At 38.5% G+C, this 71,134-nt stretch overlaps 10 protein-coding genes across 10 annotated transcripts; 5 read left to right on the plus strand and 5 right to left on the minus strand.

Annotated features, from left to right (window-relative positions):
• Positions 1-207: 207 nt before the first annotated feature.
• Positions 208-1,088, plus strand: LOC128629404 (gamma-crystallin M2-like). Its single transcript, XM_053677354.1, has 3 exons — positions 208-222; positions 408-653; positions 748-1,088. Exons 1-3 carry the CDS (start codon positions 208-210, stop codon positions 1,021-1,023), a joined length of 537 nt encoding a protein of 178 aa, XP_053533329.1. The 3' UTR covers positions 1,024-1,088.
• A 3,753-nt stretch (positions 1,089-4,841) lies between these two features.
• Positions 4,842-5,657, plus strand: LOC108260579 (gamma-crystallin M2-like). The gene is made up of 3 exons (XM_053677355.1): positions 4,842-4,856; positions 5,024-5,287; positions 5,380-5,657. The coding sequence occupies exons 1-3, from the start codon at positions 4,842-4,844 to the stop codon at positions 5,653-5,655; spliced, it is 555 nt and encodes a 184-aa protein (XP_053533330.1). The 3' UTR covers positions 5,656-5,657.
• A 2,516-nt stretch (positions 5,658-8,173) lies between these two features.
• LOC108260580 (gamma-crystallin M2-like) lies at positions 8,174-9,093 on the plus strand. The gene is made up of 3 exons (XM_053677356.1): positions 8,174-8,196; positions 8,380-8,650; positions 8,818-9,093. The coding sequence occupies exons 1-3, from the start codon at positions 8,174-8,176 to the stop codon at positions 9,091-9,093; spliced, it is 570 nt and encodes a 189-aa protein (XP_053533331.1).
• A 3,344-nt stretch (positions 9,094-12,437) lies between these two features.
• LOC108260664 (gamma-crystallin M2) lies at positions 12,438-13,248 on the plus strand. The gene is made up of 3 exons (XM_017461098.3): positions 12,438-12,446; positions 12,574-12,819; positions 12,914-13,248. The coding sequence occupies exons 1-3, from the start codon at positions 12,438-12,440 to the stop codon at positions 13,187-13,189; spliced, it is 531 nt and encodes a 176-aa protein (XP_017316587.2). The 3' UTR covers positions 13,190-13,248.
• Positions 13,249-16,876: 3,628 nt separating this feature from the next.
• LOC108260663 (gamma-crystallin M2) lies at positions 16,877-17,708 on the plus strand. Its single transcript, XM_017461097.2, has 3 exons — positions 16,877-16,948; positions 17,085-17,330; positions 17,433-17,708. The coding sequence occupies exons 1-3, from the start codon at positions 16,934-16,936 to the stop codon at positions 17,706-17,708; spliced, it is 537 nt and encodes a 178-aa protein (XP_017316586.1). The 5' UTR covers positions 16,877-16,933.
• Positions 17,709-19,922: 2,214 nt separating this feature from the next.
• On the minus strand, positions 19,923-20,680 carry LOC108260581 (gamma-crystallin M2-like). The gene is made up of 3 exons (XM_017460967.3): positions 20,666-20,680; positions 20,301-20,546; positions 19,923-20,198 (listed from the first exon to the last, which is right to left on the minus strand). Exons 1-3 carry the CDS (start codon positions 20,678-20,680, stop codon positions 19,923-19,925), a joined length of 537 nt encoding a protein of 178 aa, XP_017316456.1.
• A 2,904-nt stretch (positions 20,681-23,584) lies between these two features.
• On the minus strand, positions 23,585-24,364 carry LOC108260582 (gamma-crystallin M2-like). Its single transcript, XM_053677357.1, has 3 exons — positions 24,350-24,364; positions 23,977-24,237; positions 23,585-23,874 (listed from the first exon to the last, which is right to left on the minus strand). The coding sequence occupies exons 1-3, from the start codon at positions 24,362-24,364 to the stop codon at positions 23,599-23,601; spliced, it is 552 nt and encodes a 183-aa protein (XP_053533332.1). The 3' UTR covers positions 23,585-23,598.
• Positions 24,365-29,660: 5,296 nt separating this feature from the next.
• On the minus strand, positions 29,661-30,450 carry LOC108260583 (gamma-crystallin M2-like). The gene is made up of 3 exons (XM_017460970.3): positions 30,442-30,450; positions 30,098-30,343; positions 29,661-29,995 (listed from the first exon to the last, which is right to left on the minus strand). Exons 1-3 carry the CDS (start codon positions 30,448-30,450, stop codon positions 29,717-29,719), a joined length of 534 nt encoding a protein of 177 aa, XP_017316459.1. The 3' UTR covers positions 29,661-29,716.
• Positions 30,451-32,737: 2,287 nt separating this feature from the next.
• LOC108260584 (gamma-crystallin M2-like) lies at positions 32,738-33,486 on the minus strand. Its single transcript, XM_017460971.3, has 3 exons — positions 33,472-33,486; positions 33,139-33,384; positions 32,738-33,046 (listed from the first exon to the last, which is right to left on the minus strand). Exons 1-3 carry the CDS (start codon positions 33,484-33,486, stop codon positions 32,768-32,770), a joined length of 540 nt encoding a protein of 179 aa, XP_017316460.1. The 3' UTR covers positions 32,738-32,767.
• A 2,373-nt stretch (positions 33,487-35,859) lies between these two features.
• Positions 35,860-36,675, minus strand: LOC108260821 (gamma-crystallin M2). The gene is made up of 3 exons (XM_017461427.3): positions 36,661-36,675; positions 36,344-36,589; positions 35,860-36,251 (listed from the first exon to the last, which is right to left on the minus strand). The coding sequence occupies exons 1-3, from the start codon at positions 36,673-36,675 to the stop codon at positions 35,973-35,975; spliced, it is 540 nt and encodes a 179-aa protein (XP_017316916.2). The 3' UTR covers positions 35,860-35,972.
• Between the last annotated feature and the right edge of the window lie 34,459 nt (positions 36,676-71,134).

Here is a 71,134-nt window from a genome sequence, read left to right on the forward strand (position 1 = left end):
GCTTGCTAATGCTAGCCATGTTAAAGCCATCTGGAAACCACGGCATGTGGGACTATAGCAAAAGCTCTTTCGGTCTTTGTTGACCTTTGTGCTTTATGTCTGGTCAAGAGTTTCTTTAGTTCTGGTCAGGTATAAATACAGGGGTTAAACCAGTCAGGTGGGCAGTTCAGCAGTTGGAAGCAGCTTGGACAAGTCAAACCAGTCACCATGACCATGGGCAGGGTAAACACTGCAAGAACATTAAACATTTGTTTAATTTCAAATAATTGCTCATTGTTGATCATTGCAATGCTTCTAAGGTAGCATAAACAAATGTGCCCAACTTTCAATTTGCTCAAAGGTTCTTTCTACCAAAAGCATTGATACTCTTCTTGTGAGACTGATTCTGAAACTCCTCACCCCAACAGGTTATCTTCTATGAGGACAGGAACTTCATGGGGCGCTCCTATGAGTGCACCGGTGATTGTTCCGATATGCACTCTTACATGAGCCGCTGCCACTCCTGCAGGGTGGAGAGCGGCTGCTGGATGGTCTACGACCGCACCAACTTCATGGGAAACCAGTATTTCATGAGGAGGGGCGAGTACGCTGACTACATGAACATGTGGGGCTGGGGAAACAACTGCATCAGGTCCTGCCGCATGATCCCCATGGTATGCTATTGGATGTAACATACTTTTTAGGATACATATATCCCAATAGGTGTTTTTACCCTAAAAAGACGGTGTTTGTCCTCTTCCCAAACAGCACAGAGGATCCTACAGAATGAGGATCTATGAGAGGGACAACTTCATGGGTCAGATGTATGAGATGTCGGACGACTGCGATTCCTTCATGGATCGTTACCACTGGTCCAACGGCTGCATGTCCTGCCATGTGATGGACGGCCACTGGCTCATGTACGAGCAGCCCCACTACAGAGGCAGGATGTGGTACTTCAGGCCTGGAGAGTACAGGAACTTCAGAGACTACGGCGGCATGAGGTTCATGAGCATGAGGCGCATCATGGACTCCTGGTATTAAAAGCAAACTGTGCTAAATTGACAATAAAGAAATTTCGAATAATCAAAATACAGAAAAGCGTTTGTGTTTTCCCTCCATAACGATCTCACCGTATCTCCATAAAGACGTTTTTAAGAAAACATTTAGGAAACCACTCCATTTGACAGTAATGAAGCACAATATGTCCTCCCATGACCTCCCAAGATTTGCTGGACTACCATGGATGAAGGTACAGGATTGGTTGGGGTGGTTATCTTGCACTAATATCTTAATAGACTTTATATTAAAATTGTAACACCTCAAATAAAGCCAGTCCCATTTTTCCTGTAATTTAATTTGTGCTTTATAAAGTTATTCAAAAATAGTACAAAAGTGTTTAATCCAAGGTTCTGACATAAAGCCACACCAACCACACTATGACCTTTCAACTATTTACCTTCAACCACCAAACTCATTTCAGAGCAAAGTTGATTGAATCAAACACATTTTGAGATTTCATTAAAACACATTCAAATCAATACGCAAAAGAGTTCAGCAAATTCATCAGAAAACAGCAAAGTATTGCAATGCATAACCAGCCATTGTTAAATTCTCATTCGACTAAGTCATTTTGAGACACATTTATTAAAAAAAAAAAGATGCATCTGACCCTGCTTGGGTGTTTACTCCAAGTTTTAATTCTCAAGCACATGTTTTAAAGCAGCAATGTGTTTTGGCCACCCTGCCCAGATCTGACTCATAATTACTCAATTACTTTACAGACAACATTTGGTTCATTAATTGCTGATCATTTGCAGGGTCATTTCTTCTACCAAAAGGTATGACTGTATACTCAAAGCTGATGTTCCAAAAAGCAAAGATCTCTGATGTTCACTGGATTAATGGAATGTATCGATTTTCAACAATCCACCTTAGTGGCATATGCAGAGGTTCCTGTTTTATCCATGGAACCCTCCAAGTGAAGAAAAGCAATACAATCTCACTTAGTGATTATGTTAAGGCAATTTTTGAATCATTTTAACAATTTGTCAAACCTAGTAATTTGAAAGATACTCGGCGAAATCTTCTGGTATGATATGAATAGTGGAAAACGTATGCCAAACATCCACAATGCAACACCAGGATGATGAGCTTCATTATATTTTTTTACTTGCATAGTTAATGTCTTCCGCCCAGAGTACAAATATGAAAAAGGTATTGGAGAGTACATTCGTAGTCTCGTCAGAGTAAGACCATTTCAGTAGTTGTGAGTAACAAACTCTGCTGTAAAATACCCTAGATTAATTAGAATGAACCAGAATTAATTAATATTAATAATTAGCTAGAATAGGACCATAATAGCAGGTGACAGTGGCTTAACACATTGAGCTTTCTCTCTCAATGTACAGGCTTTCTGTGGTTGATGCTGAGGTGTATAGTGAGATAAATAAGGTCAAATTTCAGGGCTCCTCAGTGTTACATAAAACATAAAATTACATACAGTATCCCACAAAAGTGAGTACACCCCTGACATTTTTGTAAATATTTGATGATATCTTTTCATGTGACGACACTGAAGAAATGACACTTTGCTACAATGTAAAGTAGTGAGTGTACAGCTTGTGTAACAGTGTAAATTTGCTGTCCCCTCAAAATAACTCAACACACAGCCATTAATGTCTAAACCGCTGGCAACAAAAGTGAGTACACCCCTAAGTGATAATGTCCAAATTGGGCCCAATTAGCCATTTTCCCTCCCTGGTGTCATGTGACTTGTTAGTGTTACAAGGTCTCAGGTGTGAATAGGGAGCAGGTGTGTTAAATTTGGTGTCATCGCTCTCACACTCTCTCATACAGGTCACTGGAAGTTCAACATGGCACCTCATGGCAAAGAACTCTTCGAGGATCTGAAAAAAAAGAATTGTTGCTCTACATAAAGATGGCCTAGGCTGTAAGAAGATTGCCAAGACTCTGACACTGAGCTGCAGCACGGTGGCCAAGACCATACAGAGGTTTAACAGGACAGGTTCCACTCAGAACACGCCTCGCCATGGTCGACCAAAGAAGCTGAGTGCACGTACTCAGCCTCATATCCAGAGGTTGTGTTTGGGAAATAGACGTATGAGTGCTGCCAGCATTGCTGCAGAGGTTGAAGGGGTGGGGGGACAGCCTCTCAGTGCTGAGACCATATGCCACACACTGCATCAAATTGGTGTGCATGGCTGTCGTCCCAGAAGAAATTCTCTTCTAAAGATGATGCACAAGAAAACCCGCAAACAGTTTGCTGAAGACAAGCAGACTAAGGACATGGATTACTGGAACCATGTCCTGTGGTCTGATGAGACCAAGATAAACTTATTTGGTTCAGATGGTGTGAAGCATGTGTGGTGGCAACAAGGTCAGGAGTACAAAGACAAGTGTGTCTTGCCTTCAGTCAAGCATGGTGGTGGGAGTGTCATGGTCTGGGGCTGCATGAGTGCTGCTGGCACTGGGGAGCTACAGTTCATTGAGGGAACCATGAATGCCAACATGTACTGTGACATACTGAAGCAGAGCATGATCCCCTCCCTTCGGAGACTGGGCCGCAGGGCACTATTCCAGCATGATAACGACCCCAAACTCACCTCCAAGACAACCACTGCCTTGTTGAAGAAGCTGAGGGTGAAGGTGATGGACTAAACCCTATTGAGCATCTGTGGGGCATCCTCAAACGGAAGGTAGAGGAGCACAAGGTCTCTAACATCCACCAGCTCTGTGATGTTGTCATGGAGGAGTGGAAGAGGACTTCAGTGGCAACCTGTGAAGCTCTGGTGAACTCCATGCCCAAGATGGTTAAGGCAGTGCTGGAAAATAATGGTGGCCACACAAAATATTGACACTTTGGGCCCAATTTGGACATTTTCACTTAGGGGTGTACTCACTTTTGTTGCCAGTGGTTTAGACATTAATGGCTGTGTGTTGAGTTATTTTGAGGGGACAGCAAATTTACACTGTTACACAAGCTGTACACTCACTACTTTACATTGTAGCAAAGTGTCATTTCTTCAGTGTTGTCACAGGAAAAGATATCATCAAATATTTACAAAAATGTCAGGGGTGTACTCACTTTTGTGGGATACTGTATATTACGGCATCGCTTCTGGCGTGAAATAACATCTGTGTTTGAATATTACAGGATTTGACCTGTGTGCCAGTATGTGAAAAAAAACAGTGATAGGAGGAAAAACTGAATGTGTGTTGATACCTTGGGGATATTTCTTCACCAGGGAAGGAACTTATGCTCAAATTGGTCAAGGCAGTTCACAAGTGGTGTAAGGTCTAGCTTTATTTGCTCATTTTGAAACATTTCTTTTAATCTGTTGCAGAGATCAGTTGAGATGCACAGAAATGTCTATTGAAGCTTCTCAGAGCAATTGCTGCATAATACCCCAAAGCCTCATTTGTATATAGGTCTTCTGAATGGATTATGCTACTAAACTCACAGAGCAACATTCTGCTTGTACTGACAACGTACATTTGTTTTTACAGAACCATTTTACCAGCTTTCCAAACAGGTAACAGGTACATTTCATTCACATGACACAAAAGAAAAAAAGCATGTCTATAGACTGTAATGACTAAAATAGCTGACTACTGAAAGATATATGGTGTTAGCTTGCTAATGCTAGCCATGTTAAAGCCATCTGGAAACCACGGCATGTGCGACTATAGCAAAAGCTCTTTCGGTCTTTGTTGACCTTTGTGCTTTATGTCTGGTCAAGAGTTTCTTTAGTTCTGGTCAGGTATAAATACAGGGGTTAAACCAGTCAGGTGGGCAGTTCAGCAGTTGGAAGCAGCTTGGACAAGTCAAACCAGTCACCATGACCATGGGCAGGGTAAACACTGCAAGAACATTAAACATTTGTTTAATTTCAAATAATTGCTCATTGTTGATCATTGCAATGCTACTAAGGTAGCATAAACAAATGTGCCCAACTTTCAATTTGCTCAAAGGTTCTTTCTACCAAAAGCATTGATACTCTTCTTGTGAGACTGATTCTGAAACTCCTCACCCCAACAGGTTATCTTCTATGAGGACAGGAACTTCATGGGGCGCTCCTATGAGTGCACCGGTGATTGTTCCGATATGCACTCTTACATGAGCCGCTGCCACTCCTGCAGGGTGGAGAGCGGCTGCTGGATGGTCTACGACCGCACCAACTTCATGGGAAACCAGTATTTCATGAGGAGGGGCGAGTACGCTGACTACATGAGCATGTGGGGCTGGGGAAACAACTGCATCAGGTCCTGCCGCATGATCCCTATGGTATGGTATTACATGTAATTTTTTTTAGTATACCTATATCCCAGGAAGTGTTTTTTCCCTAAAATGACAGTGTTTGTCCTCTTCCCATACAGCACAGAGGATCCTACAGAATGAGGATCTACGAGAGGGACAACTTCATGGGTCAGATGTATGAGATGTCGGACGACTGCGATTCCTTCATGGATCGTTACCACTGGTCCAACGGCTGCATGTCCTGCCATGTGATGGACGGCCACTGGCTCATGTACGAGCAGCCCCACTACAGAGGCAGGATGTGGTACTTCAGGCCTGGAGAGTACAGGAACTTCAGAGACTACGGCGGCATGAGGTTCATGAGCATGAGGCGCATCATGGATTCATGGTATTAAAAGATCCTGGAACAACTAGAAAATGTAAAATAAACATTAAATAACCACTAACTACGTATGTTGTATTTTTTTTTCCAATAAAAATAGAAAATGTTTACCCAGAACATATATGAGTAAAAATAGATATATTTTCACAAAATTATTCATATAAAAAAAAAAAATAGACAAAGCCTGAGATGCGATTAGATGTGGGTCAGCATTTATGCATTGTCTTATGACTTGAGAAGTATGAAATTAAACAAAAACAAACTAAAACAAAATTCAAAACATCTTCCTTATTCATTCAAATTGATACAGATATCTCATAAGATAAGGATGCCGAGTAATGTGTTCACTGTAACCTAACATCTTTGTATAAAAGCACCACTCTTCACCATACTATCATCTGTTCTAATAGCCATAAAACACAACACAATCTTTTACGTTATTTTTGCATGTGTCATGATTGATAATAGAGGCCTTAAAATACTTTTATATAGAAAACTAGCTTTGTTATGCAAGCTGTCCTGAGTCGAAACAATACCTATGGCCATATAAGGCCATTTTAAATTTCATGTCATCACATTGCTTCGTATTACGTGGTCATGTGTAAATGATGGTAGAAGGTACACTCATGGCATCTGATATTTTACTTTATTCTATGGAAATTCAAAAGAATATAAGGAAGGAAAAATTGTAAAATGTGGGTAGAGTGAAACCAGTTTTATTAATATATATTTATGTGATGACAATAGTGTCTTTTTCAGTGTATTAAAGTGTCCTTTTTTTTTTTTTTTTTTTTTTTTGTAAAACCAGAATATGGGAATAGGGTCACCCTAGCTTTTTTGATGTAATGTTACCCGCATCAGAGACGGTGATCTTGTACTGTATTTATTTATTTTATTCAAACAAATCCAAACATTGAACGTTTTAAGCTTAAAATAAGCTCTAAATAACAGTATTTTCGATCATATTGCTTTTCTCTTGACTGTATTTACATATGTGGCCTTGAAGTAATCCAAAAGTAATCAGATTACATTACTTTCCTATTGTGATACTTGGATTATGTTACTGATGACATTTTTTTATTTTTTTCATGAAGTAATTTGTAGCTGTAACGGAATACATTTTTAAAGTAACCCTCCCGACCCTGGTTATCATAGAGGTTTTAGGAATGAAATGAATAAATGTATCTGCATCGTATGCCTTTGTGCCTTTCACAAACAAGTATTGCATTCCTTTTGAGGGATTAGTACAACAATGATTAATAACACACTGGAATACTTCATGCTGTATATGGGCAGTCTTCAGACTCTGTATCTACACAGTTTGTCCTTGTTTATCGTGATAAGCACAGACTGCTCTTAAGTCTTAGCTAGTGCTGAATGTCACTAAACCAGAATTAATTCTACAAGACAGACCCAAAGCTACTATTAGCCTGTATCTCTATATAGACTAGTGTCTTAATGTGTTGCAAGATTACTACTAATTCTTAATATATGCACAATATTCAAGATCTGTACCTGTCCTGGCCAAATTTACTCTGATTGGAGTACAAACATCTGAAGTATAATGTTGCTCATTGCTAGTAATCCCACTACATTACAAATCATTCTTCATGTCCAGTAGATAAGTGATTGAGGTTCATGAATTTACGTACAGAAGCAGTTATTCTCCCATATTAGTAAAGCAATGTGGCCAAACAGAATACAGCGCCTAACGTCTCCACATACAGTATATGTAGCATTATTAATAGTGGCGGAAATAATCTCACACCAGCAATGCAACGCGCTTCATATATATGAAGCCTTTAGGTGTTGTACATTATTTTGTAGCATTGGAGAGCTGCTGTATCAGCAATCATAAACAGTCATCAATACAGACCCAGAGCTACCATCCACCTTTATCTATATCAAGTATACTGATGTAATATGATGTGGGATTATAATCCATGAGCAATAATGTACACATTTCATTTGAAGTGGAATGAAACTGACTGTGTTTGAGTATAGAAATGTTTCTATTTTCTATTATATAGGAAAACAACAGAAAACTGTAGCAGGAGAACCATTTGAATGGGTGATGCTACAGTGTAACCAGGGATTTCACTTGCACACGATTAGCTCAGATGTCATAGACTAATGACCAAGAAAGGAACCTGCATCCAAAATGTCTCTCTCTACTGCCCATCATTTTTAAATTTTAAGAGCAACTACTTGATACACCAAGGCCCCAATAGAATATTCTAGAACATGCTACTAAATTAGAGGAACAACTTTATTTTGTTTGTGCTCCCAACACTCTTGTCTTTGCAAGCCCAGTTTGCCGTGCTAACAAAAACAGACCTGATACAAAAGAAACAAAACCACAAATTGTCTGTATGACCAAAATGCCTGAATGGCGTAAATATGTGTGCATTCTCTTGCCAGTGTAAGCCTTTTAAAAACGGTCCTTTGTACATGTGATACAGAGAATAGAGACATGGACACTATTTACCTCTTAACTTTGCTACTGGTCAGGAGTTTTCACAATAGGAGTCATGTATACTTTGGACCTGGTCAGGTATAAAAGCAGGGGTTAAACTAGTCCGGTTGTCAAACTACAAGTGGAAAGAGCTTGGACAAACCCAAAGAGTCATCATAACCATGGGCAAGGTAAACATCACAGATCAAACAATTGTCTAGTAAAATATTTCATTTTGAAAGCTACTGGATTAGCATGGACAAATTTGCTTCAGTAATTAAGAAGCTCTTACTTTCTACCAAAACAGGTTATCTTCTACGAGGACAGGAACTTCATGGGGCGCTCCTATGAGTGCACCGGTGATTGTTCCGATATGCACTCTTACATGAGCCGCTGCCACTCCTGCAGGGTGGAGAGCGGCTGCTGGATGGTCTACGACCGCACCAACTTCATGGGAAATCAGTATTTCATGAGGAGGGGCGAGTACGCTGACTACATGAACATGTGGGGCTGGGGCAACAACTGCATCAGGTCCTGCCGCATGATCCCCATGGTATGGTATTACATGTAACATTTTTTTAGTGTATATATATATATATATATATATATATATATATATATATATATATATATATATATATATATATATATATATATATATATATATCCCAGGAAGTGTTTTTTCCCTAAAATGACAGTGTTTGTCCTCTTCCCAAACAGCACAGAGGATCCTACAGAATGAGGATCTACGAGAGGGACAACTTCATGGGTCAGATGTATGAGATGTCGGACGACTGCGATTCCTTCATGGATCGTTACCACTGGTCCAACGGCTGCATGTCCTGCCATGTGATGGACGGCCACTGGCTCATGTACGAGCAGCCCCACTACAGAGGCAGGATGTGGTACTTCAGGCCTGGAGAGTACAGGAACTTCAGAGACTACGGTGGCATGAGGTTTATGAGCATGAGGCGCATCATGGACTCCTGGTATTAAAAAAAGAATCTAATCTAATAAAAAATGTATTTACAATAAAGTCCTTTAAGAAAATTAATGACGTGTGGACTTTGTTCCTGCAAAAAAAAAGAAAAAATATACTTTTTGAACACTATTAAAACATTAATCTATAGTCTAAGCTTAAAAATAATGCTGAGGCTGAAAAACCTTTTAAAAAATAATAATAATAATGAAAGGACAAATCTTAAGCTTATTGTTGCAGATCCAGTAATTACAAATCAGTACCAAGTTGAACATTTGTTAAGTTTGTAAGCAAGGCACTAATTTTGATAAATGCTACCCTGACAAAAATAAAAAATAAAAAAAGTCACGAGAGCTTGCTGTTTTCACTCTCATGTGGGTAGTGAAAGCAAACAACATTCGGTCTGTTCTAAAACTGCAGATATAATCAAACGTTCGAATCAAATTCTCTGTAAAACATCCAAATCAGACCCGAGTACACCTTATTCGTTCTTAGAAGTGTTAGTTTCTAAATATGGTAGACTGGAAGAGCAATACCAGCAACCATGCTGGGTGACACCTGTGTGGTACAGTCTGTCGTGTAAGTACCTAAAAAGACTAAATATAAATATGAGACTATTACAGTTGTGTGCACCTGGGCCAACTTTCTCAGCATCTTTTAATGGCAAATATCCCAGATTCTGTTGTCTGTACTATTATACAGGAGCTCGACCCAAAATAAACCTCAAAATACTGCAAAGCCAGCATCACACCTATAGTGTCTTCATTTGGGATGTTTCGAACCATTGCCAATACGCTGCACATTCTCATCTTCTCGTGCAACCGTAGTGGAATGAACTCATTATGAACAGAAAAAAAATATCATCACCTTTAAAACGTTTTGGAGCAGGAAGCACAGAAACACTATAACAACATATGACAAGGAGAAGTGAATAATGACAAACACCTTTTCATTCGCTGCCCACACCTGACCCTGCTGGATGTGCTTTCCCAAATTAGTAAGCACTTGCACTTTTTCTAGATTTCTCATAAGGTAAGCGTCTTCCAAGCACACATTCAATGCTCAATTAAACTAAACACATCACCAGGTCACCAGGTTAGATATGCCTCAAAATGACTGGTTAGAGGTTCTTTACTTGCTTCGTGGTAATGGAGTGGAGGAAGTTTTAGATCAAAAGGCATGACCATATACTGGAGATTTAAAAAAAAAAAAAAAAAAAAAAGTTTTCCAGGGGCTATGAGAATTTGACAATTTTTTCCAATATATACTTGTGTGCCTTAATGAGCAGATCCTAAAATATTCATCCAACCATTTAAAGAATAGTAAAGAAATCAGCTTTAGTTATTGTATTACCTTTCCTGTAGGCAGTACACAAATGTTAGACATATTAAATGACTTTACAGGCATAGAAAAGGACTTGCTATTCCAAATTAGTCAGCACTTGTGCTTTGATAGATTTCTTGTAAGATGAGCAACTTACAAGCACACGTTACAATTTAGCAGTGTGTTTGGGCCAATTAAAGTAAATGCATCACCAGTTCGCTCAGATAGGCCTAACATTTACTATTTCCAGAAACGCTCGATTCTTTATTTGATGCGAACGGTAGTGGAAGCATATTTAGACCGAAAGGCATGGCGGCATATTAAAAGCAAAAATAGAGATTTTTTGTTGAACGAGGGTTAAGGTCATTTGTAAGTCCTTCTGAAAATATATACTTGGGCAAAAATAACAAGCAGATCCTAGCCTATGCATCAAAGGTTTAGTAAAGAAATCTGCTTTATTTATTGCATTAACTTTCCTGTAGTCAGTACAGAAGAATTACAGAACTAGGAAATGGTTTTGTCAAAATTCTTGCTGGTAGCAACAGCTTGGTGTATGACTTGGCTGAAGGGAATTCAGGAGAACCATTTTATTTTTCCTTCAAGTATAATCGCTCATGCCCAGTCTCATAACAATGAAGGTGCCAGTAATCAGTTCTGGTCTCAGCAGCAGAGGTTGTGCCATTACCAAACTCCAGTGTCAAGTATCCTAAATTTGTCAAGTGTCCTAGATGGCATCTTAGCGGAGAAATGAAGTGCAGTTGAAAGTGGTTCAAGAGACTGCATTGGCCTTTTGTGTCTAAGGCTTAATAGTAAATGAAAACAGAATGTTGATTATAGCTTGCTTATTTGTGACTATCAGCTGTGCCTGCTGATTTGGAATGGGAACGCTATTTTTTAAAAATGTTAGCATTGTCAAAATACTATATATAGCATATTGTACAAATACTGGAAGACCTTTCAAGCACTCAGGGGTTACTGAAACGTACAATAGCCTCTTAGAGCAATTTCCCTGACCAGCCATTACAACTGCTGTGGTTTCTGAGTCTGTAGAAATTTCCATTTGTTCTAGTACATGGAAAATATATTGAAAGGAGAACCGTTTGAATCAGTGCTTGTTAAAAGAGTGAGTATATAAAATGTTGATTGGATAAGTGGTTTTTATTGATTATAATGCATGTTGATACCTAATACTCTGGGCCATTCCATTTGTGCAAGATTTTGTTAAATGAGCAAAGGGCATTGCATGAATTTCAATATTTGAACATACTTTACCAAGCTCAAAACTTAAGGATATTACTTATAGTAAAAGACTTTCTTTGAACATTTTTGATAAATAATAAAATTAATATATTTTGCTTTGTAGGAATCTGTTGGAGTGAGCCCAGCTGACCTCATGTTGAGACAAACCAAGGTCTGATTATGCCTTTCAAAATACATATCCTGGTTGTAGGGAAGTTTAACTTTGCTAAATGATAATATAAACTTTCAACAGTATCGACGATGTTTTGGATGCACTGGGTCTGTCCATCCTTCCAATTACACAGATTTTAAATGTACAAAGCATACGTTTATGCATATATGACTTAATATATATAAATGAATTCAGGCAATTTCTGAAATCGTTTAACAAAGACATATAGTTTCTACAGCATTTTCTAGATTCTACAAGGCTATAGCTATCTAAAGCAATAACTATAGCACTGCTAACATGTACCACACAATAAAATGGATGGAATGGTTTAGTCCCTATTCTTTTAATCACCACTGATTCACTGGAGTAGAGATTTTTCACATTGGACAAAAGCAATACATTTATTATCTTCTATTGTCACTCTAATGACTTCTGGAGAAGTAGAGAATGTGGAACATAGTAGTGTAGCAAAAGCTCTATGGCGCTCTATATAGGCCTCTGTGGTGTGTTGCTTGGTCAGGAGTTTTCACAATAGGAATCACAGACCCTTTGGTCCTGGACAGGTATAAATGCAAGGGTTAAACAAGGCAGGATGTCAGTTCACTAGTTGGAACTAAGCGAGTGATCATGGGCAAGGTAAGCACCAAAGACATTGGTATAATATAAAATATACCATTTTTACATAATAAAAGTCACTGAGGACTGCATTGCTACACAACTAACTTTGAAACAAATGTTTTTTTTGTTTTTTTAACCCAAACAGGTTATCTTCTATGAGGACAGGAACTTCATGGGGCGCTCCTATGAGTGCACCGGTGATTGTTCCGATATGCACTCTTACATGAGCCGCTGCCACTCCTGCAGGGTGGAGAGCGGCTGCTGGATGGTCTACGACCGCACCAACTTCATGGGAAACCAGTATTTCATGAGGAGGGGCGAGTACGCTGACTACATGAGCATGTGGGGCTGGGGCAACAACTGCATCAGGTCCTGCCGCATGATCCCCATGGTATGGTATTGGATGTAATGTTCTTTTTAGGATATATATATCCCAGTAGATGTTTTTGCCCTAAAATGACAGTGTTTGTCCTCTTCCCAAACAGCACAGAGGATCCTACAGAATGAGGATCTATGAGAGGGACAACTTCATGGGTCAGATGTATGAGATGTCGGACGACTGCGATTCCTTCATGGATCGTTACCACTGGTCCAACGGCTGCATGTCCTGCCATGTGATGGACGGCCACTGGCTCATGTACGAGCAGCCCCACTACAGAGGCAGGATGTGGTACTTCAGGCCTGGAGAGTACAGGAACTTCAGAGACTACGGTGGCATGAGGTTCATGAGCATGAGGCGCATCATGGATTCCTGGTATTAAAAGCAATCAGGTTTATTGTTGTAGCCTTTGCAAATTTAAATAAAACTTTGAACAACAAACTGAATCTGTGTTTTAATCCTTTTTTTCGGAAGTAAATGGTTAAACTTTTCTACTTTGCACTAAATATTTTGAAACTGCAGGGGGAATTTTGAGAATTTTGAATGTGAGAATTTTGAATGTGTTTACAGCTGGATTCTGGCAAACAGCCAAAAATGATGAGAAGTTGGGTTCTGGCTAAAATTGAGCTTTTATGCTTCTAATGCACATAGCTTTCTATGATTTAAGAAAACATAAATATATTTTCTTAAAACAACATGGAAATATTTTATTCACTTTCAACTTCCTAAGTTTGCCTTGGCTGTCTGCCTGCAAAGACTACATTTGGTAAAGAGACAGTTTATGAAACATGGTGGTAAAAATAGACAGTCTGCCTAAAGATGTTTAAAACCTTGCTTGCTGATCTAGAACTATTCCCAATGACCACATATTGATATATATGACATATATGACCACTAATTAAAAAAAAAAAGAAAAGAAAAAGTTACAGCTACAATGGGTGAAATAAGTATTGGATGCATCAACATTTTTTTCAGTAAATATATTTCCAATGAGAATATTCACATAAACATATTGATGGAAATGGATACAGACGTATTTCAAAACTTCTGAATCCTCCAGTAAGCACCACTGTGGCCATTATTAGCAAGTGGAAGCAACATCACTCATCAACCGGCCACGCACAGGGGCTCCTCGCAAGATTTTTGACTAGGGAGTCAGAAGAATAGTCAGAAGAGTAGCCCAAGAGTCAAGGACCACTCTGAAAGAGCTCCAGAAACACTTGGAGGCAGAGAGGCTGGGCTACCATCGTCACAGAGAGGCTGGGCGGCTGTGGCTCAGTTGGTAGAGAGGGTTGTCCACTAATCATAGGGTTGGCAGTTTGATTCCTGACCCGCATGACTACACATGTCGAAGTCTCCTTGGGCAAGACACTGAACACCCAAGTTGCTCCCAATGGCAAGTTAGCACCTTACATGGCAGCTCTGCTACCCTTGGTGTGTGAGTCTGTGTGTGAATGGGTGAATGAGACACAGGGTAAAGCGCTTTGGATAAAAGTGCTATATAAGTGTGCCATTTACCATTTAGATAACAATTGGCAATGCACTCCACTGCTCACGCTCATCCAGCATGACTCCATTACTAAAGAAAAGGCATGTTGAAGCTCATTTAAAGTTTTCTACAACTCATTTAGACAAGCCTATGAAATACTAGGAGAGTGTAGTCCGGTCAGACGAGAGCAAAATTTAACTTTTTGGCTGTCATACTACACACCATGTTTGGAGAAGAAATGGCACTGCACATCACCCTAAAAACACTACACCAACAGTGAAGTCTGGGGGTGGAAGCATCATGGTGTGGGGCTGTTTTCCATCGCATGGTACTGGCAGACTTCATATAATTGAAGGAACGATGAATGGAGCCCTTTACCAGAAGATTCTTGAGAAGAATCTGCAGACATATACCAGGATGTTGAAGATGAGACGTGGGTGGAGCTTCCAGCAGGACAATGATCCAAAGCATACAGCAAAGGAAACTCTCAATTGGTTTCAGAGGAAAAAAATCAAGGCATTAGAATGGCCCAGTCAATCACCTGACTCGAATCCAATTGAACAAGATTTAAAGACAATTTGTTTAGAAGAATGGACCAAAATCAGACCTGAATACTGCGGCCCATTCATTTCTTCATGTAGGAAGCGTCTTGAAGCTGTCATTACAGACAAAGACTTCTCTACTAAGTATTAAATAAATTTCAGTTAATGTGTTCAGTACTTTTTTCCTGTGTCATTCCGCTTTATTATACATAACTGCATTTATGGACTTAAACGTTTGGATTCCTTTATGTCTGTGGATTTCCTGAGTTAATTTGAAAGTCTGGTGAAAGTTTTATGTGAATATTCAATACTTATTTCCCCGACTGTATATACTCCTAAGAATGCAAGCTATATACAGATTTTTATTAAAAGCCATGTCAGTTTCTGTCGTAAAATTGGCAGCTCATGTAAGAATATTAATAATTCTTATTTGTACATTGGATGACTGAATGTCCTGCCTGACCTTATGACTTTAGTCCTGCCCAACTCAAACTGTCCAGACAAAAAAAAAAAAAAAGTTAAGAAATAATAGACATATAATAACGTCAATTCTTTTCAATACAGAATTTTAACTAGCATAATGTATTAGAGCAATCATAATAATTACTAGTCATTTTTGCAGTCTGGCACACAAGGAAAATACATTTCAACATAGAATTCATGGAACTGTAAGCAATTTTAATAAAGTACTGCTTACAGAGAGGCATTCATAATTTGGAACTATATATAAGTGCCCAATTCTAATATTAAATAGTATAAGATTGAAAAAAAAAAAGGTTTTCCGATACTGAATAAATAAATGGTGTGACGTGTTGAGGGGGGGATACAAAACTTTACTACTGAATATTAATTAAAAATAGAAAACAACAACAAAACAAAAAATAAACAATTATAAATAATTGAGTTCTTGTGTAGCATTTAAAAAAAAAAAACACACACATCTGAAGCCTCCAGAATTCCACAGTCGAATCCAGTCCTGACATTACATCACCCCCAGCCTCCTGATTATTAACTACACCTGTTACCTATTTAGCTGTTTTAGTTCAGTGTATTTAACCAGTCACCTTCAGTCTTTGTGAAGTCTTGACATTCTCATATGTGTGAGGTTGAGTGTTGTTTTTGCTGCGTTGATTTTTATTTCTGTACTTCATTTGTGTTTCATTTCCCCGTATTGTTCTGGATATTTGATCCACTGACCCCTGCCTGCTTACTGTTCACAATTTTGTTTGTTAATTGAAATGTTCAAATAAAGTTCATGCTTACATACGTCTGCTTCTGCTTTCATGACAATCTGTAGTCCGGCTTCTATTTTCATCTTTTGGGACATACACTACCAGTCAAAATTTTGGTCAGAATATCTGCTTATAGAAGGATTTTCTTAATTCTTACTATTATCTACTACAATAATAATAATAATAATAATAATAATAATCACTGAAATAACATGGAATTAATCACTGACAAAGAAGGATTTAAAAATGAAAGAATGAAAATAGAAAAAAATTAGAAAAAAAATATGCATGTCATATTTCATTAATTTATATTTGTCTAAGAAACAAATTTTTAAATTTAGAACAAATAAAAAAACATTCTACATCTTTTGTCATTTTACATACATCAGGAAATAATTAGGTTGATTATTAACTTCCATTTACATACAATACGTGCCAAACATAGCAATAATTAAAGAAATTATTTTAAATATCAAGTCTCAGTCTGAAAAAAAATCAAATAAAATGATAGAGTGTAGTGAAAAAATGATCACCCAGCACAAATTAATGCCTAGATGCCTGGATGATATCACTTCTAAGAAAAGTAACAAATCAAAATGGCTGTTGTATGTGTTGAGATTGAAAGAAAACTAAAAAGGTATAATGTGGTATTTTTCTAAAAGAAAATTCTAAAGACTTCTGGAGACCATGTCACATGGAAATGTAGCTAAAGCTTTTCAGCTACTGATTGGCTTCTGTGCCATGTTGCTTGGTCAGGAGTTTGCATAATGGGAGGCACATAGCATGTGATCCTGACCAGGTATAAAAGCGAGGTTTACACCAGGCAGGTTGTCAGTTCACCAGCTGGAAACTAAACAGTTGTCATGACAATGGGAAAAGTAAGTATTTGTTTTATGTAAAATAATAATAATAATAATAATAATAATAATAATAATAATAATAATAATAATAAAATACTGGTAGGTTAATTGTGATATTAAATAATTCTGAAACTTTTTACTCTTGCCCCAACAGGTTATCTTCTATGAGGACAGGAACTTCATGGGGCGCTCCTATGAGTGCACCGGTGATTGTTCCGATATGCACTCTTACATGAGCCGCTGCCACTCCTGCAGGGTGGAGAGCGGCTGCTGGATGGTCTACGACCGCACCAACTTCATGGGAAACCAGTATTTCATGAGGAGGGGCGAGTACGCTGACTACATGAACATGTGGGGCTGGGGCAACAACTGCATCAGGTCCTGCCGCATGATCCCCATGGTATGCTATTGGATCTTTCATATAGTTTCAGAAAATATGTGTCCTAATGTTATTTACCTCCTAAAATTGACATTTGAATGACATTGTCTTCTTCTCAAACAGCACAGAGGATCCTACAGAATGAGGATCTATGAGAGGGACAACTTCATGGGTCAGATGTATGAGATGTCGGACGACTGCGATTCCTTCATGGATCGTTACCACTGGTCCAGCGGCTGCATGTCCTGCCATGTGATGGACGGCCACTGGCTCATGTACGAGCAGCCCCACTACAGAGGCAGGATGTGGTACTTCAGGCCTGGAGAGTACAGGAACTTCAGAGACTACGGTGGCATGAGGTTCATGAGCATGAGGCGCATCATGGATTCCTGGTATTAAAAAAATAAGAACTTTTTTGATGTGACAACCAGCAAACTTTGAATAAAATGTACAATCATTACTAGTGGTTATAGTGGTTATATTGTTCCTTCTCAAATAAATGAATTAAACACAAGTACCCTTAAACACAAATGGGTACTGACAGAGATGATCAATAGATGGGTGAAAAATTTAAGGAAAACCAATTTATGCTGTAGGGGGACACTTCTTGTTTTGCTGGCATGCTTTGGCTCCACTTGTCCCCTTAAAGGGAAATCACTGCAAATCAATACAAAGTTCTCATCACCTTGATAGGATAATGAAACACTTCTATCATGATGGGTATTGTCACGTCCCGGGACGTAAGGGAATTGAGTACGGAAGCAGGTGCAGGTGAAGACGTATTTATTTAAGAGCAGGCAGACAAATCCAAATCATAATCCAAAAAACGTAATCAAGACAGGCATAGGCTCGGGCGATCGGCAAACAGGCATAAACGGGGCAAAGCAGGAATCAAAGTCGCGGTCACAGGAAACAGGGTCAAAAACACAAAACAAGAAACATGAACTAGTACTATAAACTGTGAGTGGAAAAACCAGCATGGACTAATGAACTAATCTAAAGTTTAAACTAACTAAATCTATCAAGGTAACTTGATGACGCTTGAAGCGCTGGCAGCTGAAAACAATAAAGCCACACCCCTGAACCACAACCAATGACAGAACAGGGAGGAGACAGAGCAGAAACAAAACAAATGCACGTGTCCACAGTAAACAATGTCACAGTTGTCAACATCTGAAGAGCATGCGCTCGCTGAGCACTTGTGCACGTAGCTCGTGCATGCACGCGCCCTCTCATCTTTCCAAGCGTGCTGCCAGAAGGCGAGATTGTGACAGATATCATCTCTTCCAGTGTGACCCCATCCACAGGGCACAAGGGCTCACACATGGAAGAGCAGTGTTAATCCCTGTAGTATAGTTCCAGAGGCTTGTAGAATCTGTGCCAAGACATATTGAAGCTGTTCTGGCAGCTTGTGATGTCACAACACCTTACGAAGACAAATTATGTTGGCTTCTTTAATCTGTTGTCTGTCTGTTTTGTTCACTTTTCCCAAAATTCTTTGGTTGTCCATCTGGGGGAACCCTTAAAGGTTCTATGTAGAACCCTACCAGAGAATTTTTCTCAGAAGGTTTCAACCTTTTCTTGGAGACTCCTTTGGCTAAAATTATGCATGTATGAACTAACCGCCCAAATTTGCTCCGCTATAGATGTCTATCTAGCTAGTTCCATAAGAAGAAGCAGAGTTAGCTACCAAAAACATTTTAATAGCGTTGACTGTATGAATAACATGGCGAGCGGTGTTGGTACAAGTGTGGAATTTATTAGCAAAACATTAAGAAATATCGTAGCCAATGGTCCAATACCAAAAGGCCAAACAATCAACAGAATCAACTGAAAAACAATCCAGTAACGAAACCAGAAAACCAGAGTTTTCAAATACAAGACTACCTGAACTGCCATTAAATGAAAACATTCACAAGGATGAAAATGAAAACCAGAAGCATAAATGCCTTGAGTAATTGAGGAAGTAATATGAAACTAGTGACCCCTTTAAGAGCATTGGTATTTAGGTTATGGGGACCTCTGGTGGTATGGAGTCACATTTTGCACTTCATGTTTTGGTTATAAAAGTATTTAAGTTGATGCCATGTTTTTTCTTGATGTCTAAAGTGAATCCTTAAATGATACTGCCTTTTTCAGATTAATTTGAAGTGCAAGTATTATATTTGCCAAATTAAAATAGACAAAATATTTTGGTAGGATTAAATTTGCATGAATTTACATTCTATTTATATATATATATATATATATATATATATATATATATATATATATATATATATATATATATATATATATACGCACACATACGCACACGCACACACACATATATATGTGTGTGGGTGTGTGTGTGTATATATATATATATATATATATATATATATATATATATATATTTTTTTTTTTTTTGGACATATTTTCTGGCTGTATTATGTATTGTACCCATATGGCTGATAGAAACTAATTAAAAATTACACACACACTAATGCTATTTCATACATATTTCAACATCATTTTTACACTGTGCTTTAAAAATAAAATAAAAAGACTCAAATACTGATTTTGTGATTACTGAACAATTTTATTCAAAAACTTTCAGTGAAAAAGTTTTTTTTAATACCAGGAGTCCATGATGCGCCTCATGCTCATGAACCTCATGCCACCGTAGTCTCTGAAGTTCCTGTACTCTCCAGGCCTGAAGTACCACATCCTGCCTCTGTAGTGGGGCTGCTCGTACATGAGCCAGTGGCCGTCCATCACATGGCAGGACATGCAGCCGCTGGACCAGTGGTAACGATCCATGAAGGAATCGCAGTCGTCCGACATCTCATACATCTGACCCATGAAGTTGTCCCTCTCGTAGATCCTCATTCTGTAGGATCCTCTGTGCTGTTTGAGAAGAAGACAATGTCATTCAAATGTCAATTTTAGGAGGTAAATAACATTAGGACACATATTTTCTGAAACTATATTAACGATCCAATACCATACCATGGGGATCATGCGGCAGGACCTGATGCAGTTGTTTCCCCAGCCCCACATGTTCATGTAGTCAGCGTACTCGCCCCTCCTCATGAAATACTGGTTTCCCATGAAATTGGTGCGGTCGTAGACCATCCAGCAGCCGCTCTCCACCCTGCAGGAGTGGCAGCGGCTCATGTAAGAGTGCATATCGGAACAATCACCGGTGCACTCATAGGAGCGCCCCATGAAGTTCCTGTCCTCATAGAAGATAACCTGTTAGGAGGATGAGTTTCAAAATGAGCTATGCAAATTTGTTAACAAAAATAAGATTTTTTTTTTATATTATTGGCATCATTTTACATTACACATTTGGTTTACGTTTTGTTGGTTACCTTTCCCATGGTCATGATGGTTGGTTTGGTTTGTCCAGGCTGTTTTCAGCTGGTGAACTGCCATCCTGCCTGGTTTAACCCTTGCATTTATACCTGACAAGGACTAAAGACTATATGCCTGCTATTGTGAAAAAAGACTGACTAAGCAACACAGCACAGTGTCCCATGGAGAGCTGAAAGCTGCCCAGTCTCCAGAAGTCTTTAGAATGTTTCACAATGGCACTTGTTTTTCTAATCCTATAGGCATTTTTATCTTATATACAGTACCTTCCTGAGCAATTTACATATTTTGATAATTTTATTGAATAATAACTTGCCCTCGGCTATTGACAGTAAAACTACCCAACCCTGTCTGAGCTATGTATGGGTGATTAGGTTTCTATGTGTATTTAAAAAAGATCTATTTGTTCCATTCATTTCATGTTTTAAAACAGATTTTTTGATAGTAAATATTACCCTAGATGTCACCTAAAAAATCTAGTATAGTAGTAAAGTCGCCTCATTTTACAACATACATTGTCAAAAACAGCTTCACAGAATTCCAGATGTAGATTTAGATTTCTAGTGAGCAAGCCAGGGGCAACAGTGACAATGGAAAAACTCCATGAAATAATAAGCAGAAGAAACCTTCAGAGAAACCAGACTCGAAAGCAAACCCATCCTCTCCTGGTTGTCACCGGATAAGCGGAATATAAATCATTACAGTATACAGGAGAAGAAGAGTAAATACAAAAAGTACCTATGGTGTTGAAAGGATGTTCAGATTATTGTGAAAGAGGTCCTGTGATAAACAGAAAATATAATTTAGTGGTGTTTTATTCCTTACATTATGAGCATAGAGCTGGATTTCTCCCAGCCAAAATTAAGACAGACTTTTGTTAACCAATCTATTGTTCCCACAGTCTTCCATGGGGGTGTAGATTCTTCTTGTGACCAATAAGTGCACTACAGTACTACGTGGACCAGACAGTGGCTGGAACTGTCCATCGGAAAATAAAAATAGCTGATCCAGACACTCTGACCTTCCAGTTTACAAAGAGCATCACCTCCTCATGAGCATTACTTAGAGATGTACCCTTCCAGGAGGTCTGAATGGAAAAACGTTGCTCTTTAACGTTTCTTCGTTTAAGCCCGAATTGGACTGCCCCTACTATTTTATCATTCATCACTGGATCTTAGTCATTGATCATTTATATTAAAAACGAGACATAGTGTGTAATAAGTAGGTAAGATCACTAGCAAAGTGGCAATTATGACCTCACAGCCCACTAGGGTAGGTTGGGAATAAGCACCCTCCCGTCATTGGGAGCAGAACACCGAGCCAGAAATGGTGGTAAGCTTCATAGACATTGTAGACGTTTATTTTTACCCAGGTCTAATAGGAGAGTGTGCTGAAAAGTCCATAACCCTGGGGTCACCTGGTGTAGGCTCCTTTAGATTCCATAGTTTCCAAGAACTCCATTATTGCCTCCAGGAACCCTTCTCTGCTGTCATCTTTCAAAAACCACGATACCGCTACCATCTGAGAGAACTATGATCATCAAATGGCCTCTGAAAACCCTACTCTGCAGTACTTATTTTTGATAGTCCGACCAACATCTGTCTCAAGACCTGTGGCTTTGATTATTGTACTTCTCATTGCCTGTGGGGGGAAACCATCCTTCAGTTCAAAGACTTAGCTAATAAGGTCAGAAACATGATTCGTACAAATTGTACTTCATCCCATGTCTTCGGCAAGGATCTTTTGGAGTGTTTCCTTGGTAGGTTCACCTTCACATCCATATGGCCCTGTCATGAGTCACAGCTTCTAAAATATGTCAAATTCGCTGCCTCTGGCTCTGTCAGAATCTCTTTATACTGTAGTTTTGATAATTAGTCCAGTTCTTCAACTGGCTCTGTAACTACGGTTGTTTCTATCATTGTTTTTGGGTCTCTTCTCTAGCTCCTAGCTTAACCTCTTTTCCTGCTCCACTCTCAGTCCCTGTTTCCCTGCTCTTCATTCGCCCTCTGTCTCTGTTCCTTCTTTTTTTTTGTCTTGGCATCTGCCTGGCTTGGTTATGGTCTCTGACCCTGTGTTTCCCTCAGTCACTGTTAGGTCATCTTCTATCTTTGTTCTGGTTCCTATTGTTGGCTCTGTCTCAGCCTCTAATCCTGTTTCACTTTCAGCTCAGCGTCTGATCCTTTTCCAGTATGAAGCTAAGACTTTGGTTATTCCAAATCATCAGCATTACACTGCCAGTCTTCCACAGTGTTCATGAGAATGGATTTAACTTTAATAACTATGTTCTGTATGTTAGCATTCTGTCTGTAGCCATAGGTCCTGACAGTTCTTTACGGAATAACAACATTATAGAGACTACACACCTATGTTCAACCATCTCTGGCTCCAGGTTCTTACGTACAATAGGAGGTAATTATATTCATATTTATTCTAAGAATTGGTCTAAGGAACTTTGTTTGTTACCAGAACAAGTACCAAAAAAACAAAACAAAACGGAAAGAGTACCTAAAAACCGTGTAATAGAGCAGTGCATCTCAATTCTACCTCTATGGCTTCAGATTAATACGAGAAAATGGTACAGGACAAACAGTATTGGTTCCCCAGTATTAGAACTGCAACTGACTGACTTACAGAACTTATTTGTTAACTTAAAGGGTTAATTGGCAAATAATTTTTGACCCCTTACTGAGCCCTTGAGCAAAGCTGCTTGGATTGACTTCTTTATTTTTTTCATAAGCTCTTCAGGGAGTAAATCTTTCTTTCCAAATTAATTAATGGAATGTTCTGCTATGCGTGGTTTAAATCATTTCAACATTTTGTCACTTAGAAAGATGTATTTTCGTGTGGGAATGTGGGAAGACAGAAATTATACACTTCACTGAATTTATGGATTTTATTCAAAATGTGCTTGTCACTTTTGCTTGGTTTGCTTTTAATACCAGGAATCCATGATGCGCCTCATGCTCATGAACCTCATGCCACCGTAGTCTCTGAAGTTCCTGTACTCTCCAGGCCTGAAGTACCACATCCTGCCTCTGTAGTGGGGCTGCTCGTACATGAGCCAGTGGCCGTCCATCACATGGCAGGACATGCAGCCGCTGGACCAGTGGTAACGATCCATGAAGGAATCGCAGTCGTCCGACATCTCATACATCTGACCCATGAAGTTGTCCCTCTCATAGATCCTCATTCTGTAGGATCCTCTGTGCTGTTTGGGAAGAGGACAATGTCATTCAAATGTTAATTTTAGGAAGTAAATAACATTAGGACCCGTATTTTCTGAAACTATATTGAATATACAGTAACATACCATGGGGATCATGCGGCAGGACCTGATGCAGTTGTTGCCCCAGCCCCACATGTTCATGTAGTCAGCGTACTCGCCCCTCCTCATGAAATACTGGTTTCCCATGAAGTTGGTGCGGTCGTAGACCATCCAGCAGCCGCTCTCCACCCTGCAGGAGTGGCAGCGGCTCATGTAAGAGTGCATATCGGAACAATCACCGGTGCACTCATAGGAGCGCCCCATGAAGTTCCTGTCCTCGTAGAAGATAACCTGTTTGGACGATGAGAATTACAACAAGTTGTTAAATTTGTCCAAATGCAACCAGTAGCATGACTATTCATTTATTGTTTCCATATAAAATTGATATTTTACATTGAACAAATCCTATGGTGCTTACCTTGCCCATACCCATGTTGATTGGTTTGGTTTGTTCAGGCTGTTTCCAACTGGTGAACTGACATCCTGCCTGCTTTACCTCTTGTATTTATATCTGGCCTGGACTAAAGAATATGTCCTCCATTGTGCAAACTCCTGAGCAAGCAAGTGAGAACATTGAGGCCATACATTGAGAGCTTTTGCTTTTACATTTCATTGTGATTGTCTCCAGAAGACCTTAGAATTGTCTCTTTAGCAATGCAGCTTATCTATACGACTTTTCGCTTGTTTTTATCGTCGTCCTTTAGAAATACTGGAAGTATTAGAAGTATCAGAACCCTATCTGTCCAACTTTAAAAGTATTGGAACCCTAGCTATCTATCCAAACCTAGACGTATTGTCTGCACATTAGTTTCAAATTTCAAACTGATAACTATTTTAAAGTTTCAGACCGGCTTTGTCAAGCCAACATCAAAGTTTGTCTTGATGGACTTTAAATACCTAGTTGCTGTTTCTCATTGAGTGGTTTCAATGACCTGCAGCATTTTATTTATTCATTTATTTTTTGCAGTGTCATAGCAGATATTCTTTCTGTGCAGTACCTTTATTACGGTTTGATGGTCTTTCACAAATTTCTCAAAAACCTTACCATTATGCCTTTCAATTGCTTTCAAATTCATTATTGGCTTTGATTCCAGACAATCTCTGTGCTGGCATATTTCCCTAAATGGGAATAAAGGGGGATAACTTTGAAACTGAAGTTCAGACTCATAAACTTGCCAGCCTAAATTTTGGTACTCAGACTTACTGGAAATTATTAGTGTCATTACCATTATGACTCATTGTAATTATCAAAGAGTGGCATTGCCTTTGGAAAGATATCAGAATGAAAAATTAAGTCCCTACTTACATTTATTTGTGAAGTGATTCTTGATTGACAGTAGTTAATTTCCCGTAATAAGAAATTGTAACTGAATACTACCACAATCTTGAATAGTTTAATCTGCTCCAAGAGCATTTCTTGGTATTAAATACAGCTCAAAATGAGGACATTTTCTTCTCATACAGTCTATGTTATGATTGATTTCACATTCTCAGACTTTAAACCAAAGGACTAATTTGAGCACGGCAACATTTAGCCGTTTCCATAACTTGGTTTTGCATATGATTTTGGAGAAGTATTTGAATGGACTATTTTCAGACAATTTAAATCTGGCAAAAATGACTCTATCAAATGCTACAGGATTTTGAGACAACAGAAAGCACTAAAAAAAAAAAAAAAAAAAAATCATATGACGGAGCATTTCTTTTCACAACCATAAAGTGAATGAGAATTCTCAAAATGAAGGAAATGGTACTAAATTCCTTGAGATACTTGCTGATATAGACAATTCAAAAGCAAAAGAAGACACTCAAGTTATAATTTATCCACAAAATGATATGATTTATGCAATTTGAGAAACTGTCATTGAGGTAAAGAAGAGAGATTTGTCTGTTTTTTGGTTGATAAAGCTAATGATACTTTCAATGAAAGAACAGCTTGCCATAATTGTGTTCATGACAGCTTTATTAAGGAGAGTGCTATTGGCACATTGCACATGACAGACCTCATGAGTATACTGTTTCTGAATCTCTAACATCTCTGAGCCTTGGAATGAAGCTGTATCTGAGACAAGTACAATACTTGAATTTGAAATTGGTGTCTGATGTTGAATATACAGTGGTGCTTGAAGGTGCTTGAAATTTTCTACATTTCTGCACAAATATGACCTGAAACATCATCACATACATTTTCACCCAAGTCCTGAAAGTAGACAAAGAGAACCCAATCTGTCTGATTGTGGATTAGTGGAGTCCAAACTCTTTAGAGATGGGTTTTGTAACATTTTCAAGCCTGATAAGCGTCAACAACTTTATTTTTTCAGAGGTCCTCAGAAATATCCTCTTTTTTCAGAGGTCCTCAGAAATCTCCTTTTTTTTCCAGAGGTCCTCAGAAATCTCCTTTTTTTCAGAGGTCCTCAGAAATCTTTTTTTTCCAGAGGTCCTCAAAAATCTCCTTCGTTCGTGCCATGATACACTTCCACAAACTCACACCTGATTGTCATCATATTGATTGAAAGCAACTGACTCAAATGAACTGCTAATCTTAAAAGTTCACATACTTTTGCCACTCACAGATATAATACTGGATCATTTCCTCAATAAATAAATGACCAAGTATAATATTTTTTGTCTCATATGTTTAATTGGGTCCTCTTTATCTACTTTCAGGACTTGTGTGAAAATGTGATGACATTTAGGCCATATTTATGCAGAAATGTCGAAAATTCGAAAGGGTTCACAATCTTTTAATGCATATTATATGTCAAACTCATTACTAATAGCAATACACTATATCTTATGCAAATGAAGCATATGTGCACCACAGGTTGGTTCCCCTTATACCAAGTACTTGTTAAGTTCAGTAAAGGCAACTGCCCTTACCATGCCCACCATTTAGCTTTATTCTTCTGCTCTGTGGACCTAAAAAGCTTCTAGAAACAGTTCAGACACATGGTCTTTCACAGTCCAAAGCTGTAACACTCATTCTCAGCATGGAGGTCTGGCTGGGGAGGCTGCGATAAATGGAAAACCACACTGTGACATAAACATTCACAGCAGCAAGGTGGATGTCTAGACTGCTTGCTGTATTTGTTAAGGCAGCATAAATCTATTGAAGTGATGATGTGATTAAGGCAAGAGGAACTATTTTGAAGCTCCTAATTGGCTTTTACTGGAATTTACCTGGAGTGTCATGTGGTTTTTTTGTTGTTGTTCTTGTCCTTTTTTTTTTTTTTTTTTTTTTACCTGCAATTTAATAATAATAATAATAATAAAAAAAGAATAAAGATATTGAACTCTACTCTTTGGCTCAGCTCTTGGCCCTTTTAGTCAGATAATCAAACATTTCTGCATTGCTAGTACATTGCAAATGCCTATTTGCATCTGATTAGGAATTTCTTAGTGTTAAAACAAAGAGACAAGTAGTAGGTTCACAATTCTGACAGTAGATTAACTAAGAAAGGAAATAATATATATAGGAGAACAGATATACCTCATTTGTACTGGGTTTGTTCCAAATGTGTTAATACACATTTAACTAATACCTAGAGACCATGATGCACCTCATCCTCATGAATCTCGTGCCACTTATACAACTGACAAACTATAAAATACAAACTATAAAATTGGATGGATCAATAAATAGATTTTTTTCAACTATAAAAAAAATAATAACAATTTTACCCAACTATTATGTAGTGGTGGTTGTGCAGAGATACCATACACTTTATTGCTAGCAATTATTTAAAATGTGCAATCTACTAGTATTACAGTCAACTACAACTGTGTGGCATCAGCATAAAAATTTAAAGAGATATTGAAACACCAAGCAGCACAAGCAGTAGAAGACATGTTATCCCTAAAACAGAGAACGTTTGTTAGATAAATAAAATAAACAACAAAAACCGCCCCTAAAATATTACTGCTAGCAATTTATATTGAGTGTCTCATTAATAAATGTTAAATTTCATACCATGAATACAGCATTTGTAGACATTAATGTGAACTATTAACAAAGATAGTAGCATGTCCTCCATATTATATCAGTACAGTGCAATGGAGCAGCATCAGTAGACAATTTTTGTTTAATAGCTGAACATTCTGGCTTGCGGAAACATAAATCAAACTAATTAAATTAAATTGTTTTAATTAATGGCATATCTTTTCTCAGATCAATAGAGGAAAAAATTCTGGAATCACTCAATGTTGAGGAAAAAATTCTGGAATCTTAATTTCACAAAATAAAAATCACAATTAGTACTTTGTTGCTTCTCCTCAGGCTTTTAGGATGGCCTGAATTCTTTGAGGTATGGGCTTCATTAATAAAAAGAATATTCTCCATCGAGTTGGTTCCAACCTCCTGGAATAGCGGTTGACGGAACAGCTTTGCAGGATGGAGACTTGTCATGGATTAATTTTTAAAATGTCCACCATAAATTTTCAATGCGGATTGAGATCCGGACTGTTTGCTGGACGTGCCATTGAGTTGCTATGCCTTTGCTGAAGAAAAGCTTTAACTCTCTTTGGTCTGAGGTGAGCTGCATTATCATCCTCAAAAATGACTCCATCACTGGAATGAGAAAAGTGTCCAAAATGTCCGTGTACGCTGTGCATTGACTGTTGAGCTTTTCCGCGGTCCTTTACCTGAAATGCCGCCCCATATCATCAGTGAGTGGGGAAATTTGATTGTCTTCTTCAGGCAGTCATCTTTATGTGTTTCATTAGAACGGCACCAGACAAAAGTTCCAGCATCATCACCTTAGCCAATGCAGATTCGTGATTCATCACTGAATATCGCTTTCATCAAATCATCCTCACTCCATGATTGCTTCTCTTTAGCCCACTGGAACCTTGTTTTCTTCTGTTTAGGTGTTAGTGCTGGTTTTCGTTTGGCTTTTCTATACGTAAATCCCATTTCATTCAGCAGATTTCTTACAGTTCTGTCACAAACATTGACTCCTGTTTCTGACCATTTGTTTTGTTGTGCATTTTCATTTATGCTTTGAGTATTCTATCCTGATGCTTTACTGTCTTCCTAGGTCTACCTGTATGTTTTCCTTTTATAACCTTCCCATTTTGTTTATACTTGCACCAGATTTTAGACACAGCTAACTGGGAACAACCAACATTTTTTGCCACTCCATGTTGGATTTCCTTCTTGAAGGAGTTTTATAATCCTTTCCATTGTTACAGTTGACAACTCTCTTATTGGGGCTATGTTTCCTTTCAAAAAGTCCATGGTAAGGGTCTGGAAGCACTCTATTTTAACTGCTGACTAATCTGCATTTTTAGACTTGTGCTGGTATTTGTTTCAGAAATACAAATTACAAGGTAATTCCTTAATTTTTTTTCTCAACTTTGAGAGATTACATAATTTTTTTTCTCAACATTGAGTGATTTTAGAATTTTTTCCTCTACTTGATCTGGGGGAAAAAATGTCATTAATTAAACTAATTTAATTTAATTTGTTTGAGGTAGGTTTCACGAAGTATTTACATACTCGATAATTTGTTAAAAATATAACATAACACATCAATCTTTTAGATAATATCGCAATAACATTTTGTGTAGATTTGTCTGTACACAGAAACTTATTTAAAATTTTGAAGGGCAGTTTAAAAAAAAAAAAAAAATCTAAGATTGAGTGATCAAGATCAACTGAAAAAAAACCCATCTAATTTTACTCGTATATTTTATGCTGCAGGTTTCGAGTGTGCGCACAAAGAGAAATTATACACTTCACTGATTTGCTGGATTTTATTCAAAATGTGTTTATTGGCACTTTAGCTCAGATATACCAGGAATCCATGATGCGCCTCATGCTCATGAACCTCATGCCACCGTAGTCTCTGAAGTTCCTGTACTCTCCAGGCCTGAAGTACCACATCCTGCCTCTGTAGTGGGGCTGCTCGTACATGAGCCAGTGGCCGTCCATCACATTGCAGGACATGCAGCCGCTGGACCAGTGGTAACGATCCATGAAGGAATCGCAGTCGTCCGACATCTCATACATCTGACCCATGAAGTTGTCCCTCTCGTAGATCCTCATTCTGTAGGATCCTCTGTGCTGTTTGAGAAGAAGACAATGTCATTCAAATGTCAATTTTAGGAGGTAAATAACATTAGGACACATATTTTCTGAAACTATATGAAAGATCCAATAGCATACCATGGGGATCATGCGGCAGGACCTGATGCAGTTGTTTCCCCAGCCCCACATGCTCATGTAGTCAGCGTACTCGCCCCTCCTCATGAAATACTGGTTTCCCATGAAGTTGGTGCGGTCGTAGACCATCCAGCAGCCGCTCTCCACCCTGCAGGAGTGGCAGCGGCTCATGTAAGAGTGCATATCGGAACAATCACCGGTGCACTCATAGGAGCGCCCCATGAAGTTCCTGTCCTCGTAGAAGATAACCTGTTTTGGGTAACAAATTTCGTAATAAATTGAGGAACTTTTTTCAACATTCACATTGAAATAATGAAGGTTTTTTTTGTTTTACTTGTGATGTTTACCTTGCCCATGGTTGATTGGTTTGTCAAGCTGTTTCCAACTGGCGAACTGATGTCCTCTTTGCTTTAACTCTTGTATTTATACCTGATCAGGTCTAAAGAATACATGGTTCCTTTTGTTAAAACTCATGAACAAGCAACACAGAACAGTTGGTCCATAGAAAGCTGAAGGTACTTTCCAGAAGACTTTAGAACAGTTCCCATTGGAACTACACATCACCTTTCACTAGCTTTACTCATGACACACTATTGACGTACCATTTCTATTTATGTCACTTTGTTATATTTGAATGACTTCTGTATCCTTACAGAATGACTGTTGCTTTTACATGGTGGACAAATGAGACATTTGACTGCAATATTATTGATGTGTATTATAAAGACATTGTAAAAATCCATGAGGAATTTTTTATTTATTTATTTTTTTTAAAGTTGAGTATATCTGTTCATTTATTTACTATGAAGTCATGTTTAATGTGACAATTTATCGTATAAATCACATGGTAAAACTTCTAGTTGAGTTATCAGTCATTTCTGGAAATCTAATACGGTAATCTACTGTAACTAAGCTAGTTATAAGCTATACAGTATGCTATGTGTTATAAATGATTTGTCAGTGTCTCAAGTAATAACCAAATAGTTTACATATTTCAAGCAGTACAAAAGCAGCTATAAGTATAAAAAGAGTCTGAGAAATGCACCTTTCATTGTTGAAAGTACAACTTTTCAATCAGTCTTTATTTTTAGTTAGCCAACTACACCTAGCCTAGATACAAACAGGAGTCATGCTAGCGTGATCTTTCAGGCGCGTATTTTCATGATAATGACACAGGTGTGAAACAAGACTTCAAATTCTTTTTGTGGACTCTGAGACACTTTACTGGCTGTATTTATTTGAGACTATTTTGTCTGTAATGCATGTAAACGTGATATTTGAGTTGTTTTTTTTATTTGGTCCAGATACACAATTCAGTTGTATTTACGTGGGTAAGTGATATTTCTACCTTGCTAAACTTTAGTTACAAACTAAAATTGATCCAAGGCAGATCAATAAATAGATTTTCTTTATTATATATATATATATATATATTAAAAAATAATAATACATTTTACCGGACTGTTATGTAGTGGTTGTTATTCAGATAGATACATTTCTAACTTTACTGGTTTTTATTTTACACTGTGTAATTTAAAAGTATTACAGCCAACTGCAACTGTGTGTCATCAGCATGAAAATTAAACGAGATGTTGAAACATCAAGCAGCAGAAGACATGTTATGCCCAAAACAGAGAACATTTATTAGATAAAGAATATAAAACAACAAGAACAGCCCACAAAATATTACTGCTAGCAATTTATATTGAATGTCTCATTAATAAATGATCGTCTAAAGATCATAGCGTGAATACAGCATATGTAGATGTTTATGTGAACTATAAACAAAAATAGTAGCATATCCTCCATATTAAATCAGTACAGTGCAATGGAGCAGCATCAGTAGATCCATCCATCCATCTTCTATACCGCTTATCCTACAGGGTCGTGGGGAACCTGGAGCCTATCCCAGGGAGCATTGGGCACAAGGCGGGGTACACGCTGGACAGGGTGCTATTCCATCCCAGGGCACTATCACATACACATTCATACACTATGGACAATTTGGACATGCCAATCAGCATACAATGTATATCTTTGGACTTGGGGAGGAAACTGGAATACCCGTAGTAAACCCCCGCAGCACGGGGAGAACATGCAAACTCCGCACACACAGGGCAGCAGAAGAAATCAAACCCAGAACCCTGGTGGTGTGAGGCAACTGTGCTAGCGTCAGTAGATGTTTATGATAAATATTTCTGAAAATAATGTGTAAATTAACAGAATATATCTAGTATTCCATAATTTGTCACATAGTTAAATGGATAAGCTGTTCTGTATTATTATTATTATTATTATGATTATTATTATTATTATTATTTTGTAATTAATTAAATACACATTTTTTTTTCATATTTCATAGATGTGTACTGGATAATTTGATGAAACTATAATGACATGTACTGCACCATATTTATTGAAAATGTCACTCTGTCTTGTAGGTAATATTCCTATAATATTTTGTGCATTTTTGTCTGTACACAGAACCTTATTTAACATTTTGAAGGGCAGTTTATTTTTTTAATCTAAGAGATAGATTGATCAGTTGATTAAAAAAAAATCATTTTACTCGTATATTTTATGCTGCTGGTTTCGAGTGTGCGCACAAAGAGAAATTATACACTTCACTGATTGGCTGGATTTTATTCAAAATGTGTTTATTGACACTTTAGCTCAGTTATACCAGGAATCCATGATGCGCCTCATGCTCATGAACCTCATGCCACCGTAGTCTCTGAAGTTCCTGTACTCTCCAGGCCTGAAGTACCACATCCTGCCTCTGTAGTGGGGCTGCTCATACATGAGCCAGTGTCCGTCCATCACATGGCAGGACATGCAGCCGTTGGACCAGTGGTAACGATCCATGAAGGAATCGCAGTCGTCCGACATCTCATACATCTGACCCATGAAGTTGTCCCTCTCGTAGATCCTCATTCTGTAGGATCCTCTGTGCTGTTTGGGAAGAGGATAAACACTGTTATTTTAGGGCAAAAACACTTCCTGGGATATAGGTATACTAAAAAAAATTACATGTAATATCATACCATGGGGATCATGCGGCAGGACCTGATGCAGTTGTTTCCCCAGCCCCACATGTTCATGTAGTCAGCGTACTCGCCCCTCCTCATGAAATACTGGTTTCCCATGAAGTTGGTGCGGTCGTAGACCATCCAGCAGCCGCTCTCCACCCTGCAGGAGTGGCAGCGGCTCATGTAAGAGTGCATATCGGAACAATCACCGGTGCACTCATAGGAGCGCCCCATGAAGTTCCTGTCCTCGTAGAAGATAACCTGTTTGGATCATGAGGATCACACTGAGTCAAGCAATTTTGTCCAAGCAAACACAGTAGCATTGTATGTTTACTAATATACTGTTACCTTGCCCATAGTCATGGTGACTGGTTTGGCTTGTTCAAGCTGTTTCCAACTGGTGAACTGACATCCTCTCTGCTTTAACCCTTGTATTTATACCTGACCAGGACTAAAAAAACCTGGCACTCATGTTGTGAAAACTCATGAATAAGCAAACGAGCACAATGGATCCATAGAGAGCTGAAGGGCTTTTGCTATTCCATGTCTTTGCTATTCCTGTCTCCAGAAGACTTTAGAACGGTTCCTATTGTTAATATAACACATCAATACTTGTCAGTCTTTTGGTCTTACAGATGTACTATTTCTATTTTTGTTGCTTTGTTAAATGAGAATGAGCTCTTTTTTTTTTTTATGAAGTCTAGTAATGCTGCGCTCTTTTCTCAATACATGACCTTTATACTGTATAAAGTATGGGGTTATACATGCTTCATAAATAATGTTCATAAGTCTTACATCTTTTCTTAAGCAGTTAAAAAGCAGCACAAATAAAAAAATATATTTAAAAAAGAATCCTTTCGATCATAAAACCCACACATTTCAATGATATATGCATTTGTCTTTATGATTGCTACCTACTATACCAATCTAAGCTAATTTACAAGCACAAGAGAGCTTAGCTTTGTATTAAGGTGCCCTTTTTTATTAATATTGTGCATGAGCAAAATATAAGGCTTTGATTTGTTTTACTAGACATTTTATTGATTAATTCTTAATTATATGTTTTGTGTGTGATATGACATGACCTGGTTTTACATTTCATGACTGATATGAATGTTAATACATGTTATGGATATATAATTTGTTCTTGTATTAAGTTCTTTGAGTAAAACTCGCATATTTATGTCAAAGTGAGGGTTAAAAATGAGACATAAGCTGTTGCTTAAAGTTAAAAGAAAGCACCGTTTTTAGCATTGTGCCTGTAATAATAGTGGATCTTAGTAAACCAAACTAAATGTAGGGACAGTGTACACTTGAACATGCCACTGGGCTGATTGGTTTCAAATCTCACACATCAATATTGTACATTTATTTCTGTCAATGAAAACAGCAAGTGAGCAAGCAGGTAAACATGATTCATGCAGAACCAAATCAGCAGAGTCCTGGTGTTAAACAAAAAATGACACTTGCCTCTGTGTGATTTAACATTTTAATGTAAAAATAGCTTCCGTTCAGTTGGCTACTGACTTGCTGACATCTTTCCAGCATCAAAACTCTGCTGTGGTGCGACTTTTATTTTTAACCATATATATATATATATATATATATATATATATATATATATATATATATATATATATATATATATATATAATATAAAAAAATTATGTGACTTGCTTGAGGTCAGAAGTACTTGGAACCCAAATACTGTTATAAATAACTTTTGTGCATGTTTTGGGGGAGCTTATAACAAACGCCAACCTCCATTTACAGTTGGACAACCACAACTTGCCCCATGAGGCTTAATAGATCAGTGCTATGCAGCTGCTGCCTGTAATTAGCACAATGTTTTAAAAGCAACACAAACTTTTTTTCACCATGCCATGGGGCAGTTTCTCATCATTCATAATCCCACAATCCCTCACACATTTTTATTCATTAATTATACAAAACATTTCTTTAATGCATTTCTGATGGCAATTTTGGTTTCAGTGTTCACGTTCCCTTAGAAGTACCTAATTTATAACAGCCCCCCCCCACACACACACACACACACTTATGCAACTAGATTATTGTATGTTTTTTTCCCCCTATAAAAGTTTCTGATGGTTTTTGACTTTATTTGTATATTTTGCAACTGCGCTTTAAAAGTGAGAAAAGATCTGATATGATTTATCTTAGTGTCATTTTTTTACTTCACAAAAACTTGTAACAGTTGTAACAGTGGGTGTGTAGACTTTTTATACCCACTGTGTTTACAAAATGTATTTAAAATGTGTCCGACCATCTGTTTGTTTTATTAATGTGTAGTAAATGTTGTCGAATGTACGTGTTAAAGATTTCTCAAACTGAAACCTGCTGCCAGCTTGAAATAAAGAATTACACAATAGGTAATGCTGCGGTCATTTTTCAGTGATGTGTATGTTATATATGCTTTATAAAGTTCTTAAGTAATAATTATTGCTGATTTTGTTAAGTTCAGGAAATGACTTTTAAACGAACAATTAGGGAGGAACATCGTGAGTTAGCCAGCTAATGTTTAACATGTCACGCAGCTACTGCAGCTGAGACAAAAGAAATGGTCTGAAAACAAATGTTTTAGTAAATGTTTTAATTTGAAATACATTTTTCAGATTAATTGAATGAATTTTGATGAATGTTTACATTTCATTTTAGCTGCCTAATGAAGTGCACATTTCTTATCAAATTATATTCCATTTCCTGATCTAAGACCAATTAATGTGGTTTAAAAAAAAAAAAAAAGTTAAAACTGTCTTTAGTGTGAGAGAAATTATACAATTCACTGATTTGCTGGATTTTATTCAAAATGTGTTTATTGACAGTTTAGCTCAGTTATACCAGGAGTCCATGATGCGCCTCATGCTCATGAACCTCATGCCACCGTAGTCTCTGAAGTTCCTGTACTCTCCAGGCCTGAAGTACCACATCCTGCCTCTGTAGTGGGGCTGCTCGTACATGAGCCAGTGGCCGTCCATCACATGGCAGGACATGCAGCCATTGGACCAGTGGTAACGATCCATGAAGGAATCGCAGTCGTCCGACATCTCATACATCTGACCCATGAAGTTGTCCCTCTCATAGATCCTCATTCTGTAGGATCCTCTGTGCTGTTTGGGAAGAGGATAAACACTGTCATTTTAGGGCAAAAACACTTCCTGGGATATAGGTATACTAAAAAAAATTACATGTAATATCATACCATGGGGATCATGCGGCAGGACCTGATGCAGTTGTTTCCCCAGCCCCACATGCTCATGTAGTCAGCGTACTCGCCCCTCCTCATGAAATACTGGTTTCCCATGAAGTTGGTGCGGTCGTAGACCATCCAGCAGCCGCTCTCCACCCTGCAGGAGTGGCAGCGGCTCATGTAAGAGTGCATATCGGAACAATCACCGGTGCACTCATAGGAGCGCCCCATGAAGTTCCTGTCCTCGTAGAAGATAACCTGTTTGGATCATGAGGATCACAGTGAGTTAATCCAAATGACTTGGGGGGAGCTTAATCTTGAATACTTACCTTGCCCATAGTCATGATGTCTGGTTTGTTTCCAAATTGTGAACTGACATCCTGCTTGCTTTAACCCCTGCATTTATACCTGGCTAGGACTAAAGGATGGGACGGGACTCCTATTGTAAAAAAAAAAAAAAAAAAAAAAAAACCTGACCAAGCAACACAGCAGAGAGGCCCATAGAGAGCTGAAGACCTTTCATTTTCAGTTGAAAGAGACCTACAGAAATACTTAGAATGGTTTCCACTGGCAGCACAATAGATCTGTATATGTGACAGTTTTGTCGGTCTTTACATGCTATAGACATACTCACTTTCCTTTCAAATGTAAGGTTGGTACTGAGCTATTTTCCTCTCTTTAACACTAATGAGTAGTTTTAAAACACATCCAAAGAGATAATGACATGAATTTAGCAATTTTCTGGCGTTATGTGGAAGACTATTTACCCTTTACTGCACTATGTAGCTTTGTTCCCTGACACTAAAAGACATGGCTATGACTGTGTTTCCATTTATTAACCACTCCGTTAACACGTTACATGATACAGTCCAGACCGAAGGATCCTCAAAACGTTTTTTCAGTTCTATGGAAAAACATCAACATCACCTTTAATATTATTTGATGGAAGGATATGGAAGGATATTGAAGGGTATTGTTGAAACTTGTGGTGTTGACTGCTGAGGGCTAAGATGTCTCAGCATTTATTTGGACATACTGTAGCATTCTCTCCATGGGGATAAAATAAGCACTGCATGATGCGAGAGAGTGCAATACAGGAACTTTTTTCCCCTCACGATATGCCAAGTCTTTCACATATGTCTTTCGATATGTTTTGAGGTATTTGTTATGAGATGCAAAGGAAACAAATCAAACTCAGTTCAATGGGTTGGTCTGTCTTCCATTAAAGATAGCATGTACGTCCAAATTTTTACATATGGTACATCCCCACAGTTTAGATGTAGTTAATTGTGGAAGTGCAAACTATTCAGTGTGTTTCGATTGGAGTTTCTATTCATGATACACATTAGTACACTTATTTACACAACAGGCAGAATTGCTATTGTAATACACTTCTTACAGACATAATTACCAACATAACATTTGATGGTAACTCTATGAAAGTAAATCGATAATTTTATATACTCCTAGTAATTGTAGCCTGAAGGATGGTATGATACTAAAGCCTTTAACATGGTTATTAATTAAATAGACATTGGTCTCGATGTCTGTTATGGCAAGCGATATTAAAGGCTCTTTCTAGAATGGTATTCGAACTGTGTTTATTACCCATGAATTTACAGTTTCATAAAAAATCCACTTACTTCCACATTGAGCACATTTATTGAACCATTTTCGCTGAAAGGAAGTAGCTCTGTTTGTGTTTAAATCACGTCTGTTTGGTTGGTAATAAAACACTAATAGTGAAAAGTGAAAGCAATGAGAATTGAGAGGTAAAATGAAACATGATATTTTGCCAATTTGTAGTTCATAGATTCGAATCATCTATGGTATGTCCATAACTGTGTCTTACGTGATGACCTGGCCTGATCTTGACACACTTCTAAAGCTGTTTACTCTTGCTCAAATTCTGCTCCGACGTCCTGCACTCCTGACTCATTTTCTGCTCTTGTGGATGGTCCCACATGGTCCCCCAAAAGAGATTATGCTCAAGATTCACCCTTGCTTCAGTGGAAAATCTGACCTGGGTATTGTTAGATTTGTACCAAAGAGCTGCTGAAGTAAGCCTTAAAACTGCCCTCTGCTCATCCTAGGTCTCATACATAATATATTAAAACTGAACATTGACACACATAGCACCCTTTTACACATGTATACTGTAATGATGAATAATCTGACTATCCGTTGTCCTGAAGAAAAGAATGATTTCCCTTTTGAGGCTGGTTCTTCTTCATCTCAGTCCCCCCCCCCTTTCCTCTGGCTTGCTTATTAGGGATTTAAATCTACATCCACGTTTCTCTAAAGCGGCTTTGTGACAACGTCTATTGTTAAAAGCGCCGTCCAAGTGCACTATTTTGGACGTTTTACTATATTACACTATATTACAGCCATCGTTTCCAAAATGGCAGTGCCAAAATTCAACAATCCCGCTCATTTTTATGAATTTCTCATCGTTCTTATACAGAACTGTTTACACACCATTGCATTAATATGACAAAGTAAATACAGAAGAGCCATGTGTCAACTCCTCACATTCAAGACTTTCTACATCATATTTATTTAAACCTGGAGAGATTCCCATATGTCTGCATATTTGGGCTTAGTCATAATCTTGACTCATTTTGTCAGACTATCGATAGCATTTTCGGAGGCCTTCTGTCATCCACCCTGCAGTCCAGTGACTGTAAACAGCCCGGAGCAGGCTGTAAACTGAATTTGAGTGAGATGGATGACAACAAATCGGCATCATCCTACTCCAGAAACACCAAAACGACTGTTTACATAGCTGTACGTGGAGAGACAGTCACTCGTTCATTCATATTCATTCATGGACTGTGAAAGAGTGTGTGTGAGTGTCAGGGCATACTGACATAGCAAAAAAAAAAAATGTCTCGATTGAAGCTCCTCAGATGCGAGACCAGTTTTTCCGCTAGCTCTTTAATGACCAAGGTCGGGTGTTAAGTGAGTTAAGCTGCTCCCTGAGTGGCGCTTTTTTCCCCTTGAGCTGGTCTGACTGTGCGTTTTAACACACTCATCTGTCTTTATGTGAAGACACATGAGTGTTAAGAGTGGATGAAAGGCAGCAGTCAGCGACACCGAGAGACTTAAAGATAATCACTGCATTCCCTCAGGAACTGCTAGGGAAGAACCTGTTCCTACCAGGATTCAATAAAGGGTGTGTGTGTGTGTGTGTGTGTGTGTGTGTGTGTGTGTGTGTGTGTGTGTGTGTGTGTGTGTGTGTGTGTGTGCGTGCATCAGAAGGTCGGAAAATCAAGCTGTGACTGCTAGTTGCAAATACATCCCAGCTGATCCTGGTGTAAATTTATTATCATCCCCTTTAGATCGATAAAACACATGCTTAGTGGATGAGTAAATGTGTGTGTATGTGATTGTGCTTCTTGTAGTGTATGGAGATTTTTTTTTTTTTAGCAGTAAACCTGTATAAATTGGTGTGAGTAGAAATCTTTCCCATCTGTTAGCTCGTGTGTCTTTTGGATCAACTTCGATTTCTTTAATGGAAGAATAATGCACACGAAACAGCAGCACCACGCCGACCGCCTCCACCTCCACCTCCTCCTCCGCCTCCGCCTCCAGAAACTTAGGCACAACATGCAATATACTGGATAGGAATAAAAATAGCATGATAGCAAACAAAAGTTTGATTTGAATGCTGTGCAAGAGGATGAAATGCGCCTTACATAATAACAGAAAACAGTCCGAAACAGCATTTTATTTTTAATGCAAAGCATGACAGCTGTGGGATTTTAAAGTCTTTTATCTTACATAATACATACCTTAAGGACGGGGACGGGGGGGGGGGGGGGCAAACAAACTAGCACGTTTCACCAAATATCTTCCATCCGAACAACTCTTCAAAGTAAATACAGTACAATGTTTTGTTTTTTTTTGTTTTGTTTTTGTTTTTTAAATCCTTTCCTTTATTTTTAACCTTAGAATCGTATGGTATAGGGCATGCTCATCTGTGTACTTGAGAAAGCTGGGACACGATTCTACCGAAGCTGCGTCCGGAGCAGAATAATGCTTTGTGTTACACAAGAATGTCATCATACAAAGCACCTTTCTCTGTCTAGAAATAGATCATAGCATCCCATGTTTGGAGTTGAATGTGGTTTGCAGCAGTAAGTACAGAATCTGATTCAATTATAACAATAAAGCATGCAGATTGTATCATGTTTGTTATTTCTAGCTTTAAAACATGGATTTTGCACTGAAATAACTACGAGGTGTCAGGAATTCTTTGTGTTTGCTTCAATGCTGCTCTGGCTCCTCCTTTTTCCACGCCCCTTTCGTTACAGTTCGTGTAATAAAACAGTACACCTTGTTAGGACCGTAAAGCTACTGTACTCTACTACTTTTTGTGTTGGGTTTCTTTGTCGTGAGTTCCTTGCAATCCTGTTACTCAGGCTGTACATCATTCTGGAGTGATCGTGACTTACTCCCGACCGCCTCAGAAAGCTCCATGTTTTTGTCATGATGGTCTCGCTTTGTATCGGACGGAAATAACATTCGGAACTCAGTTTAACGGGACTTTTCAATGCTGAAATCTTTTGTTGTTGTCGTGCAGTCAGTGATACTTATGCAAACAAGGGTGTGAGACTCGAGTCTGGTCTCCAGACGTTTTCTGTATTGATTTGGATTTGTCTGGAGAATTTCATGGCCGAGATGAGATTGAAGTAAAGGCTTGGTCGTGAAAATGATCCGAAGGGTTTTGGTATCAGTCTTGACTCGGATTCACTTTCATTTGGATTCAATCTCGGCTTTGCCTCAAGTCCTTTAAGACTCGATCTTGACTTGGTGTTTGCTCATCCTGGTTTTGAGCTCTAGCTCTGTGCACAAGTATCACACTTTAATAATCAACTTTCATTAGAAAATAAATCATTCGATTTCATTTAGCAGCCACAATCCACTTAGTCTGATTGACCAAATTTACAAATTCAAATACACTAGCTGTGGACTTTGACTTAAACTTATGTTACCTTTAGTTACAATTTACTAAGACTAAGCGTAATGTTACTATATTTCATACTTGAACTTCACCGTAAAAAAAAGGCAGCGTATAAGATCTCAGACGTAAGCGTCTTTGATTTTCATCACTTCGATTTGGAAGGACCCGACCCAAAGGGCGTGTCCACCAAAGACCCAACAAATGTCTACAAGGGGCGTGTCCATGTCTTCATCACTTCTCAATGGATCAAACGGCTACTCATCGTTCCTTGCTTTCTACAGCCATGTTTCTACTTTCAAGATCTTTGTTTCTGTCATTCTTTATTCCCAGCTCTAGTTTTAAAGCATTCGTATAATGGTGTGTTTTGTTGTTTTAACTACCCGTTTTTGACCTTGAGAATGGCTCTACCTCTATTAACTCTTTTTGTTTTTGCTGGAGGGAACTCGGGTTAAAGAAGATCGCTAATGAAAGTTACATCCAACTGATTTCCATTGAGATTGAATCACGATTGTGAAATATGCAGAGCTGTAATTGATATTTTTGCCAGTGGATCATCCTCGCCTGCATATCGAGGGTGATGTAGTATAGTTTCTGGAAAGCGGTCCAGCCTGTCTGTATGTTATCTGTACATTCGGTCAATGTCGATGACTAGCTTCCATGATAAATGTAGGTTTTTCTTTTCTAGAAGCCTTCAATGTGTTGCTTCTAAAATTAGCTTGTAGGTTGCCTATTTCAATAAGCCTTCAAGAGTCAAAAATGGGTTAAACAGTCGGTGTGGAAATCAACCATTTTTTTAAAACCCTATCTTGGACAGTCACTCCATACGCCATGTGTTTAGTCTGCAGCTCATAATACATTGCTTCAGATTCAGCATACGTCTCTTTTAACATCGTCTTTTAACAGGCGTATTTATGAAGCTTTCACCATCCAGTCTTGAACATGGTCTTGGTAGGAGGTATGTCTTTCACGTGACAAACTCTCGACAAAGGGGTCTCTCACCCAACCGCGGTGTGAAACTGAGACAGGATGACGGGAGACGTGTTTCCTCATGCCGACGGCAGATACCTGATTCTAAGTGATCTCTGATGTGTGTATGCGTGTGCGCGTTATGATATCTGTGTACTTAAAAGAGGCTCCTGTGAAGTTTGCAAGCGCGTGTACCGTTCGAGCGTCTGATCGCGCTGCTCAAGATTGTCTCAGATGGAGAGTAGGTGTGCTTTTTCCCTTTCAGGTGAATTCTGTCAGGCTCATGCCAGATATAATTGGTCTTTCGCCTTCAGCGCAGACACACACACACACACACACACACACACACGCATCAGCAAACCCACACACACACACACACACACAAAAGTTTCTTAACTTGTGTCAACTTTTTCAATTATTTCCCCAAAGTAAAGGTTGTTTAGCGATGTATTTTTACATGTCACCAAATCATTCTCATTCAAAACCCACAAGCGACAAACGATATACATTTAAAAACAGCACACCGGATCAAAATCAACTCGTTCCTTCAGTTTTCCAAGGAGGTTTAAATGAACTCCAAGGGCCGTGCAATTCCCAAAGTCGCTCCTTATTATGTGCTAACGGTTAACCTTCGTCTCGGAGAGAGCGTTCGAAGCGGCGCGCACTCCACCGTGTCGCAGCTGTCTTGATTTGTAACCTGATTTACAGTGCTCTAACTCCCAGCCAATCTCTGCCATATTGCTAAATCAATATGGCTGTTGACAAATGTTCCTGCTGACAAACGAGGCACCGGAAATCGACTGAAAACATTCGGCCAGGCCCTGCTTAACTCTCCATTTGTACGTAGCTGTGTGAGGACGTTTTCTTCATGTCCAATGCCTCTCATTCAATTAGGGTCTGAGCAGAAACCCTCCGCCTCCTTCATCCATTCTAAATGAGGACACATGTCACCGATAACGCTATGGATGATTTTTATTATTTTTTTTATTTATGAAATCCACAAATTGCCAGCATGAGAAAATCTAGCAGAGGCGGTTCAAGCTGTGTCAAGACAAAGGGTTAGAAGGCGATACATAATATAAACGTTTTATTAAAGGGTAGAGCATATAGCCTAGAAGTGTTTTGAAAAGAACGAAACCTATTGTAAGTACTCATGTTCCTGCAAGTGGTTCTTTGGGTTATTAGCTTAAAAGGTTCTTAGCTTTATAACAAGCCTCTCTAAAATGGAAAATGGAAAGGCTTCTTGCACATTAAAAAGGAAACTTTTTAATGTGCAAGATTTTTTTTTTTAACAGTGGGTGGTGTTTTTTTTTTTAGACATGTTGTATAGGAAATAGTTTGTATGTAGGTATTAAATACAGAGATGGTTAAAGTACCCATCTCCCCTCCAATTGATGTAATTGCTGCTCTAAATTGTGCGTAAGCTAAAAAAAACGAAGAGGCAGGAGCGACGATCATCGCTCACGGTGAGTTCATGAACCCGTTTTTTTTTTTTTTTTTTTACTCGACTTCCTCTACTCGACCACGTTGAGATGTTTTCATTTAACGGTGCTTGGAAATGGAGCGATGAAGCTCATACAGCTGCTTAGCCAGCAGAAGCAATTAGACGAGCTTAAACCCTGACATGCAGAGTGTAGAGGCTTGGAGACTGATGGTGTTAATGAGGAGAACAGAAGTACTGAAACACGGGTGCTCCGTCAGAGAGGAATCTCACTGGTGATGCATTCAAAAGCATGATGAAATCTATTCAAAATGGGGAATGTTGGAGCTGATGGAAATTGGAGCCAGCGGTGACAGTACATACTGTCTACTTCCTAACACCAGCTAACCCGAATATTAATTGACATCTTGTACCTGGGGGCATGGTTTGCCTCACATCTCCAGCGTTGAGGGTTGCTTCGTGGGTTTCCTCTGTGTACTCCAGTTTCCTCCCCTCACTCCAAATGCCAATTTTTTAATTGTGCGTTGTGTGTGTGTGTGTGTGATTGTGCCCTGCAATGGGTTAGCACCCCATCCAGGGTGTCCCCCGCCTTGTGCCCCGAGTTCCCTGGAATAGGCTCCAGGCTCCCCATGACCCTTTGTAGGAATGGATGGATGGATGGATGTTTTACCTGTTTAATCATCTTTAAAAAGTCTAGAACGTTCTCTTCCATTCACCCTGGTTGCAAATGGGTTGTACACGAACAATATAAAGCCAAAAAATCCCCCATCTTCCGTTGTTGTTATATGCTAAAGAACGTTAGCATGATGATGTGATGGTGTGATGATTGTTATTCATGTTTATTATATGTTTGATGCTGAAATTGGACTGTGATAAATAATAATGTTTGTCTGATAAATGATCAAATTCAGTAATGAATCTTAGCGTGTTATGAAGCATGTCGATGATGGAAGATGTGATGGGGATGTATGATTATCATAAGCGCTTCATGTCTCAGGAACTCCCAGAATCCCTTCTTCACTCCCAATTACATCCATATCCATCATTCATTACCGTCGTTCCCTTCTGAATCGTACATCCATGGTTTCTTTGGATCTCATTTTCTGTTTTTTGTTGTTTTTGTTTTTGTTTTTGCCCTTGAGCTTTATGTCTGTCTTTACTTGCTGTCTTTTACATGTTGTACAATTTGCCCCATGATAGAGTTATTCATAAACATGTGTTCATTTCAACTTTGCCTGACAGTGATGGGGAAGGATGCTAGGCCTAAATGAAACTTGATTGATTTTTCACATCTGATTTTCAGTGAGGTTTTCGTTAATAGGATTCTTTAGTCCTATACAGTTGTGCTCATAAGTTTACACACCCCTTGCAGAATCTGCGAAATGTTAATAATAATTTAAAAACAATAAAATAAGAAGGATCATTAAAATAGCATTGTGGTTGTTGTTGTTTTTTTATTTAGTCCTGTCCTGAATACGCGATTTCGCATAGCAGATGTTTACATGTAGTCACAATAATAACTGAATTTACCAGTTCAAAGGAACCCGTTCGAAAGTTTACACACGCTTGATTATTAATACTGTGTGTCGTTACCTGGATGATCAACGACTGTTTTTATGTTTTAAGTATGCTTGTCTATAAGGTGGGTTGAGCGGACAGTCATCAGACAGACTTCTCAGCAGGGAAGTGGTTCAAATGCTGCTCTATGCATCCAGACGAGCTTGAGAGGGAGAACTCTGTCACACTCATCCTCTCTCACTCACTCTCTCTCTCACCATCTTACTCCTCCTTTCTCTCTCCTCACCATCTCTCTGCTCTCTCTCTTCCAGTCTCAGGACCTATCTGTCTCATTCTCTCTCTCTCTCTCTCTCTCTCTCTCTCTCTCTCTCTCTCTCTCATCATTTATATGTGGGAATATGACCAAGGCTTGCCCTCTCTCTCTCTCTCTCTCTCTCTCTCTCTCTCTCTCTCTCTCTCTCTCTCCCTCTATCTCCCTCTATCTCTCTCTGTCTCTCTGTCTCTCTCTCTCTCTCCGTCTCTCAACCTCTCACTCTCCCTCTCTCGCTCTCTGTCTCTCTCCTCTCCCTCTCTCGCTCTCTGTCTCTCTCCTCTCCCTCTCTCTCTCTCTCTCTCGCTCTCTTTCTGTGCACGTGCACATCAACATGAGAGAACCGAGAGAATGCCTGTGAATCACGACTGCACTTTAACAGGACGGTGCAGGTGTGGGCGTGGTCTGGCATGAGTCTGCAGTGGAACTGAGGTGTTTGGGGATGAGGTAGAGGTGTAATGACTAACACGGCACACCTGAGCCATGTCGATCCATGAATATAAATGTGATCTTTAACCGTGCCATGTGCACAATTCTAAATAAAAAGCTCTCATGCACAGTAATGCTGGGCGTTTGTGATATCTAAGCGGCGTACTGCTGAGATTGTTTGAGAGGATGAATTGATGTTTCATGAAATACAACAGCTTCTTCAGCAGCAGCTATTTTTCTCCGCAGGAGAGCGTGATTTTGATCATTAGGGGTTTATAACACTATTTAATGTTCCTGAAATCTGGCTTCTGTTTTCTAGCCCAGGTGTTTCTCGCACTTTATTAAGAAAACATTTCTGAATTTGAAGCTGCAGAGAGATGGAATATCCTGAAGGTATAGACATAGCAGAAGAGTAGCACGGTAAAATAAATAAATAAATAAATAAATAAAAAAACCTTGCTAGCTAATTTTCTCTGCAAACCAATTAAATCTTCTTTTTTTATGGGGATCATTCTGGTAATATTAATGTATAATTTTGCTTTTACTACATTGGCTAAAGTGAAAGAGAACTTTCTCATAAAACGAAGATAAAGTAAATGAGCTAACACAGACCTGCTCGAGCCGATAGTGGCCTCAGGTTTAGCTTAACATTCATCCTTTATGTATTCTTCTAATACTGAATGAATGAATAATGAATGGATTGCTCTTTTTGTTCTAACTGACACCTTACGCTAATGCACATAATCATCTATTTTGTCTGAAATTAGTCACGTAGCAGAAGATGTTGAATTTTGAGAAGCGTGATGAATGTGCCAGATGTTAGTATGTTTTTATTTGGCACTTTTTACATTTTCAGTATAAAATCAGATTCAGTGCAGTGTGAACCCAGGCTGTGATTTTTACAGCTGTATCGTGAAAAAGCAACGTTGTGTCTTCTTTTCTTTCTTTCTTTCTTTCTTTCTCTCTCTATCTCTGCACCAAGACGGAGCTGTGCCCCGGGTTGTTATATCCCTCAGAAACTTAATCTTGCACCAATTAGTTTCAGGCCAAGAGGCAAAGACCGGACGTTCGGAGTCTTTCTTTGGGGAGTCCTGCTTACCTCAAAAAAACTGTGCTTTTCACACACACACACACACACACACCATGCTTGCGCCCTTATAAGTCCATACTGTACTCCATTCTGACACCTGAAATATTCATGCAGTTATGTGACTCCTCCATGGGGGTGGCTAATTGGGTTGCACTTACATATCGTGCCATTTACATCAGCGTGGATGTGTGCGTCTGTTATCTCTCTCTACTAAGAACAGCATTTCATCTGTCACGTTAGCAATTAGAGTGGGTACAGAATGAGTTGTTGGTCGGGATGTGCATGAATAACAGTGTGTGTGTGCGAGTGTGTGTGCGTATGTTGTGTGTGATGCAAGGACGGAGGCTGATACATCTGTGTATCTGCTTGAGCAGTGAGCCATAGCAGATATGTCATTATATATCCATGTTCACACTCCCTCCAGTCACACACACACACACACACACACACATACGTACACTGTGCTAAACCAGGCGGCATTACTAGGTCTTCCATCAAGACGCAATAGAGCTCAGGCTATTTTTGGTCCTGTTGAGCATATTTATAATATTACTTAATACTTACTGTACACCTAGAATACAATAAAGGAAATTGCAATAGCGTCAATACTTATAGACGAAGTTTGTGAATCGCTCTTGTCGGTTTACATCATGTTGTTTACTTGTCACTGAGACGTTCTCTACGTTAACCAAACACACACACACACACACACACACACACGCTTGTATCCAAACTGATTTGACTTTGGGAAATGTAAGCGATGACCATCTGAAATGTGTCTTAGGAAGGTTATTTGGATAAACTAACAAGACTTGTTTAAGCAAATGTTTAAGCAATGATCTGCTCATAGCCTGATTCACAGCCATTGGCAGGATGCCTGATGCTGATCATGTGACTAAAGTCAATGTTATCCTTTGCTTTTCTATGAGGCCATACATACAGTATGGTAGGTGTTTAACATATACGTACAGTAGGTAAAGGAAATATCCGACTTAGTGTTTTTGCTTGGTGTTGGATGAACTTCCATTATTCCCGTGAGACCTTTTCGGATGTCTCGGGAGGACACTGCTAGCGTAGTTAGTCAGATTTGCCTCCTGAATGCTTAAAAGCAAGAGTTTATTCTCTCACAGCATTTTCAGCATCATACAGTATTATTATTATCGTTCTCCCACTGCAGCATAACTGCGTCATTGAGCAAGATGTCTAACCTCCAACTGCTCCAGGTGTCACATTCAGATCTACCACCAATCCATGAGCCACCATGAATCAACAAACCAATCCATTTCGGGTCTCATGAGGCAGCTGTGGCTGGAGGTGGTAGAGCGGGTTGTCCAGTAATCGTAGGGTTGGCGGTTCGATTCCCAACCCGCATGACTCCACATGCCGAAGCGTCCTTGGGCGAGACACCGAACCCCAAGTTGCTCCCGATGGCAAGTTAGCGCCTTTCATAGCAGCTCTGCTACCATTGGAGTGTGTGTGTGAATGGATGAATGAGACACAGTGTGAAGCGCTTTGGATAAAAGCACTATATAAGTGCAGACCATTTACCATATTACATCGCTCTCACTCACACTGTCTATCGATCTCACCTGTTTCCTGTCAACCCTCATTTACCTCCATGTGTTTATAACCAGTTCACTCACCACCAGTCTCTGCCAGTTACACCCGTCTGCTTCCCCCGCGTGAAGGGCCGCGAGGGTTATTTAAAAAAAAAACTTATTCCGTTACAGTTACAAATTACTTCATAAAAAATGTCATCAGTAACGGAATCCAAGTATCACAATATGAAATTCATGTCATCTGATTATTTTCGGATTACAACAATTCCAAAAAAGTTGGGACGCAGTGTAAAATGTAAATAAAAACCGATTGCAATGATTTGCAAATCTCATAAACCCATATGTTATTCACAATAGAACGTATCAAATGTTTAAACTGAAGGAAATGTACCATTTTATGAAAAAATAATAAGAAAAAAAATTTAATCGTAGGAACATGTCTCAAAAAAGTCGGGACAGGGGCAACAAAAGGTTGGAAAAGTAAGTGTTACTTTAATAGAAACATTTTTCAACTAATGTATGTCTTGCTGGATATTGTCTATCTTATAGCCTCAGTTTCTTTCCAGATTTACGAATACACTCTACCAACGCACGTTTTTAGAGATGAATGTGAATCACGTCGTTATTTCACGCTACACGTGAAGTTTGCCAAGGTACGTTGGTGGTAAATTATTGCCGTTTCCATTGCCACGAGTGGTTGGTTAGAAATTGCTCATTTAATTCGAATCGTATTGACAGTTTTAATTACTTTTTTGGGGGGAAGTCAATTATAATAGCTTAATAATTTCAGTGCTTCGAAATCATTTAAAATGTCATTTGTGCATTCATGGACTTGTCAGATATTTCAGACTTCACCATGACAGGAAGAGGAGACGGTAAATCTCTTATCTGTCAGAATGAGACATTTACGCCAGCATGAATGAATGGGAGCCCACGCACACACGTGCACACACTCACACACACACACACACACACGCACACGTTTCTGTAACTCAGGTTTCTGTAAGTGGGTCATGGCATGCTTCCAAACCAGAGCTTTGTATGAAAGTAGATTTTACAACTCTGGATAATTGGATCCACAAAAGAATCCTGTGTTTATTAAACATTTCTAATTCTTCGCGAATGAACAATGCCATAGTGTTTGTGCGAAAAAATTAATATCCCACGCTTTTAAGCGCCTGAAAACGTACGTCTGAAATGTAAATAATTATTTTGCGTGTATACTTCCAACTCTTAATTTAGCATTGCCCTCTCTCTCTCTCTCTCTCTCTCTCGCTCTCTCTCTTTCTCTTTCTGCCTCTGTCTCTCGCTCTCTGTCTCTCTGTCTGTCTCTGTCTCTCTCTCTCTCTCTCTTTCTATAAGAGGGATGATGACTCCACTTAAACATAATTACCAAATTACCGCACAGCTACTCTGCTGAACACACAGGCAGACACTCTTACTCTGTTAAAAAAAAAAAGATCCATGATATGCAAACTGAATATAAACCATGGAGAGTACGCTCTAAAAATTCCGTTTTTTAAGCATTTTGGATCACATGAGTGTCCTTGTGTAAGAGGGTTTAGTGAAAAAAATATATATATATATATATTTTTTTTTTCCAAAGAAGTCTGTTGAATAAATCTCAGTCATGTTCTTATATTAGTCAGAAATATGTATGTGCTGTTTACACAATTTACACAACTCCGCCCAGCAAAGGCCATAAGGGGAAAAAAATGATTCCAAGATGGCCTTCATCATAAATTTACAGCAAGGATCATTAATTAGTTTTGACATGGGGTCAAATTCCTATGCTGTAAGCACACACACACACACATACACACACTTTCACAGCAAGAGAGAGTACACATAAAATACTTAGAAAATATATACAATTCCTGCTATTTTACTCAATTATATCAATGTTGGTTAAAGCAAATATTTGAAAATGTCAATCATTAATGTAATAGATTTTGCTTAAGGTACACTGCAATGAAAACAAGATATATCCTGTAATGTAGAGCTTCTAGACAGAAGCCCTTTCTCTCTCTCTCTCTCTCGCTCGCTCTCGCTCGCTCTCCCTCTCACACACACACACACACACAAAGAAAAACATCCAAGCCCAGCACTTTTTGGGCATAATTCGGAAAATTTTCAGATATTTGGCACAAACACAAGACAGCTTATCAGCCAAAGAACACTTGGTGTTACCCAGGGTGAAGCATGGTGGTGGCAGCATCATTCTATTGAACTGGTCCTCTTTACCTGGGACTGGGGCTCTAGTCAAGATAAAGGGAATCCTCGATAGCTAAATGGATAGATATGGATAGATAACTATTTTGGTTTCATTCCGTTACATCACAAAAACCTGCAGTTTTAATAGGTGTGTGTAGACGTTTTATATTGACTTTTTATTTAACTCCAGCCTCAGTATAAAATAAGCAACAACAACAACAAATATTTCTACTACTATTTGTGTAAATTTGTGTAAAAATTTCAACATATGCCAATCCAAATACTCCTCAGAAGTCATTTACGGCATTATCTTTTAATCTTCAGCCCTGTGGAACATTAAAGGACACGTGAGAATAGCAAGAGTGAGAAATTGAAGAGCGCTCTGGATTTCTCTGGGATTTGGTGGGCGGTATGAATAACCCGGGGCTCAGCGTCTCACGCGGAGTTATGGTGCACGTCCTATCGACGTGTCATGGGAGCTCTATCGTGTTTCTTCATGTTCAGTGATGCCCATGGCTTTTAGGAGCGAGCGTGTCTGGGCTACTTACAGAAACTCACCCTGGCTTCCTGTTACCTCTGATTTCATTGATTTATTACTGAATCATGGTTGGTACCTTCTTCTCTTACTCGCGTTTTGTTTTTCTCTCACCTGTTCTCTTGTCTGCCACTTTCCCTGTTTCTCTCGCTCTTTCTATCCCATTCTTTCCTTTTTCGCTCAATCCTGACTACCCTTGTTCATTTTTTTCCCTTTCTTTTCCTGTTGAATTCTTGATTCTGATTGGTCAGAAGGTGTTGATTCATTTTCTAGAACGGCAGCTCTGACAGTAGTGCAAGCTGTAAATCAAATCAAAACAACCTAAGCTTAATAATAAACAGATCTGATAAATGGTTATAAACTTTAACGGACAGCTGTATAATCATTGACTACGTTTACATGGACGGCAGTAATCTAATTATTGACCTCACTCTGAGTAAGATAATAATGTGATTAAGGTGTTTACATGAGTCGCTTTTTGAATACTCCTGTCATGTACCCGTTTTACATGTTCTAGGACATAATTAGATTAACAGCCCGCGTCATTACGTCACCGCGCCACGCCGTCCGACGTCCCTCCAGAATTTCACGCATCAACGTACAGTTCGTCTTCGTTATGGGATTGTATACAGCTTTTTTTTTAACGAACGCTTTAAGTGCAGGTAATTATTTGTCATGCTAATTCGAGTACGACCTTAATCAGATTAAGGTAATTAAAAATTGCTGTTTACATGGTAGTTTCTTAATCACAGTATTGTCTCCATCGGGTTAATAGTGGATTATTGTTGTCCATGTAAACACACTGAGTGATACGGTGAAAATGTCTATAAAGAGAGCACACTTTGTAAGGCGGTACGATTTCCATCCATCCATCCATCCATCTTCAACCACTTGCTCCTTTTCAGGGTCACGGGGAACCTGGAGTCTATCCCAGGAAGCATCGGGCACAAGGCGGGGTACACCCTGGACAGGGTGCCAGTCCATCGCAGGGTACAATCACATATACACTCATACTCTACGGACACTTTAGACACGCCAATCAGCCTACCATGCATGTCTTTGCACTGGGGGAGGAAACCGGAGTACCCGGAGGAAACCCCGGCAGCACGGGGAGAACATGCAAACTCCGCACACACGGCCCCAGACCCTGGAGGTGTGAGGCGAACGTGCTAACCACTAAGCCACTGCAGTACGATATATAAAAAAATTTTAAAAAGAAAGACAAAAAAAGAAAGACTGGTCATGGAGCTACAATTTATAGATGATATAACGCAAGCGATTACAGGAACTATATTGTTTGATGCATTAAATGTAACTCTACATGTCGTATAAGAGCAGGAAGACACTCCAGGACGTGCCGTTATTCAAAAATATGGTGTTAGCAGTAACTTCATGGTGTTAGCAGTAACGTTGCTTTGAGGTGGACCGTTCCATCATTGATTATTTTCCGATAACCGCCTGCACTGTTATGTTTTATCCTGTGCTATCGCTTGTCGTTATTTGTTTGTCTTTCTCTCTCTCTACATAATTTCCTCATTACAGAGATAACGCCTGTTATCAGATTGTAGCAGCATGAGGTGTGAGACGTGCGTGTACAGAGTGGGCATGAAAAGTAACCTAAGGACCTAAGAACACATCCATAATTACTAGGTGAGAGATATAGACAGTGAAGATGAGCAGGTTGTGATAGGAGGCAACACTGATCTTTGAGTGCGTGCGTGTGTGTGTGTGTGTGTGTGTGTGTAGGTGCTCTGCAGGAGCCAGGTTACCTTGAGGTCAGAACCAGACAAGGCTGCAGAAGGGCTCCTTTGACTACAGCCTTCACTGTCTGAGGCTGTGTATGTGCTTTTCAGGCTGCGTATACTCATTTGATGTATCTATACACACGTACACACATTTTCTTTTTTATTGACTCAACAAAGCAACGTAACCGAGATACAAAGAATGATTTACAGATGCCATTCTTTGTCACATTAGGAACTCGGTAACACTTTAAACCACATTCATGAGCATGAGAAGTATAGTTTATAAAGCTGGGGTTTATAAAGCGTACCCTACGTACCTTATTGCACTATCTACAGTACTTCTCAGTCCCATTTCAGTACCGCTTCTTATTTATAAAGCCCAGCAACATGACTGATCTTAACGCCCTCAGATTAAACGTGTTCAGAGCGTTTACATTCATAACACTTTTCGGAAGCACTAGGTGTACCTTTTATATGTAAAAACAAACGAATAACTTGCAAGATATGGATTTTTTTTTTTTAAAAAGGACAGCAAAACAGTATGCGAATTAGTTAACTCATAATGATAATTGTTTTCTCTTTCATAAGTGCTCCAGCATTGCTTTAGAGAATACGCTATAGTTATATGGTTATGAATATGCAATAAAGGCACTATGTACCGTAGGTTCCCGTTACATAAAGTGTTACCAGAAGTTCTTAGAACATTTCTCAGGTAAACAATACAAACAGATCGGGATAAGTTAGCAGAAGAGTTCATATTTATAAGTATTTATATACAATTTAGTTTTAGAAAAGTCTGTTCAGTATAATTCTTGATGAGACATGAGCTTGGCGTTGCACTAACGGTATTATAGACGGTAAGTACATCACTTTTTTTTTTTTCCCCCTGTACATTATTATCTGTCTTTATGATGATTTCTGTTGTTAGTTATATTGGCAGATTAATTTGGTAGTTTGTGTTGCTTTAACAGTGCTTTTATATGAAAAGTACAAAAAGGGAGAGAAAAAAAAATGAAGCAGTAAAAATGATGTCCAGTCACAAGTTACTTTAAAAAAAATTTACTTAATAATAAATAAGTGTATAGTAAATGAAAAGAGTGTGATTTAGTGTAATATTGTAATAATATCATTATCATAGAAAAACAACAACGGCGTTTTAAACACCGCAGATCAATTGTGTATGCACAAAATAATCTTTATTTTTGTTTTCTATAAATATATATATATATATATATATATATATATATATATATATATATATATATATATATATATATATATTACATTTTTTATATTTATATTTGTTATATTTTTGAATATTAAATTTTTTAAATATCATTATTTATTTATTTATTATACTAGACTATGGTAGGGGACATAACAGAGACAGACGTGGATAAATAAATAATGTCATATTAGATACACGGCATATTACAAAAGACTTCACAAAAGAATTGGACACACACGTGGGTGCGATGTGGAAGGATTTCATTCGATTTCATACAAATCAAGATGTAAGAAATGGTACAAATGCTATTCAAACCCATAATCCTATTCTCTCCAAGAAAAATAATACCAAACTGTATTCCTTTCCTTGTTGTTGAAACTTTTGTATGCCTTTTTTTTTTTTTTTTTTTTTAAATCTGGAGCCATGGATATAGTGTACCTTTACAAATGATTTAAGGTACAATAACCTTTTCATAGGAAGTGAATCCAGTTAAATATTAAAAAATAATAATAAAAAAAAAGAATCCAGATGAAATGTTCTTTACAGCTAAGTATTCTGGGAGTTTTCTGAATGCTTGCTGCCCAGACCGCGTTCTTTGGATGGGAAAAAAAAAACAAAAAAACAATGAAAAGAAATTCTTTTAGAGTCTCTTCAAATTTATAGCGCACAGAGGTCGTAAACACTGCTGCCACAGCACGAAGAAGAGATTTTAGACAATCTCCACCGAAGCCAGATTTGGAGCTCAATCAAAGGATAATGTCAATAACAAACCCGGAATGGAAATCAAAACCCCAGAGCAGGCATTATGTTTTGTAGCTTAAGGCAAATGGATATTGAAGTAAGAGTGAATATTTATGCCGACACTGAAATATTTATCCGTGTCTAAACACTGCTGCTTTCACCGAGCTGACTGAGTCTATGTTATGTGCACTGTAGCAGAAAGAGTGTCATTTCCTGACATGGACATGACTTGATACAGGTTCTTGGGAACACAGGATGCCAGACGGCCTTGCAAATTTTGTTGAGTGCTTAACAATCAGCTGCCAGTCAATCTGCCACCGGAAAAATCTCAGCCAGCATTTCATAGCACCAATTCAAAAGCTGGAAAGTTGTACAGACTAAAGCCTTTTGAATAAGGACAATGTTTCTAAATAAATGTGCGATAATATGTAGTGCACTCAGCACTGAAATATGACCTGTTTTATTTATGATGTGCATAAGAGACAAGCAACCACGGAAAGAAGATCGTCAGGTCATAGGGTTTTAATCTAATATCGGAATTGCATTGCTTCCTAATAGAGCAAGCAAAAAATAGTTTGTGTCTCTCACACAGGAACCATACTGACGTTAACGATAAACCCAGCTAGTACTCTAAAGGCGTTATGTATAATAAAATATTTGAGTATGAGTAAAATCGCTAGCTGAGATTCTACCGGAAATACGTAAGCAGCGTCCGTGCATAGAGTCTATTGAGTTCTCTTTGACCATATTTTGATGGGAAACTAGTTGAGGCGCTGATGACGTGAAATGAAAATATTAAATAGCAATAGAAAGATGTAATAGTAGTAATTTTTGTTACATTTATGTTGGAATTGGTTTGTGAAGGTTAAAATATTAATTGAACGGCTCAGTGTTGAGTTTACAATTGTAATTTTACAATCTTTTTTCAATTTAGTTACTTTCTGAACTCGGCCGGACTCGACTCGGACTCGGCCATTAAGCCTCTTTTGGACTCGGACTCGATCGGTTAAGGACTTGGTCTCGACTCAAACTCGACAAAGGTGGCCTCGGACCCAACACTAGTAATTGTACAGTGCTATGGTATTCTGTGCAGGCAATTAGCATGTGATATTGTAAATAAAAAAGCCAGACAATAACTTGCCGCATATACCAAACACATAAAACCTGAAATCGGCTTCTGAGACGAGTAAATATTCAATTTCACCAAATCAACGACAGACATCGCGTCCATCGATTCCACCGTGTTTTATAACTGACACGCCCCCGACACGGAGCTGAAAGAAAATCCTGAGTTTCTAAAGTCGTAATTCCGACTTTCATGCCCGTTCCACTCGTCAAATGCGATCTTTCCGACATGACTTGAACGCACCATTTGTCATAGTGACAAAAATGAAACAAGTATTATATAATAATACACCTTCGTAATCAAAATCTCTGGTGACAAACTGTGATGGCATTTTTCTCGACAAATAAAAACGAAACGTCGTAAAATTGCCCGTTTAAGTATAATGCAAAGGTGATTATACAAGAGAACGAACTGGGATACACGGTACAGTGAACGCTGCTTAACACATTTGCTTTTTAAAGCTTAACACTTGTGAAATGTTTTTGTGAAAGTTGTACAGTGGGTAACATTGCTGCCTCACAGCTCCAGCTCAGGTTACTGTCTGATTGTAGTTTTGCATGATCTCCTCATGGGTTTACCATGGGTTCTCAGGTTTCCTCCCACCTCCCAAATGCACTGGTTCCTCTATATTGCTCTGGTGTGAATGTTAGCACCGGATGTGAATAAAATCAGTAAAATGCACGTAAAAAAAACTTGTGCGCAGGATTGGAGCGGATCATTTTTTTATTCGATGAGAAAACGAGTGAATAAACTACGATGGAAACACATTAAACGAATAAATTCCTGGACATACGTTAAAAAAAGTCATGTGACTTTTCCTCAACAAATCGTGTGATTGGATAATTGGCACAGAAATATCAAAATGGCGGAGATCGAGGTACGCCTGTTTCCCTGGAAGATTCTGTTCTTTCGAACGCAACGGTCTAAATGTTTTAAGCGATATTTCAATTTTTTTTTGCATAAGGTAAATTCACAACTTGGATGGAAACATAGCTAATGTGTGTCCAAGGTGTATTCCGGCCTCACAGGCAGTGTTCCCGTTATAGGCTGTGGACCCATCGATACCCGATGCAATTACTGATGATGGATGAAATTAACGAATAAATATTGACTATAATTAGCAATAACTGAAGCAAAACTATTATGTTTTTGTGAACACACAAAAAAAAAGACTCAAACTAAACCCAAATCTACTGCCAAAATTTATACTGACAGACATGTGAATGGTTAATTTTCTGCTTCTGCTTCCCTAAAGCCACTTTTCGATAAACATGTCGAATGAATCGAATTTATTTATTTGTCATGAAATTAATAGAAAAACGTGTCTTTTCAAACTCTGCTGACTTTCTACAGAGCTCCCAGCTTTCAAATTCAATTCATATTTGAACAAATGTCATCCTGTAGGTCAGAATCAGTCCCATCGAATGTCAGCTAGTGAGCGGAAAGGACGAGCTCGCGGTGATTCGATCACCAGCACACGAGCTGTACTTCATGTCACAGCGCTGATACGGTTAAGCGAATGGACTGAGAATCTGAGAATGTGAGCGCACACATGCGCACGCTCGCGGGACATTGACGAGTTTAAGCGGATATGCATTGGTTTTTCATTAGTTAGTCTGCGCGGGTGACATTTGCGACCTTCCGGCTGAGACGCCGTGACCTTTTTTCCTATCCTGCACAAATCGTAGGGTTCGCTACGAATACCTGACAGATGGGTCATCTCTGAAGCTCATCTACTGGATCCATCATCAGCGATATATATATATATATATAAAGGAAAAATATACAGTCTATGAATCATTAATGGGTAGTGGTAGCTCGATCAGAGTTCAAACTTCAGCACTACCAAGCCACCACCATTGGACCCTTAAGCAAAGCCCTTAACTCTCAACTCCTCAGACGTATAAATGAAATAAATGGTGTCAAAAGTCGCTCTGGATAAGGGCGTCTGCCAAATGCCATGAATGTAATCATTTTTAGGCGCATTCTTTGGAGAAAATTGTAAAAAACGATTTAATAAACAATTCAAGCAAACCCTGGAGAATGATCTATTGAGTCCACAGCACTGGTTTTGTGTGCTACAGCAATGTTCAGCACAACACACATGCACAGATCATGCTCATGCCTACAGACTGGGTTAAAAATAAACTGGGCCCGTGCTTATCCTCAGCCAAGCTTTATAGCAAAGAGAATAAGAAAGTAAGAGAGACAGAGAGAGAGAGAGAGAGGGAGAGAGAGAGAGAAAGAGGTGGTGAGGTGCGAAAGAAATATCTCGTCGAGCTGGAATCTTACTTAGATGAGCAAATGTATCTCATGATCACTATTTTTAATTCATAACGTACTAAACGTGCTAAGCCACTGTGCCCCCATGTAACATTATCACTTTTATATTGTATTGTATTGTATACATTGTATTGCTTTTATACTGTAGGTGCCTTTATGAACGATTTTAATCAGGGACCCTATTTTAAGGGCTCCAAATTCTCACCCCACCCCCCCCTTACCCCCCACCACCATCATCACCACCCCCTTCCCAAATTTCTTCTTTTTATTTGAAATACTCCTCATGTCCAGTGTAATGGCTGCCTTGATTAACATGACAGCATGATGAACTCAACGGGCCTAAGATGAGCTTCAATGCGAATGACGGATAATCGAAATGTACTACTGATAATTAATCAGTATGAATTATAACCAAAAATTACCGTGTCAAACCCAAATCCACGCCTCACACACACACACACACACACACACACACACACACTCACAGATGCACTAAAAACAAAATTGTTTAATATAAGTCCCGGTTTTCCATTTAGTTTTCACAGTTTTCAACAAGACGACTACAGAATTATACAATCACACCAACACTCCCATACAAAACAGTCCAATATTTCCCAGCTGCCTATTTTTAAATGGACGAGTTTATGAATCATTTACACATTAGATATTTAGAACTGTTTTGACCGCCCACACACACACACACACACGCACACACACACAAACCCACATACAATTCTTCTATCACTGTGTTGTGTTTTTCTTTAGAAAGATGTAAGCCTCTATGGTACCGCTCAACATTTTGCAATCAATAATACAAAAATAATGTAGTTGAAAATAGTCCGATGCCGAGCTACAGATTTAGGAGGAACATCTAACTTGCATTTACACTTATTCTTATTGACTAATACGCACTATGCACAAACAAAGGAATAGTAAACGTAATATTAACATAGCAATTAATATGAGACATTATATATATATACATATATATATATATATATATATATATATATATATATATATATATATATATATATATATATATATATATATATATATATAATTTTAATTATTGTCTATAATGGTCCATGATAGAAATATATATATATATATATATATATATATATATATATATATATATATATATCATGGACCATTATAGACAATAATTAAAATATAACAACAGAAACTATTCAAATAATACAGTATATTTATATGCTAACATATGTTCCGCGATCAGTATATATGTGTGTGTAGTTTTTCATGTTTATGTTTATGCCGTATACCACACAGTTTAGTCCACTAAGTGCTTTAACACACTCTTTTTAACAGTATAGCTTATATTCATGAGCTCACTCAGGTGTGAAGGAGCATGGAAATGTAATAAAAATGTGCAGAAAAGTGTGACACTGGAGACTGAGAGAGAGAAAGAGACTCTCTAACATTATGCAAACTAACCTCCAAGTTATAAATGTCCAAGAATTTCAATCCATTTAACTTTAATGTGGGGGGGAAAAAAAAAAAAAAAAAAAAGTTTACACGAACTGTAAGTATAATAAAAATCGAATCGAATCTAATTATCAATAAATGTTAAAAACGTGATTAGAAAATATGTGGCGCCAATGAATTTAAACATTAAAACCCTTGCCCTAAGATGTGGACTCTTCGCGTGTGCTTTTTATTTATTTATTTATTCCCAATTTATTGACACGTGTATTTTTTTACCGTGATCTGTATTAGCGTATCAGTCACACGACAGTTCACGTCCGAGTTCAGGGCACCTTCACGTGCGTCTCACGTATTACTCACAAAGCGACACGTGAAAAACGTACGATCGCGTGTGAAATTTTTACATGAGGATACGATCCCCGAGTGTTATCAGAGCGCATCATATGTCATCCGATCATAAATTTATCCAAAAGAATTATTGTTTTGGGGTAACCGTGTGCCACCAGAGCCTCATAAGTGTTCCTCCGCTTTGACAAAAAGTAGTGCTGACTCTGAAAGTAAAAATGGTACAGATTTGCAGCTTAATTTACAACACTTTCAACACTTATTATTATTATTATTATGATTATTATTATTATTATTATTATTATAAGTCACTTGAGTAACATTCTCCATTTGTGTAGTTGTAGTAATCACACATACACTTACAGATTCATTCCCATCCGGTGATTGATTTAGCTCAAGCGCGCTTGTGTGTTCGAGTAGAGCACCAGGGTTTAAATTCAGTGTCTGCTTTTGAGAAGCGCATCACTATGTGACTGTGTGCGCCTCTCATTCCGTGTCCTCCTGTGTGTCAAGCCTGCCTTAAATCCTCAAATTTAAACAGCAACTGCTGTATATCACAAAAACATGACACCTTATTCCACCAGTGTATTTCCACTGATCCACTCTCTTTGTCATACGTTCTCTCAGTGTCTCTCGTGTGCGTTTGGTCCTCGCTCTCTGAGAGGCGTCAGTGCAGTCACCTCGGTCTGCTCAAAATCCATTAGGGATGACCCGGTGTTTAAGGCAGGGACACAGAGACAAAGAGGCAGAGGTAAACCTAACCCTAAGTTGCAGGGTTCCTGATCAATTAATGAAAGCGAAGGAGCATCAAAACAGTGGCAGCCACAATGTCCCGAGCAAGCACGGCTGTTTCCTTTAGCTGTTCTTCTGCATTTGCTCTTGCTATTGATCTGTATAGATACGGCAGACACCCAGTATATGTTTTTATATTCACCATGATATTAAAACCACTGACAGGTGAAGTGAATAACACTGATTATCTCATTACAGTAGCACCTGTTAAGGAGTGGGGTATATTGATTAGGCATCAAGTGAACAGTCAGTTTTCGAAGTTGATGTGTTGGAAGCAGGAAAAAATGGGCAAGTGTAAATGGCGCACTTATATAGCACTTTTATCCAAAGCACTTTACACTGTGTCTCATTCACCCATTCACACACACACCAATGGTAGCAGGAGCTGCCATGCAAGGCGCTAGCTTACCATCGGGAGCAACTTGGGGTACAGTGTCTTGCCCAAGGACACTTCGACATGTGGAGTCACCAGGGCCAGGAATCAAACCGCCAACCCTACGATTAGTGGATAACCCGCTCTACCAACTGAGCCACAGCCAATCAGAGCGACTTTGACAAGGGCCAGATTGTGATGGCTAGACGACCGGGTCAGAGCATCTCCAAAACAGCAGGTCTTTTGGGGTGTTCCTGGTTTGCAGTGGTTAGTACCTACCAAAAGTGGTCCAAGGAAGGATAAACGGTGAACCAGTGACAAGGTCATGGGCACCCAAGGCTCGTTGATGCGTGTTGGAAGTAAAGGGTAGCCTGTCATATCATAGAAATAAGCAATATTTACCATCAGATCAAATTTGACTTGCTGATGGAGATAGAGCTCGTGCTGTCTTGGAAGGAACTGATATCGTTTAATAATGTCGAAACATTTCACTCAGATAGGTTCAGGGACGCTCATGCTCAAGTTCAACACCGCAGTCCGGTGGCTTATCCATATTTACACATACGCGGACAGCTCTACATCATGTAGCATGAGAAGGTCAACACAGATGATGAATTGGCACGATCATGGGTCGTGTTTACGACACTGAAATGTAAATAGAGTGTAGCGTGATTGGTTGGATGAGAGACGAAGAGCTTGGAGATTCGTATCATGTAGTTTAAAGGTCTGAATAAAAATGAAAGGAATAAAAAGTAAAAGTTTTTGTTCTTGAAAAGTATTCCATTTCAATAATTCTCAAGTAATGAATGAATACCTTGAAATAATACTTAAGCACTGAAACGAAGTACAAGTACTTTAATATTTTGGGAATTATATGTGTGTATGAGAGAGAGCAAGAGAGAGAGAGAGAGAGAGAGAGAGAAAGAGAGAGATAGAGAGAGAAAGAGAGAGAGCGAGAGAGAGCGATAGGGGGTTGAGTGAGTTTGTGATCAAGATGATGAGACAGGAGCTGCAGAGGATTGTAAAATGTTACGAGTCACACTCTGACACTCGAACATATATAACGGCCATAAAAGTGCTTAAGCATGCACGTTAATAGATTTGTACAAACTGCTTTTAAGGGTCCATAAATTAGATTCTGCTCCTGGAAATTTATTACAGGACATATAACGTAGGGAAATGGCCTTCTGATCTCACTTACCTAAGGCTACAGACATGAAAAATAATAGTTATGAGATAATCCTTTGGAAATTTCTATTACACTTCTGTCCTGAAGCTGGGAACCTCATTTAGCCTGACCAGCGGGACGTATAAAATGATCCACGTGTCGTAAAACTTGATACTGATCATCTAAAAAGATGTTCTTAAAAGGCAAGAGAGACACTTCTGATGCGTCACGTCAACACGTGCGGTGTTCAGAACGGGAACCAAGCAACAAAACAGCAAACTGCGCTAACGCTAATCAGGTATTCGTTCTGGAATTAGCCTATAAACAACGTTTATAACGACGTTTCCTGTATACACACTCGCTCATCAAGTTACGTGGGACTAATAAGTCTCTTTTTTCTTCTCTTTTTTTTCCCCCCTTGTCACCGTGATTATCTTCATTATAGCTGATCACTGCTATCTGTATTGCTGTATCCTACATGCTAATTCTGCTTTGAATAACATTATCGATGCTAAATTAATTGCACGTCACTTCTTCATCTGCTCAAGGAGATGTCTTACATAGTCATTATCAACTACAAAACACACTCACACACACACACACACACACACATGCAGTCCTGGATATTGATAAATATAAATATTTGCATGTTAATGGTGTGTTTTCATGCAGAGGGCTAATTAGCGGTAGCGTAGTGTTATTATGCGGTGGGTAATAGCCCATGTCGAGAGCTCGGCTGGAAACCGAGATGAGAAAGGGAACGCTATTCAGTGTCACACAGTGTGAAATTGCTTTAACCTTTCAGCATAAGGTCTTTTTTTTATATAACCCACAAACCCTGTTAGCGATGTCTGGGCAAAGGTTTTCCCTTGCTAGCTGTTTGTTAGAGCAGTCAAATGGACTCTTGACCTGGGTGGCTTTATCCTGATGGGGAAAAAAAATAAAATTTAAATATGAAATAATACTCACAATCAGTGGGATCTTTTGTAACTGACGTAATCGTGACTGAGAGTTGATTTTAGTCAATTTCTGCTTTTCCTGCCCCAGCTTGGTTCTTTCATTTCTGTCCCATAACAAATGCATAATATGTGCTCTGTGTGAGCCCGCGCTGCCTTTATTTATTTCTTCAGCAGTGATAAAATATCCATGGTGTTCACCAAACGCCTCGTGGCCTCAGGTTGAGCTGAAATTAGATATCTATAATTCAGTTCACACTTCAGTTGACAGCAACAGGCGCAGTCAGTGTTCAAGGGTAATAAGTTAGGGGAAAGGAGATGTCTGAGAGAGCAAATGAACATTACAGGACATTATTATTTCTGTGAGTTTTAGAAATGAAAAAAGGACGCTGGGTATACATTTCATGTAACGGACCGTATTGACGTAACAATACGTACACAAACACACACTATAGGACTGCTCACCTTGAAAAGGGACCATTATTCTTTGCGGAATAAACTCTCAGCAATTGACATCGCAGATTATTTGGAAGTTGTTTTGTTTTGGTAAACATGCGTACGAGCTGGGAGAGCAGTACACAACCAGTGGAAGCTACCAGTTTGGACGATTGTCTGTTAGACTTGTCTCTATGAGTGCAGCTCTTTCAAGTTATTACATTTTGGCCTCCAATATAGCTTGGAGAACTCTTGACACATTCTCAGGCCAATATTGTCAGTTATTGCACAAGGGAATGAGTGCCTACTCCATGGATGTCTGATAGAAAAGGGCAAAAAAGAGAGAGAAATAAACTGTAAAACGATTACCGAGGATGTTAAGACACAGTGAGTGCAAAGGAAGGAAAAAATTGATTGAGGAAACGTTTTGTCTCAATGGAGATATTGGTTGTGATTTATGTACGTGACACCTGGGAGAGGTGACAATGTTAAGATAATGATGTGTGGTTAATAAATTAGATCAGGCATGGAAAATTACTGATCGTTTACTCATTCTACTGTACCCTCTAATGCACACCTCTCAAACTCTGAAATCACATGCTGCGCTATTGGTTACATGGGATCATAGTAGGCTTTTCACGCACGATGATGTGAACGTGTGAGTGGCAACGTGAACACGATTCAGTTCAACGTGAAATTGCACGTGAACTCATGTAAATACAGGACATCACGTGAACGATGGGTGATCACGTGCTATCACCTACATAATAAACGAATCGTGAAAAATTGAACGGGAAAGTAATATACGAAACGCGCGAGTAAATTCTGTGGACGGCAACGAGTCATGGAAACAGTCACGTGAAAATAAATGAAAATAAATGAAATGTGGGGGGAAATAAATAAATTGTGGAACAAAATGTGAAAATAAATTAAATATGGGGAAAATATTTTAAAATAAATGAATTGTGTGGGAAAAAAAGTGCAAAATTAAAAGTGGGGGAATATGTGAAAAATAAATTTTGGGAAAAAAAAACTAAAAATAAATGAATCGTGGCGAAAAAATGTGAAAATGAATTAAATGTGGGGGGAAATGTGAAAATAAATAAATTGTGGGGGAAAAAAACTAAAAATAAATTAATTGTGGAAAAAGCTTGAAAATAAATTAATTGTGGGGGGAAAAATGTGAAAATAAATTAAATGTGGGGGGAAATGTGAAAATAAATAAATTGTGGGGGAAAAAACTAAAAATAAATTAATTGTGGAAAAAGCTTGAAAATAAATTAATTGTGGGGGAAAAATGTGAAAATAAATTAAATGTGGGGGGAAATGTGAAAATAAATAAATTGTGGGGGAAAAAACTAAAAATAAATTAATTGTGGAAAAAGCTTGAAAATAAATTAATTGTGGGGAAAAAATGTGAAAATAAATTAAATGTGGGGGGAAATGTGAAAATAAATAAATTGTGGAAAAAAAACTAAAAATAAATTAATTGTGGGGAAAAACATGAAAATAAATAAATTGTGGAAAAAAAACTTGAAGATAAATGAATTGTGGGGAAAAAAACGTGAAAAACAAATGGTTGTGGAAAAAAATTAATGAATTGTGGAAATAAACAACGTGAAAATAAAAAAAAAATTGTGGAAAAATGTGAAACTATGTGTGAGAAAATTAAACAAATGTAAACGTGTGAAAAAAAATTACACGAAAAAAAATCTGATGAATTTAAAAATTCACGTGAAAATAAATGAATCGTGGAATCGTGACAACAAATGCCATTACATTAATAACACATGAACATATGAAAAGTCCATTACAAAACATATGTATGGAAGCCCAAGGAGGCCATGCGTTATGATTTTTTTCTTCCTTCTTTTCTTGTGATCTCAATTGAATTTTCTCATGATCTTGACATAACAAAAAGTTTTCTCACTACATCATTTTATCACAAAAAAATCTTGCACCTTGTGAATTACCTGGTGTTGCGTGCACGTTGGAGCCTTCTCCATCGCCATCATAAATGTAATTATTGCCCGCTGTAGAGACGGACTTTATCTCCGCATTAAGAGAGAGAGGTGTCCCCTTCTCGAGTGTCCGACACTAATGTGGAAGCTGTCAATCACTGACAGACACAGACCTATTTCAGCTTGAGTGAGTCCTTGATCAAAGTAAAAACGAATTTGTTCATCCATGATGCTGCGGGATTGAGTTAAGCTTTTTCTGCCTCCTGAACAATAAAAACAACGTGTTGTTATGTCAAGTACACTGTTGTGATCAACTTTCATGTCGATATCACCAGAAAATTAAGTGGAGACCACAACAAAATAAGAAAGAAGAAACAAATAATGATGCGTGGCCTCTTAGGGCTTCTGTGAAAGTAAATGACTCGTATAAAGAATTCATGTGAAAGTAAGTGAATCATGAAAACATGATTCATGAATCATGTGGGGGAAAATCACATCTGGAAGTAAATGAATCATATCTATGTTTATAATCGCATAAAGCAAGACGTGAGGTTCACTACAAATATAGTTACATCTTAAATAAGGCCTATCACTACTAATTTACAAAATACTTTATTTTATAACAATGTTTGATGATTTACGAACTAGAACGAGTCAGAATGAATATGAATCACATACTAAGCATAAATACAGAAACTGTTGTCCCACTAAGTATCATCAAATGGCCATGTAATCTCCCAATAATAGATCATAACAGAAGTGACAAGGGTCACTAGAAGAGATCAGGGATGAAGCGATACCCGAAGCAGAAGTGTGTGCGATTGAGGGAAGGAGAGAAAATTGAGTAGGGTAGGGCTTGCTGAATGATCAATAGTGAGGCAATCACGGAGGGGTTTTTTTTTTTTTTTTTTGAGGTGTAGCATTTTCGACCTTCAGAGGATAGATGCACGCTTAGGCCCTGAGAGAGAAAAACTGGCGGTGATTTTATCTACGTGATGGTTCAACTGGTCAGACAGATTGAAGCTTTTGACACCAAGTGAGGATACATATGGATCACTTGATAATCATTGAAATCCTGTCTTGCTCCTCTTGACCTTTTAAGCTCGGTGTCAAATATGGGCTCGTGTGTCGAGCGCACGTGAGAAATCCTGTCGTTTCGTACAATACGTTAAATGCGTTTCACGTACAGTTTGATATGATCATCTGCATGATATTCTGGGTTATTTTCATGCCGGTGAATAGAATAAAGACATGCATTTCACCGTAAACGTTGCTGGCTAGTTACTTTACAGCTTGCTAGTTTAACTAGATAATCCTTATAACTTGTTGGAGCTGTTCAAATATAAATGAACCGACTTTCCGATTAGATAATGGATGTTAGGACTGATATATTACTCTTACATACGGCACCTAGACTGTAATCGAGTACAACGGCTAACATAGCTAGCTAATAGCTAACTCCTGCTGACACAAAACATTCTAATACCTAGCTAGCTATTTGGAAAAGCTACTGAAATAATCATTTTTTAAAAATTGGATTCGACATTTTATTCAAGATGACAGTCTTTCAAAATGTTCACGGTAGCGGAAACCCTTTTTCTTTCACCCCCTTATGTCAGCCAATGCCGTCTGTCTTTGTCCTCTCTCATGTAATCAGTGCCTGTGAAAGCTTCATGTACGTCAGTCTAGTCTGTCATATCAATATCTCTTTCTTCCTCCGTTCCACGTTTTAAACATCATTGTGGTGTTATCTCTATTATTCTGTCCCATTGCTTCATCACGAGCAATTAAACCTTAATCACATGCTGACGTGCTTAAATATCGCTCTGATCTGCTGCCATTAGTTGTAATCCTATAGCGCGAAACAGCCCTCAGTCATTGTGCCGTTCCCAAATGACAGATCCTGAGTCACAACAGCGACCTTAATCCTCGCTTTATCAGTCACGGATAATTTGAGAAGCCTTCCATAATTCCACCAAAGAACCTGACAACATGAAAGAAATTTCTTTGTTTTTGGAGAGCGTTTTTTTTTTTCTTTCTTTCTTTTTTTCTTCTTCATCCTCTATGTCTTCCCATGTCATGCTTTTGATTCCAGTCAAAGCAGAGAATGGAGGAGGATTGGGAGAGAGAGAAAAAAAAAAAGGGAGTCTGAAACCTAAGCCTTGGCGTAACGATTTTTTAACAAGAATGTTCTAAAAATACCAACAAGAAAAGGAGACAAAAGCACAAAAACCCCAGTGCACAGAAACCACAAAACATCTCACAGACAAAGCAAAGAATTGTTCCGCATCATATCAGTGAACACCGCCATCCACAGTGTTAGATAACACACATTAATAAAATTTTACTTGATAGTTTACTTCCCAGAAATCAGTGTTGAATAAGGCATTACTGTATCCCGAAGGAAATTCGGAAAAAGACAGCTCTTTATGATGTTTATACCTTCTTCTGGAGACCAGATAGAGAAGGAATAAGGCGTGAAGTCTCTTTCCTGTCAGGAGAGAAAAACTTATAATCTCATGTGTCTCCTCTTGAGTTTCAGTCACACACTGCGCACGGATTTTCCAAGACACTGATTTTCACGCTTATCCGCACCTGATCAAATGACAAAGCCTTAAAAAGAACAGGCTTTCTCAGTTTTGAGCCGGCGAATTACTTTTATTATTAATATTCAGGTTAAGTTACATCGTGCATTATTTTATAGCTATATACTCGTTCTCATTTATATTGCTTATGGTATATTTCATGATTTCTTATGACATTTGAGGAGGATATGCTATGACAAAGCTGTATTAATAAGAGAGAGAGAGAGAGAGAGAGAGAGAGAGAGAGAGAGAGAGAGAGAGAGAGAGAGAGAGAGAGAGAGAGAGAGAGAGATTTTCTTCATTTGTGTAGTAAAATGTTTTGTAATTCAGACTGGATGTTCAACAATCCAGGGTTGAAAGTGTAACAACAATTTTATCACTACTAAAATGCCTGCACTGACTCCAGCTCATACTTTGTACCTTGCTTTATTTCAGGGCCAGAAAGCCATTAAGGTCATGAATAAGTTCACCAGCTCCAACCTCTTTGTGTGTTTAAGAGAAAGAAAAAAAAGAGAGAAAGAAACAAGGTATTTCAGGGAGACGAAGCCAATTTCAGCTACGCCTTTTACCCAAGCTCTGCCACCCCTGAGGAGAGATATTGGTTATTGAGCTCAATGCTAGGAGAGTAATCATGACTCTCTTTAGAAAAGATTTAGCAGAAAATCTACTGGATTTTTTCATTACCACACCGTAATGCCGATGAATAGAATAAAGAACGGCATTTCAGAACGTCTCAGCGGTGGTCGGTAATTGGTTGAAATCCCACTTTTCAACATAGCAGTCTAAATATGGTGTAGCAAGCTTTTGACTAAAGGATTAAATAGAAGGTTTGTTCTGGCATTGTATATTTAATCAAAGTTTTTCTCGGCTAAACCAGTAATGCAGATTTTAATTTCATGCCTATGCAACGTCTACACCCGAACTGCTGTCAAACTTCATATCCCAAGATGCATCACATGAAAGAAACATGGACTCTTTGTCGTGACCTCTGACGTTATGATTACTCATCTCACGTCTAGTGTTTTAGACTTTTGTGTGTGTGTGTGTGTGTGTGTGTGTGTGTGTGTGTGTGTGTGTGTGTGTGTGTGTGTTTGCCAGTCATTTAAAAGGAAAGCATTCGCCCCAATTGGCACTTGAACAAAACCTAATAACAGAGTAGGAGGTCTAAGTAAATGAGATACTACCTTTTTTTATTCCCCCAAAATTTTGCAGAAACAAACTGAAGGTGCTTACGAATGTAATGTACTTGGAATTGAATGACATGAGGTTCACGTCTCTGTAACTGTTGATATGGTCATTAAGTTTTCGGGTATCCGCCTGCTGTTCTCTGAAATCGGTTGGAAATGTGTTGATTTTTTTCCATTAAATCCATTGCGAATTTCTTTTGCTCTTGGAAACAATAGCTGGTGGGGAAACTCCAGCTTCATATCAGTTGATCAATCCAACCTAATCATGTTCGTTTGATCTGATTACGAAGAAACACGAGAAAAGTAAGGGAGACACGATTCTGACACGTTGGGGTCATTTTAATGAGACGCCTACAAAAGTACTACTATTATTTATTGATTTAATTATTTAATTTTGTACTACTTTTTAGACCGATACAGACATATCATATTTCGGCTTACAGAGCTTTCCAAACCTATTCACTGTGAACCATTAAAGACAAGGGTGTCCAATCTTATCCTGAAAGAGCCGGTGTGGGTGCAGGTTTTCATTCCAACCAGGCAGAAGCCCCACCTGAGTTTATTGAAAGCCAAGATCAAAGGATTAAACAGGTGGAGCCAAGTATATTTGGCTTAAAGAAATTGATTTATCAGCTTAAAAATTTTGACGTGATTAGTTTCCTCAATTTTTTGGAGTTAAATGATTTTATCCGGTTTTACAGCGTAGTACATTTTACCTGACATAATAGTTACTCTACGTCGTAAAATAGAGAATCACGATCAAGTCGAGGCTCCTGTGAATCACGAGACTGAATGTTAGCCTTTCACAAGCTGAGTGTACACTTCTTGGAATTCTTTCTCAGATTATACTTACCTAGGCTTATTGAATAATTTAGCCTTAAACAGTGTGCTTTTCAATTGACGTGTGCAGTCAGGTATGTATCATATTTCAAAGTCTCTCCTTTGAATTGATTAGTCTACACCAAAACCCTCTTCAATACTGGAATTGAAAGTTATTATACACCCGGTGCTATTTTCACAACCAGGAGATGGGGAAATGGTAGTTACATTAGAGTAAACTGCCAGGAAGGAGCTCTGTTATTGTAAAAAGGTAGAAATTTATTGTATTATTGTAGTATTGTATTTGGAATTTCCTGGGATTCTTAGTCTTGTTTTCTCACAACTGTCACACCTGGGAAAAGAAAAAAAAAAAAAAAAAAAAAACCTGATGGATAGAATCAAGCGTGTTAGAGGAGGCGAAAAAAACACGGCAAAAATATATGCGATTGAGAACCTCGGATCTGATGGAGGATTTTAAATTCCACCCAGTGTGAGTATATCGCTTTGTGCTTAATGTAGTCTCTTAAAGTGACACATCTGATGGAACGGTTCTATTTGAAAGAAGCATTATATATCACGTGG

The sequence above is a fragment of the Ictalurus punctatus genome, chromosome 29, assembly GCF_001660625.3.
Source record: "Ictalurus punctatus breed USDA103 chromosome 29, Coco_2.0, whole genome shotgun sequence".
NCBI classification, from domain to species: domain Eukaryota; kingdom Metazoa; phylum Chordata; class Actinopteri; order Siluriformes; family Ictaluridae; genus Ictalurus; species Ictalurus punctatus.

Bases quoted from the DNA above. Each gene is read 5' to 3' on its own strand.
- LOC128629404 (XM_053677354.1), top strand. The intron at 654-747 runs GTATGCTATTGG...CTTCCCAAACAG, and splicing joins CCTGCCGCATGATCCCCATG to CACAGAGGATCCTACAGAAT.
- LOC108260579 (XM_053677355.1), top strand. The intron at 5,288-5,379 runs GTATGGTATTAC...CTTCCCATACAG, and splicing joins CCTGCCGCATGATCCCTATG to CACAGAGGATCCTACAGAAT.
- LOC108260580 (XM_053677356.1), top strand. From the start codon at position 8,174: ATGTATACTTTGGACCTGGTCAG. The intron at 8,197-8,379 runs GTATAAAAGCAG...TCAGTAATTAAG, and splicing joins TATACTTTGGACCTGGTCAG to AAGCTCTTACTTTCTACCAA. The intron at 8,651-8,817 runs GTATGGTATTAC...CTTCCCAAACAG, and splicing joins CCTGCCGCATGATCCCCATG to CACAGAGGATCCTACAGAAT.
- LOC108260664 (XM_017461098.3), top strand. The intron at 12,820-12,913 runs GTATGGTATTGG...CTTCCCAAACAG, and splicing joins CCTGCCGCATGATCCCCATG to CACAGAGGATCCTACAGAAT.
- LOC108260663 (XM_017461097.2), top strand. The intron at 17,331-17,432 runs GTATGCTATTGG...CTTCTCAAACAG, and splicing joins CCTGCCGCATGATCCCCATG to CACAGAGGATCCTACAGAAT.
- LOC108260581 (XM_017460967.3), bottom strand. The intron at 20,199-20,300 runs GTATGGTATTGG...CTTCTCAAACAG, and splicing joins CCTGCCGCATGATCCCCATG to CACAGAGGATCCTACAGAAT.
- LOC108260582 (XM_053677357.1), bottom strand. The intron at 23,875-23,976 runs GTATGTTACTGT...CTTCCCAAACAG, and splicing joins CCTGCCGCATGATCCCCATG to CACAGAGGATCCTACAGAAT.
- LOC108260583 (XM_017460970.3), bottom strand. The intron at 29,996-30,097 runs GTATGCTATTGG...CTTCTCAAACAG, and splicing joins CCTGCCGCATGATCCCCATG to CACAGAGGATCCTACAGAAT.
- LOC108260584 (XM_017460971.3), bottom strand. The intron at 33,047-33,138 runs GTATGATATTAC...CTTCCCAAACAG, and splicing joins CCTGCCGCATGATCCCCATG to CACAGAGGATCCTACAGAAT.
- LOC108260821 (XM_017461427.3), bottom strand. The intron at 36,252-36,343 runs GTATGATATTAC...CTTCCCAAACAG, and splicing joins CCTGCCGCATGATCCCCATG to CACAGAGGATCCTACAGAAT.